This window comes from Herpailurus yagouaroundi, unplaced genomic scaffold, assembly GCF_014898765.1.
Source record: "Herpailurus yagouaroundi ecotype Mexico unplaced genomic scaffold, PumYag 28, whole genome shotgun sequence".
NCBI classification, from domain to species: Eukaryota; Metazoa; Chordata; class Mammalia; order Carnivora; family Felidae; genus Herpailurus; species Herpailurus yagouaroundi.
In genome coordinates, this window is record NW_024412376.1 from 167,643,556 (window position 1) to 167,714,411 (window position 70,856).

Genomic DNA, 70,856 nt, shown 5'->3' on the forward strand with positions numbered 1-70,856 from the left:
GGACCTTGGGATGGCCAGCCTTAGGGCGGATACCGGGTGTTCGCATCCAGATGCCCTTTCCACGCAGCCGCCGTCGGCTGCCAGGGATGCACCTTGATAAACCTTCCTTGGATCTGCCCTCAGTGTCCCCAGAATATCTCCGGCGGGGCCTTTGCCTGCTGTTCTCAGGACCTGCTGTGCAGGGTGAGGGTGTGAAGTGGTGTGACCCCAGCACAGGCAGCTGGGGGATGAAATGCTGGCAGCGGGGAGCTGCGTAGCCAGCTAGCCGGAACAGGACTTTCCGGAGAGCTTGGGGTGCCTGCAGCGGACGTGCAGCCGCACACACTGGAGATGGCTCAGTGAGACCCCCCCAGCAGGTTTGGGGGTGTCTGGGAGAGGACCTGCGGGGACCTCAGGAAGGAATGTGGGTTCCTCCTCCCTCCTGCAGCAGGCAGCAGCACTCTGGCCTCTCGACCTGGGTGAGTCCGCCTGAGGGCACCTTTGGAAAACAAGGGAATCCCTCCTAGGAACGCAGCTGGGGCTTTGGGTCTGGATGTAAATTCCAAATATTGCCAGGACTTAAAATCACTACCACCTTTTATTGACTGCATGAGGGCCCCAGAAATCAGAGCTTGATGTCCTCACGCTGGGCCCATCTCACAGAGGAAACTGAGGCTCAGAGAAGGTACCCACCTTCCCCAAGTCACCCACTGGAGCGGGGTGGGCCTGGGATCTGACCCTCGTCCTCTGGGGAACCCCTCCCCCGCACCAGATTCCACCTCAGCACCCCTCAAGGGAGACGACCCCCTCCATCCCAGCCCTCCCTCCCAAAGTCTCCTTGGCAGCCAGCTTGACCCCTGGTGGTCTTGTTCCTCCCACAGCCTCCAGAATTAACCCCAGGTGCCTGCCTTCTCCCCATGGGCTCCAGCGCTCCTACGCTGGCTTCCCCCTGGCCAGAAGTCTGCACTCACCAGCGCCCCCAGCCCCCAGCGCCACTCTGGGACCTGCTCCTGTGCCCCTTCCCGCACACTTCTGCCAGGATTATGGCCACCCAAATTGGGCGTTGGTCTAATCTGGGCCCGTCTGGAGGCAAGGCCCCATGCATGCTGTTTCCTTTCCTCTGTTCCCAGTCCCTAGCCAGGTCAGGCCTCTAGTGCAGGCTAGCCCCACAAGGATCTTTCCAGAATGTAAATGTTATGCCACTTGTGCATTCAGCTCGCAGTGGCTCTCAACTGCCTCCTCATTGCCTTCTGCCTCCTCAGCCTGTCTTCAGGCCCTTCATGAGACCCCAACCCCCCTCCCAGGCTCCTCACTGCCCCCTTCCTCTGTGTCCTCTTACACCCAAACCCTTCCCATCCCCAGTTGAAGGAACTATCTTGGCGAGCTCCTGACCCCAACTTGCTCCTGAGTGTGAGGACTGAGTTTTTACCGCCGTTACGTGATATCAATGTGATGGAAGACAAAACCACTTTCCGCCCACCCACCCTCCTCCTCTGCTTTCTTCTGAGCAGGAAGGATTAATAGGGAGAACAGAAAGAAGTGCCACCTTCTTGCTCAGCTGGAAACTGAGGGCCATCCAAACTCTGGCCCTCAGGCCCCAGGGTTCTGCCCTTGCATGAACCCAGCCTCTCCCCAGTGCACGGCAGGCTCCCTGCATCTGTCTCTTGCCACCTTTTTGTCGCTTTTGTTACTGCAGAGTCAGACTTCTAACACATGTCTGAGAATGTCACTCACCTGCCTAGCCCCCACCCCTCACTGCTTGAAGAATGGAGTCCCATTATTACTGAAAACTACATCTAGGAACACATGATCTTTAACATCAGACTGCAGCTTAAACATATATAAAAACATATTGTCCAAAACCTAAAATACTTTAAAAAAAAATTTTTTTTTAATGTTTATTTTTGAGAGAGCAGGGGAGGGGCAGAGAGAGAGTGGGGGACAGAGAATCTGAGGCAGGTTCCATGCTGACAGCAGACAGCCTGACGCGGGGCTCGAACTCACGAACCATGAGATCATGACCTGAGCCAAAGTCGGACACTTAACTGACTGAGTCACCAGGCTCCCCTAAAAATTTTTTAAAGTTTATTAACTTTGAAAGAGAGAGAGAGAGAGTACACGTGTGTGCACACATGCGTGTCCAAGTGGGAGAAAGGCAAAGAGAGAGACGATCTTAGGTAGGGTCCACGGTCAACATGGAGCCCCATTCGGTCAGCATGGAACCCTATTTGGGGCTCCATCTCATGGGATCACGACCTGAGTGGAAATCAAGAGTCTGATGCTCAACCGACTGGACCACCTGGGCGTCCCCTAAAATACTTTTTAGTATCAGCAGGAGAAAAAGATTCCTACAGGAAGGAGAAAAGGAGACACAGCCGTCGGTGAACCCCCTTGCTGCTTGCAGTTGTGTGCCGAGGCTGCTTAGTCCCCTGTGCTGCACCCCCCCCCCCTTTCCTTGGGGGGACCCCCTTACAGGGTCCCCCCACCTTCTGACTCTGCAAGGGCCCCACTAAAAACCCAAATGAGTTGTTTTTTTTTTTTTTAAATTTTTTTTTTCAACGTTTATTTATTTTTGGGACAGAGAGAGACAGAGCATGAATGGGCGAGGGGCAGAGAGAGAGGGAGACACAGAATCGGAAACAGGCTCCAGGCTCTGAGCCATCAGCCCAGAGCCCGACGCGGGGCTCGAACTCACGGACCGCGAGATCGTGACCTGGCTGAAGTCGGACGCTTAACCGACTGCGCCACCCAGGCGCCCCCAAATGAGTTTTATTGGAGGAAAGAAACTTTGTCTTGGAAATAAGTGTAACACACTTGCTTTCCTGAATCCCAAATGCAGTCTCAAATGCTGAAGTGCCCCTAGAAAGTCATGTTTTTAAAAGCTTCCTGAGTGCATAATTAAACCTGATGTGTGCGTGGTTTGTATTCTGGGAGCTGATAACATTGTGATTTCTACTGTATATTTTTATGGCTTTTTTTTTTTTTTGGCCCCATAAACATCTTTCAAACAAATAACTATGGACAGCAATTCAAAATCATATGGAGAATTTGTGGCCCAGGAATTGACCCAGGAGTCACGAGGAAAAATGAGTTTCTAGAACAGCTTCACAGGCCTCATCTCCAGTCCCTCACCCTCTTGTCCCTTGGAGCATCTTTCAAAAACGCAGTCCCTTGGGGCGCCTGGGTGCCTCAGCCAGTTAAGTGTCCGACTTCAGCTCACAGTGGGTGGGTTGGAGCCCCGCATCCGGCTCTGTGCTGACAGCTCTGAGCCTGGAGCCTTCTTCGGATTCTGTCTCTCCTTCTCTCTCTGCCCCTCCCCTGCTGGGGCTGTCTGTCTGTCTCTCTCTCAAAAATAAATAAACATTAAAAAAAAAAAAAAACAGTTCCTTTTCTTTTTTCTCCTCTTTTCTCCTCTGAGTTCCTCCTCACAGTCTATAAACATCCCAAGTTCCTCTCATCTTGAAACAAAACAAACCCCAACCCTCCCCCACCCTACCCTACATTCCCACCCCCTCATCTCGTGTCCTTCTGCTCCTCTCCCTCCCTCAATCTTTGCCTCCTCAGCAAAATGTCCTGAAGGCTCTGTCTGCACAGCCTCCACTTCCTCCCTCCAAGCCTCTCAGCTTCTGTTCAGGGGGACCCCTCCCCCCCCCCCCCCAAGTGCCCCCCCCCCCCCCCCCCCCCCCCCCCCAACCCCCGGGGTCGGTGGCAAAGGGAATCTTCCTGGTCCAGGGTCTCTAACCCTGTCCTCCGACTCACCAACTCGACTGTCTCCTCCCTAGTCCAGCCTCACCTTGTTTCAGGCGGGGTACCAATCTGTGAACTTTCTTCCCCTGTAATATCTGCTTTTGAGATCATTTTAGGCTTTACTGTCTTTTGGAAGACGAAAAGTAAAAAGTGAAGCAAATGAAGGATTCATAAGAAGTATCTTCAACTCTGCCCCTCCCCCGCTCATGCTCTGTCTCTCAAAAATAAACATTAACATTTTTTTTGAAAAAAAAAAAAAGTATCTTCAACCCGAGATTAATTCATGACATGTCTTAGACCATTCTTTTTTCTCCCCTTAAAAATATTAAAAGTTATCCAGAAAGACTTCTGCCCTTCTACTGTCCCACTAGCCTAGGACATCTCTAACCAACCACCTTCGGGTCACCTGATGCGGGGGCTGGAGGGAGTACTATGTAGTCACTACTTTTAGACGTTCATCTGTGGAAGGCTAGTAAGAGAGAGGCGCGTGAACGCTGCCAGGCCCCAACAGTAACCCCGCAGGTCCGCCCGCATCGGCAGGGGTGCGCGGACTCTGCAGTGTTCGGCCAGCTCTATGGCTCAGGGACGACCCACGTCCTGCGTCTCGCACCCTCCTTGGAAAGCGTTCCGTCTAGACTTAACTACGTCTTTGACACATATCCACTCCATGTTCGGATATTTTCAACCTTTTAAAAGATCTGTTTTGAAAACGGGATCGTGGAGGAAGTCTGCTTCTGCTTAGTGGTCAGGTGAGGGCTTGGGGGATGCGTGCTTCGCAAAACAACGTTCAACGCAAAAGCCCGTAAAGCGAGTAAGGACAGCGGAGCCTAAACATTCGCCAGACGCTGCTCCTCCACTCCCTTCTGCAGGCGGCGCGCGCCCCGGAACCCGGCCTGGCGGCCCGGGCCCCGCGCCGGCGAGCTCCGGGCCGCAACCAGGCTTTCCGGGAAAACGCCTCTATAGACGATGGGGCGCTGGGGTCCGGCAAAATAGACCCGAAAGGTGGCCTCAGCCATGGAGTCCGCTGCGGTGAAAACGCACCGCGGTAGAAAGCCGGGCGCAGCGGGACCAGGCCGGCCCACACCCAAGACCCTCCTCTACTCCAACCACACGCCTCCCCGGCCCCGCCCCCGAGGCGGAGAGCCAATCAGCTCGCTCCCTGCCGGTGGACGCCAGGCCGTGACGGCGGGCCGGCACTCCGCTAGGCTCTGCCGCAAAGTCCCTCCCAGCCAGGCCCGCCTCTTCCGACGCCACGCCTGCCCAGACGGTCACGCCCCCCGGTCCGGCTTCTGCTGCCGGGTGTGCGCGCGCGCCGTGGCAGAGCTCCCGTGAGGCAGTGCGGGCGCGGAGCGCGGCGGCGGGCTTCTGAGGGGCGCGAGCGGAGCTTCCAGAGGTGAATGGCCCCGGCCTCACTGTTCTGGGCGTCGCGGGGCGTGGGGCTGTGGGAGCGGCGCCGATCCCACAGCTGCCTCTTCGTTACAGGCACCCCTGGGAATTCTCTTCAGGCGCGCAAGTAGCTGTCAGCGCGACGCAGTCGCGGTCCGCAGGGCGCGGGTGCGAGGGCAAGGGCTGAGGGGCGAGGGCGGGGAGCGTGAGTGGAAGCGGGAAGTGGGCGTGGGTGGAGAGTGCGGCGCCGGTGAGAGTGAGGGGGCCTCCGGGTGGGGGCGGGGCTCCGGCGGGAGAGCGAGGGCGGGTGGGGCCGAGGGCGGGGGGGCGTGGCCTCAGGCGGGAGGGGGCGGGGCTCAGGCGGGAGCGTGGTCCCTGGCAGGTGCGGGACTGTTGGGACGTGGGAGGTCGCTCCGGAACGCCACCAGCCGGCGGCGCGGGTCTGGGGTTTGTGCAGTTTGCCTTTCACGCCAATTCGGTGGCTTTTGTGGTTGTGTATTTTATTGACGTGCATCCGTGTCGTGACTGAATTACACAGAAAACAAAAGCGGAGGCTTTTTCGCACGTGTTACGCAGATCATTAATCCGTGCGGCTCGTCTCCGTCCCCGAGAAATTCTTTGGGTGAAGTCAGCGGGGTGGTTCGGTGGCGCGTTTGTGGCAAAGTAGCAAATGCCGAAAGCATTTTTACTTCATGTCCGCCTAGTTCTTTGGTGCTTCTGATCTGAAATTTGAGGGCACTTGGTTTTGGGGTTTTGGTGGGGTTTTTGCTGTAGGTGTTGTTTTTTTTTTTTTTTTTTAAGCCTAATTGGGATATGTTGTATTAGTGTTAGGTGTGCACCATGGTGGCCACATTTCTGTACGCTGCGAAATGGTTGCCGCATTAAGTCCTTTTACCACCCGCCACCCTACAAAGTTACATTTGTTTTTCTGTTGATGAGCACTTTTAAGGTCAGTTTGAGGGTGGTTCTTAAATCTTAAACCTTATTTTCTCTGCACTAGGTTCATCGTGTGACTGGGCATTGATTCTTGTGTGAATGGCGGGTGCTGATTCAGTCGTCGAGGTAAATATTTTGTTGACTCTCCCTCAAGGACACTATCGTATTTATTTCTATTTGCTTAGAAAAAGCAGGAAAAGAGGCTGCTTAGCCACAGGCTGGCTTGGACTTGTTTAGATATATTTATTTTGAATTCAAAACAACTCATGCGATATGATGTATCTTTGGAAAAAATAAGATTTTCTTGATAATTAGGTTTTCATTATTTTTTCGGCGTTCTAAGTAATACCCTAGTTGTTTATTTTCTCTTTATCTCTGTCAAACATTTCAGCTACAACTACCTCAGGTTAGATGCTTCCCTCCCAGATATCTGTGGTATTTATCTATATTGTTCTTTTACAAATAGAGTTGTCTTATTAGTTGTCTTATTTGTGGTCTAATGTTTGTTTCCCCCCCCAGGAGAAGTCATAGATTCTAAAAAAATTTTGTCCTTCTTCTGAACTTAACATAAATTTAGTTTGTTTGTATTTGGGTTTATCTTCTAAATATCCACACCATAAACCCGTATCAGTTACAGAAGAGTTGTGCAGTTAAACCATGAGTTGTGGAAAAGAGTTTGTGGAAACATTAAAAAAAATTGATTATCCCAAAGCCGATAGTCTTAATGGGGAAGATTTTGACTGGTTGTTTGAGACTGTTGAAGATGAAGCATTTTTGAAGTGGTTTTGTGGGAATGTGAATGAACAGAATGTATTGTCCAAAGAAGAATTGGAAGCTTTTAGCATTCTTCAAAAATCAGGCAAGCCCATCCTAGAAGGAGCAGCACTGGATGAAGTTCTTAAAACCTGTAAAACTTCTGATTTGAAAACCTCTACCCTGGATGACAAAGAGCTAGAGAAATTGGAAGTTGAAGTTCAAGCTCTGCAGAAATTGAAGAACCTAAAAATTCAGCGACGTAATAAATGCCAGTTGATGGCTTCGGTAACAAGCCACAAATCTCTGAGGTTAAGTGCTAAAGAAGAAGAAGCCACTAAAAGGCTGAAGCAGAGTCAAGGAATTCTAAATGCGATGAACACCAAGATAAATAATGAACTTCAAGCTCTTACTGATGGCGTTGCTAAATTGATGATGTTTTTCAGACATTCTAATTTGGATCAAGGGGCAAATCCACTGGTGTTTTTATCTCAGTTTTCCTTGGAAAAATATCTAAGCCAAGAAGAGCAAAGCACAGCAGCATTAACTTTGTATACCAAAAAACAGTTCTTTCAAGGTATACATGAAGTAGTTGAAAGTTCAAATGAAGAAAATTTTCAACTTTTAGATATACAAGCACCATCTATTTGTGATAGTCAAGAAATCCTTGAGGAGAGACGGCTGGAGATGGTTAGGCTGCAGCTAGCATACATTTGTGCTCAACATGAGTTAATTCACTTGAAAGCAAGTAATTTGAGCATGAAGTCAAGTATACAGTGGGCAGAGGAGAATCTTCATAGCCTCACTAGCAAGGTAAATATGAGAAATGAGACTAGCGTCATATTGTAATTGTTAGTAATGGAGGGTATGTTAGTATTTTAGAAAGGGAGATAAAATAAATACATTTTCTTATTTTCTGTTCGTTCAGTGCTTAGTTTGATGTGTCATTGTTTCTTTTTTTTTTTTTTAACGTTTATTTATTTTTGAGAGAGAAAATGTGACCAGGGGAGGGGCAGAGAGAGAGGGGTACAGAGGATCGGAAGCAGGCTCTGTGCTGACAGCAGATAGCCCAACATGGGGCTTCAACTCCCAAATCATGAGATCATGACCTGAGTCGAAGTCAGAGGCTTAACCGACTAAGCCACCCAGGTGTCCCAATGTATCAGCATTTCATACAAGTAGATCTTCATATTAGTAAAAGGCAGGAACAGGTTATAATGCAATCACATTAACTAATTTTCAACAAAAGTACTTTTTCTGAATTTGAAATTTGTGTGGGTTCAGATTCAGAGAACACTGAAATTCCTTTTTATTTTTCTGTGTGGGTGTTCTGCCTTGTCTGCTCCTTGTTTGGTGCTAATGAAGTCAGGGATGCAGTTCAGTGGACTGAAACGCTGACTTTTGTTGAGAATGTACAGGTGTAGTGCACATATCTGTACTCTTGGAAGGCTTGCTTTCTGGGCAATGTAACCACTAGATAATTGCGTGAAAACAGGACTGAAACTGAATACCAGCACCAAGTTACTTTCTGTAACTGCCATAAACTTCAGAATAACATCTGGAGTTCTGTCACTCTTTACAAGGGTTAAAATCAGGTGACAGACTAGAAGAATAGCTACTGGGATTATTTTAGTTTTAAGAAAAACCTAAATAGCGTACATTTGCTTTCAGTGAGTAGTGTGCTAATTAATGATTTTTTTTAAGTAAGACAACCATGAAAAGCTCTCTGTTTTGGTAGCCATTACTGTACATATGTGGTAGTAATAGCATTAAAATTAAGTGATTTACCTTTGGCTTAGTCCACACTTTTCCTTTTTTTAAACTGTGATTTTGGCTTTTGTTAGTATGACATTAGTTTTTATTAGTGAGCATGTTAATCTGCTAATCTAAAAGGGAAAGTAAAAAGAATTTTAAAATGATTTCAACTTCATACTGACTGGTTTAAATGCAATTGTTTTCTCTGTGTAGGCTCTTGGCAAAGATACTTTGGATGCTAAAATTTCTAGCTTGAACAGTGAGATTCTGAAACTTGAAGAACAAATCACTTATATAAAAGATAAAAGCTTGCCTGCTGTGGTAAAAGAGAATGCCCAGTTATTGAATATGCCAGTTGTAAAGGGAGATTTTGATCTACAGATTGCTAAACAAGACTATTATACAGCAAGACAAGAGTTAGTTTTAAATCAGTTGATAAAGCAAAAGGCATCATTTGAACTTCTACAGTTATCATATGAAATTGAATTGAGAAAGCATTGGGACATACATCGTCAACTTGAAAATTTGGTTCAAGAACTTAGTCAAAGTAATGCGATGCTCCGCCAGCGATTAGAAATGCTGACAGACCCGTCAGTATGTCAGCAGATAAATCCAAGGAATACCATTGATACCAAGGACTATTCTACTCATAGGTATGCTTCTGTATTTCTTCAGTAATTCTTTTTTGTTGTAAAATACCGTAGAGAGTTTTAACTAAGATTGTGGAAGTTTAAAACATTTTTTCTTTCTGTTCTGGCTTTCTGTTCTCTTCCTTCATTTCTCTTGTATGTGACTCTTTTCCTTTTGAATATTTTGCTCCCTTTTCCATTCTTGTTCAATCTGGAAGCAGCTGTGTTAGAGCTGGGGTGGGTGGGCTGGAGGAGTGAATGTATACAAGGTCATATGCACCTTTAAGCACCATTGTTTAGATGCCTTATTTGAGGTTGGGGCAGAGTTTAACTACAGGGAGTTTGAGTACAGCTTGGGGTGTAGTAGGTTTTGCTAGGTAGAGAATTGATTGCATTTGGAGGTGTCAGTAGAGAGAGAAGACTGACTTCATTTCCGTGTCTAGTCAGGTGAATCGGCAAAAAGGAATGCTAGCTCCCAACCTTTTTTGGATGTCTAGGCAATTGATGATATAGGGATACTAAAATTGGAGGGCTAAAGTAGTTAAAGGCCTCAAAAGTCTGGATCCTACTCCTAACTTTTCTCTAGGACTAGGGGAAAGTGATCTGATCCTTTTGTTTTCTTATTAATCAGATGATGGGCATGGAAAGGGCTGCTCCATTGCAGTTTCAGAGGGTGGCATTGACATGAGCTAAGAATGCTTCCCCCCTTAAATTGTGTAGTCACATCCCACAAGAAAAAAATTGGCAGCCTTGGACTTGAACCAGTTTTATGAGGTCTGTTGCAACTTGCTAAAATAATAAAATAATTTTAAAAATCTGTGTTTTTTAATTTGAAGAAAAAGAGCAAACCCTTTTTGTCAGAAATGTGTAGAAAGTGCTACCTCACACTTTTCCATCTGTTCCAAAGGATTTTTCTGCTATTAATGTTTGAAGTGTTAAATGGCCTCATGGTCCATTAGGAATTGAATTCGACAATTAAACATGTAGAAGACTGGAGTAGCAAGTTTACTATTTCTGTAGTTCTTTATTCACTTTATTTTACATTTTATATTTTTAACTTTCCGCTTTTAAACCCACCACCATCCTATGAAAATAGGTATGTGATGTGAAAGTTAAGTCTCAGAGGTTGACTTGACCTGGGTCCGAAAAGACAGCCACAACTCCGACCTAGGTCTTCTGTTTCAAGGTCCTTGTTATTTCCACTACATCATAGTTGTATTCTGTGGAAGAGATGTTTTCTTGGGAGGTATTTCTGAAACATGCTTTGTTTGAAGTAGGCTAATGACCGTTAAAAGTCAAAAAGTATTTTATATTTAAAACTTGGGAGATGAGAAAATGGGAATCAGATGCAGTAATTACAATATGTATTTCGGTAGTAAGATGGTATTTTAGCTGGAATGTTTTCGGTTGCTTGATGTAGCAGCAGATAGGTTAATTTTTTTTCCAGGTTAATATTTTTAAGTTGTTACTTATCCCCAAAGATGCTCAATATAGTGGATTATAATTTTGAAGACTGTATTGAGAATTTTTACATACTGATATATAAGACTGATTGAGAATTTTTCTTATAACTTTATTTTTACACTTTAGGCTTTATCAACTTTTAGAAGGAGAGAATAAGAAAAAAGAATTGTTTATAACCCATGGAAACCTGGAGGAGGTGGCTGAGAAATTAAAACAGGATGTTTCTTTAGCACAAGATCAGTTGGCAGTATCTACTCGAGAACATTCTTTCTTTCTGTCCAAACTGAATAACGATGTGGACGAGCTTTGTGATACTTTGTATCAAGGAGGAAATCAGCTTTTGCTTAGTGACCAGGTGGGTACATGCCATAGTAACTGAAGATGCTGTAAAAATTGTTTGTTGTAAAAGATACTGAAGAAAGAGTTAACATGAGGAAAATATTACCCCAAATTCTATTGCCCTAATATAAAATTTATTATTTTATATCCTAGCTTTAGTCACACATAAATAATATTTTTCAGATGGTTTTGATTGATGTACATAGAATTTTAAAAACTTACAAAATATTTTAGCCATAAAAGGATATGTAATGTTTATACTAAGTATTTAAAGAAAATAAAACTGCCCCTGTTATTATTTCACCTGTCTTATTAGCAAATAGAGAATTATTATATTTGAAGTCCTCTGTGATGGCATGCTTCTCCAAGTAGCATTTCCCTTTGTTAATCAAACAGAACTACTTCGCTTGATTTTATCATTTGCTTGCTTTTTTGTGTACTTCTATTACACATAGATATTCCTAGACAGTATATTGTTTAATTTTGTATGTTTTTGAAATTTACGTATGGGGTGTAATTATGTTATGTATACTCTTTAGTAACTTGTTGATTAATATTAAGATTTTGACCTTCTTCCATGTTGACATATGTAAAGTTTTCTCTTTCATGTAGTTAGTGTTCCATTATATTAAATTCCACAGTTATGTGTTACGTTGACAGACATTTCAGTTATTTCCAGTTTTTGCTATTGTAGGTTATACTGCTGTGGACAGTCTGGTCATATGTCTCACAGCTGTGCGCGTGTACACACATGTGCACACTCAGCAGTGGAGTTGCTGTATCACGGGTTCAGATTCAGGGTACGTCAAATTGTTTTCCAGAGTGGTTGTACCATATTACATGAGTTCAAAGAGATGATATTGATCCACATCCTTTTCCTCACATAGCACTATCTGATTTGTAAATTCTCTTAATCGGTGCATCCCATATAGGTCGTAATTTGCATTTCCCTAATTATTAAGGAGGTTGAGGCCTCTTTTAGTTATTTACTGGCCATTCATCTTTTCCTGAGAATTCTGTGTTCATCTCCTTTGTCCATTTTTTTTAAATGTTTATTTTTGAAATAGAGTATGAGTAGAGGAAGGGCAGAGAGAGAGGGGGACAGAAGATCCAAAGCGGGCTCCGTGCTGGTAGCAGTGAGCCCGAAGAGGGGCTCAGACTCACAAACCGTGAGATCGTGACCTGAGCCGAAGTCAGATGCTCAACCGACTGAGCCACCCACTGCCCCTTTCGGGTGTTTTTTTTTTTTTTTTAAATCACTTGTAGGAGTTTATATATTTCAAGTGCCAATCCTTTTTCTGTTACATGTGTTATATGTATTCACTTCCTGTTTGTGGCTTGTCTTTTTTACTTTGTTTTTTGCTTTTTTTAGCATTTTAATTTTTATGTATTTTTATTTTATTTTATTTTTATTACTCTTTGGTTTGCCATTTTTTATATTTTGTTTTTCATATCTTGCTAAGGTTTGCTCTTAACATCATAATGATAGTCCTTTTTACTTTACCTTATAGTACTCACTTTTCGTTCTCCGCCAGGAGTTTATTTTTATGTATGATATGAGGTAGAGTTCTAATTTTATTAGTTCTTTTTTTCCCTCTATAAACAAATTGTCCCATCACCATATTGAGGCATACAATAAAAATAAAATCACTCTTTCTGGTGAAGGGAGCCTCTTATCATTATGAAATAAATGATCCTTAAGTGCTTTTTGCCTTCCTGTTTCTTTTGTTAGATACTGTGCGCACGACCAGTTCTGAACCTTAAACTGGGTTAAGTCTAAGAGTCTTTGGAGGATCCAGGTGATTTCTGTCTGGGCTGTAATTCTATCCAGGGGCTCTTCCACTTCTGGACCATTCTGATCTTAAGATTGTTGGTGTCCTGGGGCACCTGTGTAGTTCAGTCAGTTAAGTGTCTCACTTTGACTCGGGTCACCGTTTCATAGTTCATGAGTTTGAGCCCTGTGTCGGGCTCTGTGCTGACAGGTCAGGGCTTGGAGCCTACTTTGGATTCTGTGTCTCCCTCTCTCTGCCCCTCCCCGGCTTGTGCTCTGTCTCTCTCCATCTCTCAAAAATAAACATTAAAAACAAAAAGATTATTGGTGTCCTGTGATCCTTGGCTTATCATGAAGAGGGTCTCTGATTTGACTTCCTACTTTCTGTGGACCTTGGACTTCAATTTTTCTCTCACTCATCTTGTGAGTCTCAAGAATCATAGGTTCTAGTTTTCTAAGATTGGCGGTTGTCCTAGGTAAAGCTGCCGCTGGCGTGTCTTACCAGTCTGGGGTGTTTTATGGACTTCTAGTTCCTTTTAACGTCTTGTTATCTCTTCATTGCTTTTAGGAAGTTTTTGTTTTGCTTGACTTTTAAAAATATTTCATTTAGCCTTTTACATTTTTTTCTTATGGGAGGATTGATTTGAATAACCTACCTTTCCTTGAACAGGAATGCTTGTGATTATTTTTTTAAATAATTTTTTTATTGTGAAATATACAAAATGTAAAATTTACAGTTTTAACCATTTTTAAGTGGACAATTCAGCAACATTAAGTACAAAAATACATTCACATATTGTGCAACCATGACCACTATACATTTCCAGAACTTTTTCATCATCTCAAATAGAAACTCGGTACCGATTAAACAATAACTTTAGCCCCTTCTTCCTTAGCCTGTGGTAACTTCTGTTCCACTTTCTGTCTCCATGAATTTGCCTACTCTGTTACCTGATATAAGTGAAATCATATGTATGATTTCATGTGAAATAATTTGTATGATTACTGTTTTATTTATTATTTTAAATTTATTTTAATTCATTATTTATTTTATTATTTATTTACTTATTTATTACTGTTTTATCCGTATTGTAGCATGTGTTAGAATTTTACTACTTTTCATGGCTGAGTAATATCCCATTGAATGTATATAGTACATTCTGTTTATCTGTTGATGGTCACGTGGGTTGCTTCCACCCTTTGGCTGTTGTGAATCATGCTGCTGTGAACATTGTGTACAGATATCTGAGTCCCTGCTTTCGTTTCTTTGGGGTGTATACCTAGAAGTTGGATTGCTGGACCATGTAGCAATTTTGTGTTTAACTTTGTGAAGAACTGCGTAACTTTTGCATAGTAACTGTACCATTTTTTAAAATCATTTATTATTATTTTTTAATTTACATCCAAGTTAGTTAGCATATAGTGCAATGATGATTTCAGGAGTAGATTCCTTAATGCCCCTTACCCATTTAGCCCATCCCCCCTCCCACAGCCCCTCCAGCAACCCTTTGTTCTCTATATTTAAGAGTCTCTTATGTTTTGTCCCCCTCCCTGTTTTTACATTATTTTTACTTCCCTTCCCTTATGTTTATCTGTTTTGTATCTTAAATTCCTCATATGAGTGAAGTCATGTGATGTTTGTCTTTCTCTGACCAATTTCGCTTAGCATAATACCTTCTAGTTCCATCCACGTAGTTGCAAATGGCAAGATTTCATTCTTTTTGACTGTCGAGTAATACTCGATTGTATATATATGCCACATCTTCTTTATCCATTCATCCATCGACGGACATTTGGGATCTTTCCATACTTTGCCTATTGTCAATAGCGCTGCTATAAACGTTGGAGTGCATGTGTTCCTTTGAAACAGCATACCTGTATCCCTTGGATAAATACCCAGTAGTGCAATTGCTGGGTCGTAGGGTAGTTCTATTTTTAATTTTTTGAGGAACCTCCATACTGTTGTCCAGAGTAGCTGCACCAGTTTGCATTCCCACCGGCAGTGCAAAAGAGATCCTCTTTCTCCGCATCCTTGCCAACATCTGTTGTTGCCTGAGTTGTGAATGTTAGCCATTCTGACAGGTGTGAGGTGGTATCTCATTGTGGCTTTGATTTGTATTTCCCTGGTGATGGGTGATGTTGAGCATCTTTTCATGTGTCTGTTGGCCATCTGGATGTCTTCTTTGGAGAAGTGTCTGTTCATGTCTTTGGCCCATTTCTTCACTGGGTTATTTGTTTTTTGGGTGTTGTGTTTCATAAGTTGTTTATAGATTTTGGATACTAACCCTTTATCTGGTACGTCATTTGCAAATATCTTCTCACATTCTGTTGGTTGCTTTTTAGTTTTGCTGATTGTTTCCTTCGCCGTGCAGAAGCTTTTTATCTTGATGAGGTCCCAACAGTTCATTTTTGCTTTTGTTTCCCTTCTTTGGAGATGTGAGATGTGTTGAGTAAGAAGTTGATGGGGCGCCTGGGTGGCGCAGTCGGTTAAGCGTCCGACTTCAGCCAGGTCACGATCTCGCGGTCCATGAGTTCGAGCCCCGCGTCAGGCTCTGGGCTGATGGCTCAGAGCCTGGAGCCTGTTTCCGATTCAGTGTCTCCCTCTCTCTCTGCCCCTCCCCCGTTCATGCTCTGTCTCTCTCTGTCCCAAAAATGAATAAATGTTGAAAAAAAAAATTTTAGAAGTTGCTGCAGCCGAGGTCAAAGAGGTTTTTGCCTGCTTTCTCCTTGAGGATTTTGATGGCTTCTTGTCCTACATTTAGGTCTTTCATCCATTTTGAGTTTATTTTTGTGTATGGTGTAAGAAAGTGGTTCAAGTCCATTTTTCTGCATGTTGCTGTCCAGTTTTCCTAACACCATTTACTGAAGAGACTGTCTTTATCCTATTGGATGTTCTTTCCTGCTTTGTCAAGGATTAGTTGGCCATACGTTTGTGGGTCCATTTCTGGGTTCTCTATTCTGTTCCATTAATCTGTCTGTTTTTGTGTCAGTACCATACTGTCTTGATGATTACAGCTTTGTAATACAGCTTGAAGTCCAGGATTGTGATGCCTCCAGCTTTGGTTTTCTTCTTCAAGATTGCTTTGACTATTCAGTCTTTTCTGGTTCCATACAAATTTTAGGATTGTTTGTTTTAGCTTTGTGAAGAATGCTGGTGTTATTTTGATAGGTATTACATTGAATATGTAGATTGCTTTGGGTAGTATTGTCATTTTAGCAATTTTGTTCTTCCTATCCAAGAGCATGAAATATTTTTCCATTTTTTTGTGTCTCCAATTTCTTTCATAAGCTTTCTATAGTTTTCCAGTGTATAGATTTTTTTCACCTCTTTGGTTAGATTTATTCCTAGGTATTTTATGGTTTTTGGTGCAATTAATTGTAGATGGGATCAATTCCTTGATTTCTCTTTCTGTTGCTTCACTATTGGTGTATAGGAATGCAACCGGTTTCTGTGCATTGATTTTTTTTTTTTTTATTTTTTTTCAACGTTTTTTATTTATTTTTGGGAGAGAGACAGAGCATGAACGGGGGAGGGGCAGAGAGAGGGGGAGACACAGAATCGGAAACAGGCTCCAGGCTCCGAGCCATCAGCCCAGAGCCTGACGTGGGGCTCGAACCCACAGACCGCGAGATCGTGACCTGGCTGAAGTCGGACGCTTAACCGACTGCGCCACCCAGGCGCCCCCTGTGCATTGATTTTATATCCTGCGACTTTGCTGAATCACAGATCAGTTCTAGCAATTTTTTGGTGGAACCTTTTGGGTTTTCCATATAGAGTATCATGTCATCTGTGAAGAGTGAAAGTTTGACCTCCTCCTGGCCGATTTGGATGCCTTTTATTTCTTTGTGTTGATTGATTGCTGAGGCTAAGACTTCAAATACTATGTTGAATAACAGTGGTGAGAGTAGACATCCCTGTCTTGTTCCTGACCTTAGGGGGAAAGCTCTCAGTTTTTCCCCATTGAGGATGATGTTAGCATTGGGTCTTTCATATATGGCTTTTATGATCTCAAGGTATGATCCTTCTATCTCTACTTTCTTGAGAGTTTTTATCAAGAAAGGATGCTGTGATCTCGCGGTCCGTGGGTTCGAGCCCCGCGTCAGGCTCTGGGCTGATGGCTCAGAGCCTGGAGCCTGTTTCCGATTCTGTGTCTCCCTCTCTCTCTGCCCCTCCCCCGTTCATGCTCTGTCTCTCTCTGTCCCAAAAATAAATAAACGTTGAAAAAAAAAAAAAGAAAGGATGCTGTATTTTGTCAAATGCTTTCTCTGCATCTATTGAGAAGATCATGTGGTTCTTGTCCTTTCTTTTATTGATGTGATGTATCACATTGATTGTTTTGCGAATATTGAACCAGCCCTGCATCCCAGGTATAAATCCCACTTGGTCTTGGTGAATAATTTTTTTAATGTGTTGTTGGATCTGGTTGGCTAGTATTTTGTTGAGGATTTTTGCATCCATGTTCATCAGGGAAATTGGTCTATAGTTCTCCTTTTTAGTGGGGTCTTTGTCTGGTTTTGGAATCAAGGTAATGCCAGCTTCATAGAAAGAGTTTGGAAGTTTTCCTTCCATTTCTGGTTTTTGGAAGAGCTTCAAGAAAATAGGTGTTAACTCTTCTTTAAATGTTTGGTAGAATTCTTCTGGAAAGCCATCTGGCCCTGGACTCTTGTTTTTTGGGAGATTTTTGATTACTAATTTGATTTCTTTACTGTTCAAGTTTTCTATTTTTTCCTGTTTCAGTTTTGGTAGTTTATATGCTTGTAGGAATTTGTCCATTTCTTCCAGATTGCCCATTTTATTGGTGTATAATTGCTCATAATATTCTCTTATTGTTTGTATTTCTGTTGTGTTCGTTGTGATCTCTTCTCTTTCATTCTTGATTTTATTTATTTGGGTCCTTTCCTTTTTCTTTTTGATCAAACTGGCTAGGGCTTTATCAATGTTGTTAATTCTTTCAAAGAACCAGCTTCTGGTTTCATTGATCTGTTCTACTGTTTTGTTTTTTTTTTTGGTTTCGATAGCATTGATTTCTGCTCTAATCTTTAGTATTTCTTGTCTTCTGCTGGTTTTGGGTTTTATTTGCTGTTTGTTTTACAGCTCATTAAGATGTAAGGTTAGGTTGTGTATCTGAGATCTTTCTTCCTTCTTTAGGAAGGCCTGGATTGCTATATACTTTCTTCTTATGACCACCTTTGCCTCATCCCAGAGGTTTTGGGCTGTGGTGTTATCATTTTTATTGGCTTCCATGTACTTTTTAATTTCCTCTTTAATTTCTTGGTTATCCCATTCATTCTTTAGTAGGATGGTCTTTAGTCTCCAAGTATTTATTATCTTTCCACATTTTTTCTTGTGGTTCATTTCGAGTTTCATAGCTTTGTGGTTTGAAAATATGCACTGTATGATCTTGATCTTTTTGTACTTGTTGAGTGATGATTTGTGTCCCAGTATGTGATCTGTTCTGGAGAACATTCCACGTGCACTGGAGAAGAATGTGTATTCTGCTGCTTTAGGATGAAATGTTCTGAATATATCTGTTAAGTCCATCCGGTCCAGTGTGTCATTCAAAGCCATTGTTTCCTTGTTGATTTAGTAACTGTGCCATTTTATATTCTCACCAGCAGTGCACAGGGTTCCAGTTTCTCCACATCCTCAGCTACACTTATTTTCCTTTTTTAAAAAATATATAGGGGTGCCTGGGTGACTCAGTCGGTTGAGTGTCTGACTCTTGATCTTGGTTCAGGTCATAATCTCATGGTTGCATGAGTTTGAGCCCCACATTGGGCTCTGTGCTGGCAGCGTGGAGCCTGCCTGGGGTTCTCTCTCTCCTCTCTTTCCTCTCTCTCTTCTCTCTCTCTCTACCCCTCCCCTGCTCATACTGTGTCCTCCCTCAAATAAACAAAAAAAAATTTTTTTAATGCATATAATAGTCATCTTAATACGTGTGAAGTGATAACTGTGATTATTACTTATTTCATCTTTTAGTTGTATTAATTTAGTAAAAACCTCCTATGATGGTAGATTTGAAAATTTGTTGTAGTTCTAACAGTGTTTTCTTTATATTTGAGTCTATTTTATAAGTTACATTTGACCCTTGACCAACATGGGTTTGAACTGCATGGGTCCACTTATATTCAAATTTTCTTCAATAAATAAATATAGTGTAGTACTGTAAATGTATTTTTTCATGGTTTTCTTAATCACATTTTTTTCTAGCTTACTGTATTGTAAGATTATAGTATATAATACACATAATGTACAAAATATATGTTAATCAACTGTATGTCAACACTAGGCTCTCAGTAGTTAAGTTTTGGGGGAATCCAGATTTATACGTGAATTTTTGACTGTATGGGGAGTCAGTGCCCTAAACCCCCCTGCAATATTCAAGGGTCAACTGTATTGCCAAGTTTAAAATTGTGATGAATTATTATCATGGTGGATTTGAATTGCAGTGAATTGAACCATTTAGTATTTACATAATTACTTTCTCTATTCTTACTGTGCTTCCTGACTTAACATTTTTTTTTTTTTTTGGTCTGATATTAATTTTTCTATGCCATCTTTCTTTTGGTTAGTATTTTCAAAATATATACTTTTCACCTTTCTTTACACATCTTTTTATTCCTTTTTACTTAGCATTATGAAATAAACATTTTCACTCTGAATAATTTTCTTAATTTTTAATGTTACAGTAATTTCTGCGATCAATCCACTGTTGTTGAATATTTTTTTGATAGTCTTCATTTTTTAAATTTTGTTTGCTCTTGAATGACATCATGTATACCTTGTGTATATAGTTTTTTGTTGTTGGATACTTTTCATTTGGATGAATTCTTGGAAATAGGATTATTGGCTTTCTTAGGTATATACATTTTTTTGCGGGGAGGGGGGACCTTTGATGCTGCCATATTGCTTTTCTGAGGAGTGGCACCTGTTTTTCATTCATGCCACCAGCACTATTTAAATGTCTGCTAGACACCATTGATCATAAGGTACACCATCATTTTATGAATTGCTAAAAAAGAAAAACTTTCTGTTAACTGACACAATACTTTTTTATTTTGAATTTTTATTGAATACTTTCTAGAAGATATCTTCTAGGTGCAGGTAGACATGGATTTTTATCATAATCACTTTTTTCTTTTTAATGTCATATCACTCTTGAATATACATGCTAGAAGGAAAAAATAAGCCAATTAAAATGTTTAGGGTATTTCAAAGCTTTACACTTGACGTGCAGTTCTTCTATGTTATTTTTGTTTTTTCAATTTATTTATTAGAGAGAGAGCAGGGAGGGGCAGAGAGAGAGGAAGACAGAGAATCCCAAGCAGGCTTCCCACTGTCCGTGCAGAGACTGATGCGGGGCTCAAACTCATGAAGTGTGAAATCATGACCTTAGCCAAAGTCAGACGCTTAACCGACTAAGTGCCCTTTCTGTGTTATTTTTTGGCCCAAAGTTGTTGTCTTTATTTTTCTACACTATACATTAAGAATGTTGGTGATAGCAAAAAAACCTTAATAACCCAATTAAAAAATGGGCTGAAGACTTGAATAGAGATTTCTCCGAAGAAGATGTACAAAGGGCCAACAGGTATATGGATAGTGCTTAGTGTCACTCATCATCAGGGAAATGCAAATCAAAACCACAACGAATGGGAGTGCCTGGGTGGCTCAGTCAGTTAAGGGTCCAACTTCGGCTCAGGTCATGATCTCATGATGTTTATAGGTTCATGGGTTCGAGCCCTACCCGATATCAGGCTCTGTGTTGACAGCTCAGAGCCTGGAGCCTGGAGCCTGCTTTGGATTCTGTGTCTCCCTCCCTCTCTGCCTCTCCCTGTTCGTGTGTGCACTCGCTCGCTCTCTCTCTCAAAAGTAAACATTAAAAAAAAACCCACAATGAACGATTACCTTACACCTGTTAGAATGACTAGTATCAAAAAGTGTTGGCGAATGCTGAGAAATTGGAACCCTTGTACACTGTTGCTAGGAGTGCAAACTGGTGCAGCTGCTATGGAAAACACTATGGAGGTTCCTCAAAAACTTAATGGTCCATATGATCCAGTAATTCCACTTCTGAGTATTTAAACAGAATTGAAATCAGGATCTTGAAGAAGCACTTACACATTCATTGTAGCACTATTCATAATAGCCAGGTATGGAAACAACTTAAATGTCTATCTGTGGAGGAATGGATAAAGAGAATGTGGTATGTACGTACAAGGTATTATTTAGCCTTAATAAAAAGAAATCCCGTGGGGCGCCTGACGTCGAGTGTCCAACTTCGGCTCAGGTCATGATTTCACAGCTTGTGGGTTCGAGCCCCACGTCGGGCTCTGTGCTGACAGCTCAGAGCCTGGAGCCTGCTTTGGATTCTGTGTCTCCCTCTCTCTCTGGCCCTAACCCACTCACATTCTGTCTCTGTCTCAAAAACATTAATTTTTTTTTGAAAAATAAATAAATAAATAAATAAATAAATAAATAAATAAATAGAAATCCCATAATATGTAACAACATGGATGAACTTGGAGGAAATTATGCTAAGTGAAATAAACCAGTCACAAGGACAAGTAATGTATGATTCCACTCACAAAGATATCTAAAATTGTCAAACTCATAGAGGCAGGGAGTAGAATGGTGGTTACCAGGGATTGGAGAGGGTAAATGAATTATTAATCAGCAGATAAAAAGTTTCAGTTAAGTAAGATATATAAGTTTTGGAGATAATGCTGTGCAGCATTGTGCCTGAGTTAACAATACTGCATTATACTCTTAAAAATCTGTGAAGAGGGGAGATCTCGTGTTAAGTGTTCTCGTCACAGTAAAAAACTTTTTCCTGAATGTTGGTGATAGAGCGTTTCTTATGAGTGGTTAATAGTAATCACAAGATGCTCTGAATTTTAAAATGATACGGATGTCAGATATCTTTTTTTATTTTTATTTTTTTTATTTAAAAAAAATTTTTTTTAACGTTTATTTATTTTTGAGACAGAGAGAGACAGAGCATGAACAGGGGAGGGGCAGAGAGAGAGGGAGACACAGAATCTGAAACAGGCTCCAGGCTCTGAGCTGTCAGCACAAAGCCCGATGCGGGGCTCGAACTCATGGACCGCGAGATCATGACCTGAGCCAAAGTCGGACGCCCAACCGACCAAGCCACCCAGGCGCCCCGGATGTCAGATATCTTAAAATGTGAAAGGTTTCATTCTAGAATCACTAAAGTATGATGATTTCACTTCACTATAATCTTATTGTCATTTAATGTTTTTCCTTAACCCAGTGAAATCTAAAAATGCCACGCATACAAATTTTAACTTGCATTTTTGTTGTTAATCAAGGTGGATATTTTTCAGTGTTGTAGGAATATTATTTTAGTAATTGTTAAGATCTTTCATATTGAAATTAAAGGTGAGATTATAGTTTCTCATTCAAGTTTACCAAGGTTTTCCTCAAAGGGAGACCATGTAATGTAGATATTACTTGATTTTGTTAAAATGTAATTGAAAAAGTACTGCTCTCTGGAACTGGCATTTATGACATGTGTTAAGCAGTCATTCTTGAACTGGTTTATAAGAATCACCGGGGAGCCTGTTAGAGTTTGAGTAAGGCAGTGTGGAGTGAGGTGTAGGAATCTGTATTTGTCACAGGCACCCCAGGTGATTACCATGCTCATGGACCATGTTGAGAAGGTGCAGAAGATTGAGACAGAGCTGTGGATTTTCTCTTTGGGGATACTGGCTGGAAATTTCTAGAGGTAGAATACTTGATTAGAAAGCCATGGAAACTTGTTAATAAATAGTTTTTAATTTTAGGAGGTGAGGCATTTCAGTGTATTGAATGTGAAGGGTCTGGCACGTCTAGGTTCTTGAGCAGGAGAACTGCATGGTAAATCTGGATTGTTGAATGTTACAGGTAATTCTGTCTTTAACAGTGTGAAAGAGAAAAATGGAGTTTTTGTTGAGATGATTCTTTTTTATTGCTAATTGCTTCATTTCAAGGCTTTCTCAGTTCCTCTTTTCTTTAGCGTAGACTGAGATTAGGCTAAGAAAGGTTTGATCAGTTAAGTGGATTGTTAACTTCATGAAAGAGGTGGTGTTCATTCTTATACCTGTAGTCTCCAAAACAGTGCTTGGCATGTAGTAGGCATTTAGTAATATTTGTTGAGTGTATGAATATGCATAACAGTTTACATGTCAAGTACCCTTCAGGGAGTAACAGTTTGTTCTGAATCTCTTAGTTATCTGTCCAAAGTTGTTGCAGTTGAGTCTAACATAGAATTTGTATTAAACCTACTATGGATTTTTAATTGAGGTTTATCATTAAAATCGTGTGAATAACTATATCAGATTCTTTCCGTGTAAATTACATCTTAAGTTTTTGTAATTGCTATTACAAATAGAGCTTTTGTATTAAAAGCATTTTTATTTTTCATTTAGGAGTTAACAGAGCAGTTTCATCAAGTTGAATCCCAGCTGAATAAGTTGAATCATCTTCTTACTGATGTTCTTGCTGATGTGAAGACAAAAAGAAAAACTTTGGCATCTAATAAACTGCATCGAATGGAAAGAGAATTATATGTATATTTTTTAAAAGACGAAGATTATCTGAGAGATATTGTGGAGAACTTAGAAAACCAATCAAAGATTAAAGTTGTTGGTCTGGAAGATTGAAGATTATTAAAAACGGAATCTTTACTACATATGCTATGTTTTAATGTTTTCTATATTAGGGGGAAAACATAGCTAATAAACACTACTAAAATTTTAAATTTGAGGTCAATGGAACATTTCATTTAATTAATTCAAGTATTGTATCAGTTTGGTTTTTTCCCTCATATAGTATATTTATTCAAAGTACCAGTGCTTTCTATGACTTGAACATTTGCTTGGTGGGACCTAGTTCTGATATCTTTTTACTTACAGGGAAAAAGCATTATTACGTAATGCAAATATTTCTTAATAGAATCAGTTCAGTCGCTTTTACTTTTTTTTTTTTTAGAAATAGAAAATTTCTACTGTGAAACATTTTAAACCTTTGTAGAACTTTGAATCAGCATTGTTAAACCCTAAGGTGTTAAACACCTTAATATGGAATAGCCAAGTACCCTCGTATTTGACTATAAAGTAAAATTCTATAAAGTAAAATACTCAAACTGTATCCCCCCGTAATTCCCTGCTGTAGACTTTGAGACTCTGAATGTTCCTATTTGTTCCACAAAGAATGTTGGGTATCCATTGGCCATTGTTCATTTTAGCATCTGGGTCCTGGGGACTTAGAATTTCTGCAAGACATCTTAGTGCTTTGACTTCAGTATGACACATTATGAATGATTTTTAAATGAAATTTGAAAATGCCATAGAAGTGGTTGCTCAAAGGATGTATAGTCTATTTTACCTGTTTTTCTGGAGGGAGAATACTTAAATGTTAGATTGTATCAGTTGGGGTACAAGTGTATTATTTGGACCATTAGAAATTATTTTGAGTGGGATAAAATAATTTGAAATAGCTAATTTATCAGTCATGACATCAAGTGTTTCTTGAGTGCTTGATTTATAAGTGGCCTGTTACATACTATGTAAGCTCTGCAGAGGAAAAGGAGAATCTGGATATTCAAGGAATATTCCTTATTCAAGAATATTCCTGCTCCAGAATATATTACTTTTTAATATGGAATGCTAGTCTAAAAACTACACTTTTGTGGAATTTTTTAGCTATAACCATCAGAACATGGGTATGCTTAGGTGACAGATAAGCCCTCATAATTTTTATAACCTGTTGAACAAAATTATTTTGCCAATTATTATATTTGTACATTATTTTAAAATGTATATTTATTGGGGCGCCTGGGTGGCGCAGTCGGTTAAGCGTCCGACTTCAGCCAGGTCACGATCTCGCGGTCCGTGAGTTCGAGCCCCGCGTCGGGCTCTGGGCTGATGGCTCGGAGCCTGGAGCCTGTTTCTGATTCTGTGTCTCCCTCTCTCTCTGCCCCTCCCCCGTTCATGCTCTGTCTCTCTCTGTCCCCAAAATAAATAAATGTTGAAAAAAAAAATTAAAATGTATATTTATTAATTAGATCTAAATATGCTTGAAAATTTCTAACAATCTTGTCTAAGATTTTTCTCTTAGCTCCTCATGGGTGACTTTTATTCCTTTTTTTTCTTTCTCTATTCCACAGTGGAATAGAGAATTTACTTAAAATTTTTCTTTTCTCCAGTAATGTGCGAAAATATGTCACCCAGTTTCCTGGCTCATGGAACAGCACATTCTGTTTAGATTAGTGCCATGTGTGTTAGATGTATGACCAGCTACTTGATGATTTGTACTGTCCCTTCCACACCTTCGCCCACTCAGCCCAGGGGCGAGTACAGCTGAGAGGTGTGCATGGAATGATGTCAGGTTGTGTGTCTATCATAATTACCCAAGTCCATTAAAAATGTTGATGTTACTAGATTTGTACAGTTGAAGATTATAACAGCCATTTGTTTCAAACCTCAGGAAGTATATGAATAGATTGCTTGCTTCCAAATTGGTTAACTAGAAATTGTATGCTTTGTTACCTGTTTACCATAATATTCCAGTTGAGTCTCTAACCATTTTGCCTCCTTCTTGCTATTCTATTGTATCGGTAACTATGGAGATAATTGATTCCTATTTTACGTGGTCATTACAGAGAGTGATTTTTATGAATGTCTCTGTATGTAACATTTTTCAAATAACTTCTTATTTTGAAGTAAAATTAATATATGGATATTATGTTTATCTTACGTTTAGGATTTATGAAAATGGAAAATTATGAGGCATTTGTAGGCTTTGATCCCTGTAAGATACCGCTTTCCAGTGTTGCTCAGAAGATTATGTCTGCTGTGTACTCAGGTGACTTAGTGGCGTCTAAGCATTGGAGAGGGGTGAAAAGAGTGAGTAATTTTTATGAATCTGTCTTTAGTTACCTTAACTAAGGTTTGAAAATGAGCCAGCAGAATTATTCTAAGGAACTTTATATTGTGTAAGAAGCTTTGCTACAAACAAATGGAGTCCTGCTCCCCTTGGTTTCCTCTCATTCAGTGATAACTGACCTGCTGCTCGCTAGACCTCACATTCTCTTAACCCTTAACCCTTTAAAATTTCTTTTCAATATTTATTTTTGAGAGAGAGAGACAGAGCACGAGCAGGGGAGGCGCAGACACAGAATCCAAAGCAGGCTTCAGGCTCTGAGCTGTCAGCACAGAGACTGATGCAGGGCTCAAACTCACGAACCATGAGATCATGACCTGAGATCAAGTCAGACGCTTAACTGACTGAGCCACCAGGCGCTCCAGCCCTTAATGCTTTAAAACGTAGCACTCTCTTCCTTGTTCCAGGCATTTATGCCAAACATTTCCTGAGAATCTGCACTGGCTGTGTAAGTGACCTCAGAAGAGATGGGCTGTTTCACGGTGCCCCCGGCTTCAGCCTTAGCTCTTGGGTCATTGAACGTACATTCACATAGTATTTGCTTACTATGTGTGGCAGACCAGAGAGGTGTTTTTGACAGTGTGTGTATTATGCTGCCAGAGAAATGAATAAATTCCTAGGTGGCAAAGATCGACAGATACGTGTATATGCATTTATGGCATCATATATAGCAGCAGTGACATACGCTCACAAGTATGACTGAAATATTTGGAGCACCAGTTATTTTTTTTACTAGCAAAGCTGTCTTGTTTTTTAATATTTAAGTCGGCCAATTTGTTGTTTCTTTTCCACAGAGTAAGTTATATGTGAATGAGATATAATTGAGTAATTGTGATGAAATAATTGAGAGTATTGAAAAATTGTGCAAAAGCTATATACGTGCAGTTTCTCGAAGATATAGGTAACACTTAACATTTAGATTTGTTCATATTCAGGTCTCTGTTGCTCATGAGCCTCGTTAGAGTAGAAGTCATTAATAAATGAACTGGTAAGAATTTTTGGGTATGGACTACCTACCTAGAAATTTTGATAGTGTTTTGGGGAGTGGTGGGGGGGGCATACAGTAAGGAAGATAAATACTTAAATATCAAAGAGCTTTCTTCTTTATCCTGTATAGTTTCTAAAATAAAAAAGCAGTGTGTACTTGACAGGTAGAAATGTACTTCCCTTTGAAAACCGATAGGAATAAAAAATGATAGAAATAGTAAAATGTCTCTGGTAGCTTCAGTGTGAGTCTGTTGAGAAAGATTTATGGCCATCAGTCTATCTTGTGAACTCTGGTCGTGTTCTTATACCCTATAAAATTCTAGTTTTCATACATTTATTGAGAGGTAGTAGGAAAAGATAAAGGTATTTTTCTGTCAAATGTTACTAGATTTGGAAAAATAGTGGAATTTTCATATGGATTCTGTGTTGTCTGTTGCTACATAACACCCTTGCTACCAACTTAGCAACTTAAAACAACCCACATTGGGGCGCCTGGGTGGCGCAGTCCGTTGGGCGTCCGACTTCAGCCAGGTCACGATCTCGCGGTCCGTGAGTTCGAGCCCCGCGTCAGGCTCTGGGCTGATGGCTCAGAGCTTGGAGCCTGTTTCCGATTCTGTGTCTCCCTCTCTCTCTGCCCCTCCCCCGTTCATGCTCTGTCTCTCTCTGTCCCAAAAATAAATAAACGTTGAAAAAAAAAATTAAAAAAAAAAACAAAAACCCACATTTGTTATCTCCCAGTGTCTGTGGGTCAGGAGCTGGGCACAATTTAGCTTCATCCTCTGCTGGGCTACAGTGCAGAGGTGTGAGCCGGGGTTATGGTCTCATCTGAGGCCCGAATGGGGAAGCATTTGCTTCCAGTGCACATGGTTGTTGGCAGATTCAGTTCCTTGTAGGCTTTTGGACTGAGGGCTTCGGTTGGCTGTTGGCTCTAAGACACCTTCAGTTCCTTTTCACGTGGTTCTCCTTAGGCCTAGCTTTACGTGATAGCAGCTTGCTTTTTCCCTAACAAGAGTGGCGTCATAGTTGTCTGCAGAGTAATTGGGAACATCTTGTCACCGTTGCTGTACTCTGTGGGTTAGAAGTGAGCCAGTAAGTCTCACCCACACTCAAGGGTGTGAGTACTAGGAAGGAGGGGTCTTGGGACTACCCTGGAATTTGTCTGCCACAGAGTCTCACCAGTTTCTTATTTCGTATGGATTGGATTAAATTGGTTGCTGGTGGGTTATTGATGAATGATGCTGGACCTAAGACCTAGTTAATTCCTGGACCCTTGTCACATGCTGAGTTGTTACTGCATCAGACCCTTACCTCTTACAAGTAAAATACCGTATTCAGTGTCTCATTTCTAAAACCCATTTCATACCAAATAAATATAAAAATTGAACTCCTAAATCAGTGAGAATAACTACAAGTATTTGTTACTACAAACAAGTAACACCGAACAGCATTACCATTACACGTCACTTCAGGGTCTGCATTTCTGATGTGCTACACTGAGGGATCTCGCGATACACATGCAGTAAAGGTTGGATTACATATATCTTCTTGCTGCGAGATTGATCATTATTTAAAAACCCTTTGCTGTGAGAAACAAAATATGCAAAAACTTAAACTACAGTTTAATGAATTAATATGAAGAGGACATCCTTGTAATTGCATCTTCAAAACCTCAACATTTCCTTCTCAATTAAAACTCCCTCCTGCTCAGAGGTAACCATCATCCTGACTGGCAGTCACCTCCACTTCCTGATGATGGGCATTTTCTCCAGAGGCTTTTTTGGCAGAGATTATGTGTATGCAACACCAGTGTGTCCTGGGGAGCAGGATCAGGCTGCATGGCTCAGTCTCCTTGCAGTCAGGTGTGACCCGGGTTCCTGTCTGTGGGACGTGTGCTCAGGTGGTGTGTGCCATTTCCAGGGTAGGCCCAAAGACATTCAACTTGCTTCCCAGCTGGCCTCTTTCCTTCCACCCAGTAGGAACCCCAAACGACTCCTTTCAAACTCTGCAAATGATAACAGTGTCCTAGAGGATTGTGGAACATGTTGGAAACTGCAGTCCTGGAGGGACTTCACAAAAGATGTGTAACCAGCTGAGTACACTCACTCAGAACATGAAAGGGAAATAAACTTTATTCTTTAAGCCATTGTATTGTTGAGTCTTTTGTGACTGTAGCTTAGCTTTGTACCTTAACTCATATACCTTTTTTTTTCCCCAGAGAGTGCACAAGTGGGGGAGGAGGGCAGGGAGAGAGAGAGAGAGAGAGAGAGAGAGAGAGAGAGAGAGAGAGAGAGAGAGAATATGAATGAATGAATATCTTAAGCAGGCTCCATGCTTAGCACGGAGCCCGATGCAGAGCTCAATTCCATGACCCTGAGATAATGACCTGAGCCGAAATCAAGAGTCAGACGTTCAACTAACAGCCACCCAGGTGCCCCAACCCATATGCATTTAAACTAGATTGAAAATCGGGTTCATCTGACTTAAATTTTCACAGTCATTTGGTGGTTCAATAATGCCGTTGAAAGTCTTTGGTAAATACTGGGGGAAGAGTTTGCAGGGTGATTTCAGGGCTGGCGGCCGACCTGCTGCTATGTGTAGGGTTATGCGTATGATTAAGCATGTTTATTAGAAGATATCTCTCTTTTGTCTAAGGACCTATAGAAATCAGATACACGTTCTAGTACACATTTGTCCAAATTATTTTTCATTCTAACAGCTTAGATGTGAATGTGGTATGTTCCGGTAAAAAAAAACCAAAAACTTTGACAGACATTCTAAATTAATTACAATTTGAGACTCAAAAGGTAAATATTTGTGAAAATCCAGTTCATTAATTTGAACTGTGTCTGTATTGCTCCCATCTGTAGAAATGTCTGTGATTTCAAGGACAGATAACATAAAACTAAATGACCAAATAGATCTATTTTGATTGTATTCATTCTGGTCAAGAGTATAATGGGTAAACATTTTGTATTTTATTTCTATTCAATAAACATAAAATCCTTATATCCAGTCACTTAGCAAGCCCTGCCAGGTGTGGGATTTCTGTCCCCACCGCCCCCATGCCAGCCTCCACTGCTCCTCACTGGGGACATAGGCAGTGGTGTCCTACTTGCTGTTGGCCTTCTTTACTGCCACTCTGGACTTGCCTTCATGCCTTTGCTCAAACTAGCTCAGCCCTTGTCCTCACCCTCTGCAGAGCTCCTCTGGAAATACGCCATGTGCCATAGGGGCCCCTGCCGTCCCTTTGTAGTGGCCCTTTGTAGTCTTGTGTCCCACCACCATCCCTCTCACTTTCCCCCCCCCCCCACTCAGATGGGACTGTAACTTCCAAAGGTGACATTTTCCAACACCATCCTCTACTTAACCCTTTTCTCTCCTTCACTCAACTGGTGAAAGCGTTTTACGAGTTCTGCCCCAAATACTTCTGCTCCCAGGAAGCCTTCTTAGAAGTAAGCTGCCTTGGGGCACCTGGGTGGCTCAGTCAGTGAAGTGTCTGACTGTGGCTCAGGTCATGATCTCACAGCTTGTAAGTTCAAGCCCCACATCGGGCTATGTGCTGACAGCTCGGAGATTAGAGCCTGCTTCGGATTCCGTGTCTCCCTCTCTCTCTCTGCCCTTCCCCTGCTCATCTCTGTCTCTCGCTCTCAAAAAATAAACATTAAAAAAAATTTCTTTTTAGAAGTAAGCTGCCTTGCAGTCCTTCACAGCTCGGCTGAGAGAACATACTGTGAGGTTCCTGGGCTTATCCATAGGGTGCTTTTTGCTCTTTGAGAGAGAGCAAGGTGTCCTCGCCTCCAAATGCTGCCCCCCAGGGGGCTCAGCTGTGAATTCATCTCTCAGTGATTTGGAAGAGCTTTCTACAGACAATATGTGTATGTGGAGGACTCTTCTGTTATATATGTTGTAAATGTTTTCCTCAATATTTTTGGGAGGTCTCTTGTTTGTAGTACTCTAGGAAATTAAAAAATAATTTTTTTTAATGTTCTTATTTATTTTTGAGACAGAGACAGAGCATGAGCAGGGGAGGGGCAGAGAGAGGGGGAGACACAGAATCCGAAGCGGGCTCCAGGCTCTGAACTGTCAGCACAGAGCCCGATGCAGGGCTCGAAGTTACGAACCGTGAGACCATGACCCGCGCTGAAGTCAGATGCTTAACCGACTGAGCCGCCCAGGTGCCCCTAGGAAATTTTTTAAAACCAAAACCAAAACAAAGTCTGTAATTCCACATTAAAAAATTTTTTTTACATGCTTACACACACAGGCATGTAGCATACATCTGTACATTGTTTTCTTAGTTCAGGTTTTTGTTTGTGGCTCTCCTTTCGTTGCTAACCCATGCTGATAACTTCGTATATCCCTTTTATATCTGTGCCCATCTCTTTCTGTGATTTTAAATTTTTTTTTCAACGTTTTTATTTATTTATGGGACAGACAGAGACAGAGCATGAACGGGGGAGGGGCAGAGAGAGAGGGAGACACAGAATCGGAAACAGGCTCCAGGCTCCGAGCCATCAGCCCAGAGCCTGACGCGGGGCTCGAACTCACGGACCGTGAGATCGTGACCTGGCTGAAGTCGGACGCTCAACCGACTGCACCACCCAGGCGCCCCTCTTTCTGTGATTTTAATCGCAGCTTGCGTGTGTGGCTGTGCTGTGCTGTGCTGTCTGGGCCCTCTCCCCGCTGCTTCCAACGGGATCGCCTGAGGCCTTTCTTGCCCGTGTATCGCTTTTGCCCGCCTCCTCTCAGTCCTTCCCTCCCCCCATAAGCTCCCTGTGGGCAAAGCTCAGTGTGGTTCCTGGGATCCTGATCTGCTGCAGTCGGTGCTAGGAATGGTCTGAGAAAGCAGACCTGGCATTTAGGACTTCGATCATCCTCAGATCGGCACCGGTGACTCCCATCGAGTTGTAGCTGGACGAGGGATGATGGCAGTGAGGGCCGGACACTGTGGGACAGTGTGGCGCACCACTGCAGGCAACTGCAGCTGCCTGGACAGTGCTGCGGATTTACAAAGTACGAGGCAGCGGCAGACAATGGAAGTGGTGGCTGTGGCTAGGAATAACACATCCTTTGGAAAAAAACAGAGGCTGAGGGTGATTAATTCAGCAGTTAAAGGCTAACCGTGGTAAGCAGAGGGCTTCCCCGGTAGCCTAAAAAAGATCACTCACAGCCACAGGACTATTGCTTAGTCCTAACACTTGTAGAGCTCTAGAAAAGGCTGGATTCTCTGCCCAGGGAGGTGTGCTACCTCAAGGTCAGGGCCTTGATGAGGAAGAGGGACCAGGCCCTGAGGTACGGGACGGGGACATCCGGATTGGCACATTCAAATCCTGAGTCCCAGATGCTTCCGGGAACTGCAGAAATGGCTGCTCCTCTGTTAAAGGCTAGTGTCCCATCACCCCGCCATTGCTGAAGACCATGCAGGATGCATCTGGAAAAATACATGCTCCCTGAGGAGCTGCTGCCTCCCTCCCCCTTGACCATTAAGTCAACAACCTAGCCAAGAGGCACTGGACCTGTTAGGGGAGTGTGTAAGACCTGCGCCAGCCAGGTGGTCAGATGAGACAACCATTGGGTAGTGTGGACAGGGAAAGACACAGCATGTTAACTAGTAATGGGATTGGCTACTGAGGAGTAAAGCCCTGTAAAGGACCCAGTCAAGGCAGACACGGAGCAGCTCCCTGAGACTGAGTGTTGAAGAAAGTGGTGGAATGACTTGACCAGCTGACATACGCTGGCCTGCCACCCGCTGTTCCAGCACAAGCACCTGGGGCCCTTTAGTGGCCCTTTAGTGGCTGTGGGCTGGGGTGGAGGTCATGCGTGGACCCAGGTGCCTGTGCTCCCACTCACTGCGGCTGATCCAGGTACTGGTTCTGCTGAGTTCCGGCCTTCCAACACACCAAAAGCTGAGTCCCCAGTAATACCATCCTTTGAGGGAACAGCCACTTGGTGCCGAGTTGACAACACTGAACCCTTTGTGCCCCCAAAGGTGCAGTGATTTATCTGGACTGGAATCGACACGTTCCAGGCATGGGTTTCCCTTTACTGTTGCGTAGGGCCTCAGTGAGCTCCGCTACCCACGGCTCAGAGCATTTGATCCACTGATAGTCCCACAAGCATCTCACTGGACGCGGAGACCCGCCGTGCAGTCAGGGAGCTGCCGTGGGCACGTGGCTGTGGGACCCACGTGTCCCCTCAGCCACACACCCAGAAACACCACCCCGACAGAGGGTGGGATGGCCAGTGACAGGCACAGCTTGGGCCCCGGCATGCAGCAGCAACCTCCAGGGTGCAGTGTCCCTGGTGTGTACAATTAAGTACACGCTGTACCTCAGTGAGCATTCCAGGGGCAGTGTCCCCAGTACGTATAATTCATGGGTCTCCAAACCAAAAGGTAGACGTGGGAGTGGTCCTCCTTACCATCATTTCCAGTGCTCTAGTCAGTAAACTTGTGTCTGGCCCTCAGCACCTCTGGCTCCTGCAGATTCAGTCTTGACGGCCAGAGAGGGAGCCCACTAGGGTGCACAAGAATGCCATTCGATTTGCAGCTACAGCTGCTGCCCAGTCACTTCAGTATCCTCATGCCAAGAGACTGGCAGGCAAGGAATGGAGTTTGCACCCGCCTGGGTGCTCCGTGGTCATCAGAAGTCAGGGCTGCCGTTACCTGATGGGGCGGGGAAGCTTACCCTTGGTACCCCGGTGATAGCTCTAGTCACCTCTCTGTCTCCTTTCTAAATCTGATTCAGTGACCATGGCCTGAGGAGGGTATGGTCACCAGGGGCTTATACCTCTCAGGGATGAGGGCTTAGGAAACTCTATTGGGTAGTCTACGTACACCGGCAGAGGTGCTAAGCCAGGGTGAGGGGTCTCTAGAATGTGTACGAGAGGAGGGACACAAATATTTGCGGCTTTGAGACCAGCCGCATTGACCAAGGGAGGCAGTCCATCCCATTAACCTTCCTTTTGGAAGTTTACCCCCAGGGTACTTAGGTGGCTCATTTGGTTAAGCGTCCAGCTCTTGATCTCAGCTCAGGTCACGATCTCAAGGTTCGTGAGTTCAAGCCCCACAGCGGGCTCTGTGCTGACAGCGCAGAGCCTGCTTGGGATTCTGTCTCTCCTCTCTGCCCCTCCCTGCTGTGCTCGCTCTCTTTCTCTCTCAAAATTAATAAATAAACTAAAAAAAAATAAAATAAAAAAGTTCCCCCCAAGGGGGCTCCTGGGTGATGTAGTCGGTTAAGTGTCCGACTCGACTCTTGATCTCAGCTCAGGTGATGATCTTGTTCATGAGTTTGAGCTCTAAAATGGGCTCTGTGTTGATGGTGCAGGGCCTGCTTGGGATTCTCTCTCTTTCTCTCTTTCTGCCCCTCCCCAGTTTGTTCTCTCTCTCTCCTTCCCTCCCTCTCTCTCTCTCTCTCAATAAACAAACAGACTTTTTTTTTAAATTTTTTTTTTCAACATTTATTTATTTTTGGGACAGAGAGAGACAGAGCATGAACGGGGGAGGGGCAGAGAGAGAGGGAGACACAGAATCGGAAACAGGCTCCAGGCTCCGAGCCATCAGCCCAGAGCCTGACGCGGGGCTCGAACTCATGGACCGCGAGATCGTGACCTGGCTGAAGTCGGACGCTTAACCGACTACGCCACCCAGGCGCCCCCAAACAGACTTTTAAAAAAGTTTTTAAAAAGGGGCGCCTGGGTGTTTCACTCGGTTGCGCATCTAACTCAGTTTCGGCTCAGGTCATGATCTTGGGATTCGTGGGTTCGAGCCCAGCTTGGGATTCTCTCTCTCCCTCTCTCTCTGCCCTCCCTGCTTCTGTGCACACGCTCGCGCTCTCTCTCTCTCTCTCTCTCTCTCTCTCTCAAATAAGAACATTTTTTAAACAATGAAAAACTAAAATTAACAATAAAAGATTCTCCAGGAAGAGGCGCACTGGAACCTTGATGGAGCTGCTTTCAGATTGCATCTGCAGCGAGTGGCTGTGAGCAGTGCACAGGAGCGCCTGGCAGTGTAGGACCGCCGTGAGCCCTGCGGGTGCCCAGACTCCTACCCCAGCACTAAGCCAGTCATCGCCCCAGCTGCTGGGAGTGCTGCCGGCTGGCTACTTACGACACAGCCTCTCCTGGTGGCCGCCTCAGCTGCACACCCCTTTCCCAGGACCGACTAGTCCAATGACTGGTTGGTGCTGGGATTTAAAGGCCCAGCTCCCTTAACCTAATGGGGGATAACTCTATAGCCATCCAGGTCCCAAGCAGGCCTTTGTAGTGACTGCATCTGGGTTCTCCTCCGGTCATGCTTCCGTACGTGTTGAACCTGAGGGCACTCCCCAGTAACCTTTCCAAATGCAAACCTTCATCTCTGAGTCGGCTCCCAGGGACCAGACCTGTGCCAGCGGGTGTCTATAACACACTTGTGCACATAAATGAGGAGGTTTGGTCACTGGTTTCAAAAATGGGATCGTATTTTCACAGATTCCTGTATGCATCTTCAAGGCCACTAATAAAGCCCTAAGTCATTCTTTTCAAAGGGGGTGTGTGCTTCCTGGTATGGATGGTACTTAACTTATTCATTGATTTCCCTCTTGATTGGTATCCACTTTGTTTTCAGTCTTTTGCCATAGATGTTTTGGTTTAAACCTATTTATTGTTGCATACATTTCTATGAAACAGCCAATAGTGAGGTTGTTTAGTTAGATGGTTCATACATTTTATATATAAAATGTTTATATATATAAACCCTCTGTTTTTATTGAGGGTATACACTCACACACACACGTCCTACACACAAACCATATTCCTAATTTATAACTCAACATTCCACAAGTTTAACACCCCTGTAGCCTTCACCCAGATCAAGAAACAGAACATCGGTAACATCCCGGAGGCCCATCTTTGCTACCTGTGGGCCTGTCCTTTTCTTCCCAACTCTCAAGGGTGATGCATGTATTTTTAATTTCCGTAGGTATTGACAGCTTGTTTTCCAACAAGATTCTAACTATTCACATTTTTACCACTGATGCCTGAAACTACCTCTTCCTTCCATTTCCAGTTATATTTGTTTAAATTTCTCCGACTACGAGTGAGTTTGGGTATTATATCATGTTTATTTGCTCTTTGGATTTGCTCATTTGTGCATTGCTTCTTCCTATCTTTTCCTCATTTTTTATTTTTTCTTCTAAAAAATTTTTATGTTTATTTTTGAGGGAGACAAGAGTGAGCAGGGGAGGGGTAGAGAGAGAGGGAGACACAGAATCTGAAGCAGGCTCCAGGCTGTGAGCTGTCAGCACAGAGCCCAACGCGGGGCTCAAGCCCATGAACCATGAGATCATGACCTGATCTGAAGTCAGACGCTTAACCAACTGAGCCACCCAGGCGCCCCCTCATTTTTTAAATTGAATTGTCTTTTTTTGCAGTATATAAGAACCGTTGTATAACACAGATATTAACCCTTTATGATTTTTGTTCCGAATGGTTTTCCCAATGTATTCTTTCAGAAGTGGTGCTACTTATCCCTGTTGATCTGTTTTTTCCTACTGAACTGAGATGCCATCTTTGTTCTGTAGTAAAGTCTCATAAATCCTGGGGTCAGTTTCTGGATTGTCCATTCTGTTCCAGAAATCTTTTTGACTATTCCTATTCAAATGCCATGTGGAGTTGATTGCAGTGGCTTTCTAGCATGTTCTGATAGTAAGTAGCATGCTCCTGTCACGAGGCCATCTGTGTTTAGCTAATCAGAGGACTTAGATTTCAATGCTTCTTTCACGTTTCCTGTTTGTGTTTTTAAAAGCTGCAGAAGGGGCGCCTGGGTGGCTCAGTCGGTTAAGCGTCCGAATTCAGCCAGGTCACGATCTCGCGGTCCGGGAGTTCGAGCCCCGCGTCGGGCTCTGGGCTGATGGCTCAGAGCCTGGAGCCTGTTTCTGATTCTGTGTCTCCCTCTCTCTCTGCCCCTCCCCCGTTCATGCTCTGTCTCTCTCTGTCCCCAAAAAATAAATAAACGTTAAAAAAAATTTAAAAAAAAATAAATAAAAATAAAAGCTGCAGAAGTGGTGAATAAATCCCTTATTAAGTGTTCAGTACTTCTTGAAGATGGGAAGAATCAATCACTGGAAAAAAGGGTAAATCATTGCAAATGTGATTAATTCTAAATAGATAACTTTCACTTGTCCAACACAGGCTTTTCAAGTGTCTGCTGTATGCTAGACCCTGCGGATTCCACACTTCAGAGAATAAAGAACCGAGTGCTTGTTCTCCAGGAGCTTATAGTTGAGCCTGCTTGGTGGGGGGTGGGGGACGGGAAGACCGAGACGTGTGTCAGGTGCCACGGTAGGAGAGACAGTCCTGAGAACAGCAGGAGAGACAGCTGGCCCATTTCTGCCCTATCTCGTTTAGTTTTTTTCTGGGTGGTGGGGAAAGTAGTCTGAAGTGTGAGAATTATGCTTGAGTTGACATCTAGAGGGTGGTTAGGAGCCGGTTGGTCTGGAGCCCCATCTTTGGAGATTGGGGGAGGACTTGGCCAAAGTGTTCAGGTTAGGGAAGGAGCTGGGGCTCTGGGACAGCTGGAATACAGGGGGGTTCTGGAAGCAGGGGGAACCCCTGTCTCAGGGGTGCTCTGTGTGGTGTGGGACCCAGGGCGGGGGTAACAAGAGATCCTATCACCAAGACCTGGGACAGGAGACACAGTGGCTGGGAGAATAGACCCGGGGGGAGACTCCCTGTGTTCAAGGCCCAGCCTAACTCGGTCTAACTTAGACTCCCTGTAGTACAATGGGGACAGTGGGACCTGCCCAGGGGTTGGCAGGCTCATTGTCGTCCTTCAGATGGAGGGAGAGCCTGCTGACTTCTGATGGGGTGGGGGGGGGGGGCAGCCCTGCCTTTGGAGATTCGGAGGTTCCCTCTCAGCCCTGCTTCCTGGTGCCCCTCCCGTCCCTCAGATAGAAAGCCAGCTTACCCTTAAAATTTTTGCTTCTTTTCTTGCAGAAGAATTTTGAAAAGCCATATACCTGATGATGTGTTTTTAAGTTAACATTTAAAACATCTATAACGAGTTTAAAATGTTTCATAGGACACGATTTCTAGTGTATTGATAATATTGACATTTTAAAAAAGATTACATCATTGCTTAAAATATATCTACTAAATCTAAGTACTATACTCTGGTAACTTAATATCCACAAGTATCGCTTTTTTTTTTTTTTTTTTTTACTGTTTGTTTATTTTTGAGAAAGAGAGAGATAGAGTGCGAGTTGGGGAGGGGCAGAGAGAGAGAGGGAGACACAGAATCCGAAGCAGTCTCCAGGCTCTGAGCTGTCAGCACAGAGCCTGACGCGGGGCTCGAGCCCACAAACCACAAGATCATGACCTGAGTCAAAGTCAAACACTCAACTGACTGAGCCACCCAGGAGCCCCCATAAGTATTGCTTTAAAAGTGACATGAGAAAGATATTCTTCAGCAAAATGAATTTTTGTATTTCCCCTTTGCTCCTCAAATGCCTTTTCTTTTTTCTTCAATTTGTTAATGTTTATTTATTTTGAGAGAGAGAGAGGGAGAGGCAGAGAGAGAGAAGATCCCGAGCATACTCTTTGCTGTCAACACAACCCTGACACAGGGCTTGAACTCACAAACCATGAGATTATGACCTGAGCCAAGATCAAGAATCGGCCACTTAACAGACTGAGCCACCCAGGCACCCCTCAGATTCCTTTTCTTGTATACTCCTCTGCAAAATTGTTAATGTAATATAATTTCATGCTTGGAAGTCTTTTCTTAAAACCATGTGATATCTCTCTGCAATAAACATGTGAATATAAACTTAAACTTCACATTTTCTGTGACCATATACCAAATATTGAAACATTTTCCTTCAAAATTATTTTTCAATACTATTAATATATGTTCAAAACAACATAAATATATCACAAAATGTGAAAAATAAACACGAAAAATCAATGTTATTCTGAACGAGTCTGATACTGAGATAGGTCGAGATTCTTTTTTCCCCTCAGTCTGTGAATTTGTGAATGGAGGTGATGCGGTGCCAGACAGAGACAAGAAGGGGGTTGCTGCTGAGCTGTGTTAAAACAAAACTTAGTAGCTAGATGAACATGTTCTCAAATCATTGTGGTGATTTTACTTTCTGTTAATTGGCCTTTCCCTGGAAGTCGTAAATTATGAATCTTCAGTCTTAACGCACGTCTGCAGGGGCCTCCTGTCCACGGCGCCTCTCATCACGCTCACAGGCAGCGGTCGGAGACTCAAGTCCTGCCTGTCCCAGCCCGTGATGCAGATACGCGCTCCTGCCTGGGTGAAGAGTCACAGCCCTGGAAGATACCATATGGTTTCATTAGAAAGTTTGCTCATAGATAATGTGATGCTGTGTCCCCACTTTACCTTGGACGAGTTTTACCAGGAATCAGTTTGCTTTATAGATCTGTCTTAGGAATCCATATTCTAGTGAAATATTTAATGTTTTTCTACAGACTAAATTCTTTTACAAGCCGGACGTCACGAGCTTCCATCAAGCTCTGTCTTCAGCCCTCCGGTGTCAGACTCACGGACCAGCCATCTGCTGACCCAGACGGAAGAGCAGCAGCTCGCCGCTGCCTCCCAGCTGTCTACCTCCACCGTGGAAGCAGGAGGCTTCGGTTCTGCAGAAAACAGAATGGAAGAGAAAACAATTCGTAAAGGAAGATATAGGTAATGAAAAAAGAGAAAGCACGAATCTTAAAAGAAAACATAGCACACATAATTTTTCGGGGAGAACAAGCAAACGCGTGGCATCGGAAGAAGACGCTGCTGAGGTCAAAGCCTACCTAAATTGTGGGAACCCCAGAGCATGCGAAAACCATTTTTGTGATCGTAGGTATTTGGATGATTTGGAGCAAAAAGCCAAGTGGTTGAAATGCTCCAAGAGGCTGAGGCCCTGGTGGTGACACCGATGTATGAGGATGGTTGGACCTAGCTGAGAGTGGCCCAGGTGAGTCAGCAGCGTCGGGTCTGTTGGTCAGTTCTGTTTCTGTGCCACTGCAACCCCCCTTCTCTTAGTGTCTGATTTGGGTAGGAGAGCTAGGGAGAAGATTTGAGGCCCCCCCCCCCCGCCCCCGCCCCCAGTGGTGAGTGACTGAGAACGTACACTCATCAGGTGTTCAAGAAACCGCCAGTGTTTTCCAGAGCAGGCACACTGCTCTGTGCTCCAGCAGCACTGGACGGGGGGGGGGCCAGACCCTCGGCCTCCTTGCCGGTACCATCTCCTGCTGTCAGCCGTTCCCGGGGTGTGAAGCGGGGTCTCGCTGCGGCTTTAAACTGCGTTTCCCTCCTAACTAATTGCATGGAGCGTCTTCTCTGTGCTTATCGCCGTTTGTGTATCTTCTCGGGGGAAACGTCTGCTCAGATCTTTTGCTCCTTTTTTAATGAGGTTACTTGTGTCTTATTTTGCATCTGTAAGCATTCTTTCTATATCCTGATACAAGTCCCTTGTTGGATCTATACTTTGCAGTTCTCCACAGCTGTGGTTTATTTGTCTTCAGTTTCTTGCTGGTGTCTTTTGAAGCACAACGTTTTTTAATCCGATGAACTCCAGTTTATCAATTATTTTCTTTTATTACTTACACTTTTGTTGTCATATTCAAGAATGCTTTGCCTATCCCAGGTCTTGAAGGTTTACTTCTATTTTCTTCTAAGAATTTATGGTTTTAGGGCCACCTGGGTGGCTCAGTTGGTTAAGTGTTTGACTCCATTTTGGCTCAGGTCATGATCTCCTGGTTCTTGAGTTTGAGCCCTGCATCAGGCTCTGTGTTGCCAGTGTGGAGCCTGCTTGGGATTCTCTCTCTCCCTCTGCCCCTCCTGTGTGCTCGCTCACTCTCTCTCTCTCTCAGAATAAATAACATTTATTCATATATATATATATATATTATATATATATATATATATATTGCATATATATATGAATTTATGGTTTTAGGTCTTACATTTGAATCTGTGTCTGATTTTGAGTTAATTTTCATGTCTAATGTGAGATAAGGGCACAGACCCACCTGGCTGCCTGCATGTTGATGTCCAGCTTCCCCAGAACTGCTGATAAGACTCTTCTTTCCCTGTTGAATTTTTTTGGCACCTTTACTGAAACTCAATTGACTATAAATATAAGGGTTTATTTCTAGACATTCATCAGTTCTTTCCATCGGATCTATGTGTCTGTCCTAATGCCATTACCACACTGTCTAGGGTACTTCAGCTTTGTGGTAAGTTTTGAAAGTAAGAATTGTGTCTTCCAACTTTGTCTTTTTCCGGAGTGTCTTGGGTATTCTGGTTCTTTTGCATTTCCATATAAATTTTAGGATCAGCTTGTCAGTTCCTTCAGGCGCCCAGCTGAGATTTTGGTATAAATTGTGTTGAGTCTATGAAGGAATTTTGGGAGTTTTGCTGTCTTGACAGTATTGAATTTTCTGATCCATGAACAGGGGTGACCTTTCATGCATTTAAGCCTTCAGTCTCTTCCAGCAGTGCGTTTCGTGTCCAAATCTTGCTCCACCTGTCATTTTTGAAAGAGTTTTGCCAGCGAAAGAATTGTAAGTCGATCATTTTTTTCCTTTCACCAGTTTAGAGATGTGACCCCACTGTCTTATAGCTTGCTTTGTTTCCCACAGGAGACCGGCTGTCACGCTTCTCTTTAGTTCTTTCCAGGTGACACCCCTACCCCACCTGCCCGCCCCCACCCTGCCTCTTTTAAGGTTTTTATTCATCCTTGGTTTTAAGCAGTGTGATGATAATGTGGCCCAGTGTGGTGTTTTCATGTTTGTCACACTTGGGGCTTGTAGATCTTGGTTCTACAGGTTAAATGGGGGAGAACTCTCATTCCCATTGGGAGTTTTGTGGCCCTGAAGCATGGTGTTCCTCTGTTTGTTAGGTGTTCTTTGATTTCTTTCACCAGTATTTCATAGTTTCGCCATGCAGATCCTGTGCACGTTTTGTTGATTTCCATTTAAGTATTTCATTTTTTGGAATGGTTATTATAAATAGTAATACATTTTTTTTAAAAAGATCATTTTTACGTGTTCGTTGAGAGTGCATAGAAATACAGGTGATTTTGTGTTTTGATCTTGTATCCTGCAACCTTGCTATCCTGACACGTTAGTTCCAGGAAGTTTTTTTGGTTTTTTTAAAAATGTTTATTTATTATTGAGAGGGAGAGAGAGAGAGCGAGACAGAGCATGAGCAGGGGACGGGCAGAGAGAGAGGGAGACCCAGAATCCGAAGCAGGCTCCAAGCTCTGAACTGTCAGCACAGAGCCCGACGCGGGGCTCGAACTCACAAATCGCAAGATCATGACCTGAGCCGAAGTCAGACGCTCAACCGACTGAGCCACCCAGGAGCCCCTTTTGTAAATTCCTTTGGGTTTGCTACACAGACACTTGTGTCATCTATAAATAGGGACCGTATTCTTCCTTTCTGATTTATATGACTTTTATTTCTTTTTCCTGTTGTATTACACTGGCTAAGATTTCTGCTGTGATGTTGAATAGAGAGGAGACCAGATTCGGAGAGTATGATCATGGGGTTAGCTTTTGGCTAAAAGAGCTCTTTATTTACAAATTAATTTTAGGCCTTTTCTTTCTGCTTAATTATAAAACCTGTCTTTCTTGAATACGTGCATTGTTTATGTTTAATTTTGAAACTTCATTTGTGTTCACAGGCTCTTATTTCCTCTGTTAAAGGCATCGTGGTGTCACTGCAGAGCCGTGCAGTTGGCAGTGGTCCCCTGGACATCCCAGCTTCTGACGGCGCCCCCAGGGGAAGTCTCCACATCCAGTCCACGGTGTAACTACATAGAAATGGAGCCTCCTCCGATGGGGCCAAGAGCATGAGGCATATAATCAGTTTTCCAGGTCAGACATCGCCATTCACTGCCTTAAGTCCTACTTACATGCCTGCTTCAGTCCAATTTAAAGTCTCCCAAGCTCCAGTTTTAATTATTTAAACTTTTAGAAGTTTTGTTTGGGCATGTGAAAATAAATGTGGAAAAAAAAATGATCTAAATGACAGAAACCTCTGCAAACGCCAGCCTGCTTTTCCCCAGAGAGTTTCTGGAATGGGGGTTCCATCCTTCCATGGGAGCCCCTCTAGGACTTGAACTGAGAGCTCAGTGAGAAGTTGGGGAGGAAAGCATGGTTCCAAGGCCTGAAAATCCAGCCATGGCCAGACTCCCAGACTATCTTCCTCATCACACGCATTCATTCACTCACTCACCGCATTAGAAAGTTAAGTTATCCCTCTATTCAAAAACTAAATTGTCCTCAGTACCACCTAATTTCACCCTAATTTCAAAGCTTCACTCTGTGAGAATAGTTATAAGACGTAGCCCACTTGGACCTGCCCTTTGAGAGTCTTACAACTTAGAACGAGCAGAGATGCTTGTCCCTGTCCTGAAAAGTCTTGCTGTGGGCTCTAGCCTGTGCCTCGCCACAGCTGCTGGTGCCTTGGGTGGGGACATCCACTTCCTATCCTCCCTGCCCTTGGAGTTCCAGCCCCCTAGCTGCCTGGCAGGAGCTCCTAGAAGGGGCTGTCCGGTCCTGAAGAGGGGCTCACAGGGTGGGGTGGGGGGCAGTGAGAAGGTGGCACTTGGTCCTGGCCCTTTCAGCCTCATCCAGTCTCACTGGGCTGTGGGGGACTTATAGGCAGTTGTGTCTGTGTTGTCTCAGCGAGGAGTGCCGGGGGCCAGTGTTCACTTTTATGATGACAGGACACAGTTCAGCAAAACCACTGGGGAACTCTGAGGGACAAGATTTATTCCTCACAGGTCCCGGAGGGTATGCAGCACACTGGGGTGCACAGCAAAGTCACAGGTAGAGCAAGAGGGGGAGCAGGTCTGAGGCTCTGCCTTTATGAGGGTCTAAGGATGTGGGGCTTGGGGTTTCAAGGGCTCACTCCTTATTGGCTGATATAAGTCATAAAGGTGGGAATTAGGGTGCAGGAAGGGAAAAGCAGGCTCACTCACAGGTCAGTTATCCAGGTCACCCTGGCTTTTCTGGAGGGACCTTCACGGGTGGGGGCGGCCTTGTTCCTTTTCTGGTTGTTTTGCTTAGCAGCTTGTCGTACAGCTGGCAACATGGATGTTCTTTCGAAGTGGTTGCCTCGGCAATCAAAAGCCCGATGCCCACACTGGCACCACAGTAATTTTTGGTGCAAACGGGACAACTTTTGACAAACATAGCGCTCTGCTCACAAGAAACCCATAGCCTTATTTTTACATAATTGTCTTCGGAAAGAACAGTTCGGCAGGTCTGTTGCATGGAAGGCCCGTTTGAGAGCAGAGCCCTAATACTTGGACAGCCTTTGCTGAATTCTGGGTTTATATATCCTACTCAGTGCCGTACTTGGACACGTGGTAGTCACTTCAGCCTTAACATGTGTCAAACTGAGCCCCTGCCCTGCCTGAGACCTGCCTCCTGGGGTCTGTGTTGTCCTAGCCAGTGTCCGCACTTGCTCTCCGTGAGTCTTAGGTCATCTTTAACTTCCCTCTTCTTTGCATATACTACGTTCAAGCTCTTAGCAAATCCTATTGGCTCTGCCTTCAAAATACAGCTAGAAACTGACTTTCTTCCTCTCTGCTGCTGCCATTTGTTTCAGCCTTTACCTCCTGACAGAACTGGGCACGAGCTTCCTCGGTGGCCTCCTGCCTCCACCGGCCCCTCCACCTGCTCTCTGCACGGCTCCCAGAGAGGCCCTACACACTCCCTGTCCCGAACCCTCCAGCAGCTCCCCACATGCCTGCAGGTCTGCACCTGCCCCTCACTGGGCAGGAGCTCGTCTCCTCTCTCCCTGCTCTCACTGCACCCCAGCCTCCTGCTCTATGTGAGGGTCTTGGTTCTTCCCTCTCCTGCAGTGTGCTCCCAGCTATCGGCATGACTTGCTGCCCCATTCCTGTAAACCACACACACGCACGCACACACACGCGCGCGCACGCAGCAAATCATGAAAAGATGAGAGTATAATGAGCCCCATAGACACACCCACCCAGACCAAACAGTTACCAAGGGCTTTTCTGTCCTTCCTTCATCTGCCCCTTTATGAGGGGAGGGGTAGGGAGCTGGGATTAAGGAAAATCCAGACATGCCATTTTAGCTAACAGGGTTCAGGATGCAGGTCTAAAACACCTGGGCTTTTCTTCACGGGGCTGCAATGCCATTCCCAAACCTGACAGATTTAATACTCAGTCCAAATTAGTTACCTGATTGTTTTTAAATGTCCTTCTACACTTGATCTATTGGGATCAGGACGGGCAAGGTCATCCGTGACATTTCTTGTCTCTTCTGCCTCTTCTAATAAGCTCATCCTCCGACCCCTGACCCCGTCTTGCAAAAGGTCCCATGTCCTGGACTCACCTGTTTTGTCACTGTGGGGTCCTTTAACTCGTTCCCCTTTCCTCCGTGCTTTCTGAAAACTGGAGCTTGGCTCTACAAGTCCGTTTTTCAGCTCCTGCTTGTTTCACGAGAGCACCTCCCTGGGTGGTGCTGCCTCACACCCCATCCGTGCTGCAGTTGGCTGGTCGGATTTAGCAAATAAAAATGCAGGATGCTAAGTCTGAATTCCAGATAAATAATTTTTTAGTATAACCTATGTCCCATATGTTGCAAGGCACATACATCTCTAAAAATCATGTATATTTTCTCAGACACAAATATCCACTGTTTTCCTGAATTTCGAGTCTAGCTCCGTAGTCTGTGTTCCCTCCGGCCACCGTCTGTGATGCAGCTGCATTTCCTCGCATCCATGATGCTCAGCTGGAAGCGGGGGTTAGGTGACATCAGCACAGCCCCCCTCTTGTCCCCTTAGTGGCTTCATGTGCCAGCGAGGGTCACCGGAATCACTTTTTAGTTATGTCTGGAAGATGGTGATTTTTCTATGTCTATCATTCCTTCCACGTGTGTTGGGTAAGATTTTCCGTAGAGAACTTTCCGTCTTCAACTGGGTGTTTTGTTCGCTCGATCCCTCAGGTCCCTGAGGTGTTACAGCAGGGTCAGCGGGGGTTGGGCGGCTTCCTAGCCACCATATGCAGCAGTGCGCACACCCCCCAGTGCAGTGCACGGTGTGTAGAATACTGCCCCCTCTGTGTGCGTCTGACCCCTTTGTTCCCTGTGGATCTGCCCCCAAGCTCTCTGAAGCAGCATTTTTGTGTTTTGTTCATTCCTGTATCTCCATAGGCCACGGACAGTGTGATAGAGCTTGTGCTGAGCATGTGTTTGTTCAGAATTAGTCTTGAATAAGTGAATATTGAGGTTTAATTTTGTAAGTTCCAAGACAATTCTATGAAGACATAGCTTTACATACCATAAAAATGGAAGTAATAATCCAATTCTATGATAGTATGTTTGAGATTTAAACTTTTTTTAAATGTCTATTTATTTTTGAGAGAGAGAGAGAGAGTGAGAGAGACAGAGCACAGCAGGGGAGGAATAGAGAGAGAGGGAGACACAGAATCTGAAACAGCTCCAGGCTCCAGGCTATCAGCGCAGAGCCCCACACAGAGCTAGAACTCATGAGCCGTGAGATCATGACCTGAGCCAAAGTCGCACGCTTAACTGACTGAGGCACCCAGGCATCCCTGTTTGAGATTTAAAATGAATTTGAGGGGCGCCTGGGTGGCGCAGTCGGTTAAGCGTCCGACTTCAGCCAGGTCACGATCTCGCAGTCCGTGAGTTCGAGCCCCGCGTCAGGCTCTGGGCTGATGGCTCAGAGCCTGGAGCCTGTTCCCGATTCTGTGTCTCCCTCTCTCTCTGCCCCTTCCCCGTTCATGCTCTGTCTCTCTCTGTCCTAAAAATAAATAAACGTTGAAAAGAAAAAAAAAATTAAAAAATAAATAAATAAAATGAATTTGAATAAATCACATTAAAAATTTTTTTTAAATGTTTATTTATTTTGGAGAGAGACAGAGACAGAATGCGAGTGGGTTAGGGGGGCAGAGAGAGAGGGAGACACAGAATCCAAAGCAGGCTCCAGGCTCTGAGCCATCAGCACAGAGCCCGACGCAGGGCTCGAACTCACAAACCACAAGATCATGACCTGAACCGAAGTCAGACGCTCAACCAACTGAGCCACCCAGGTACCCCTAAATTTTTTTTTAATGTTTATTTATTTTTGAGAGAGAGACAGAGTGTGAGTGGGGGAGGGGCAGAGAGAGGGAGACACAGAACCCGAAGCGGGCTCCAGGCTCCGAGCTGTCGGCACAGAGCCTGACGCGGGGCTCAAACTCGTGAACTGAGAGATCATGACCTGAGCTGAAGTCAGACACTTACCAACTGAGCCACCCAGGCACCCCTGAATAAATCACATTTCAATTAAAGCACACATAAGTAATTTTCTTGCACAAGGCGTACTTAATAGCGTTTATTAGACACCTGTGCAAGGGTGCGAGTTCTTCTTACCTGCTCCTTCTCCATCTTCACATTAACTCTACCTGTTTGGTCTTATTATTTTCCATTTTATAGATGAGGAAACAGGCTCAGAGAAATAATCGTAAGTCAGTCTTGAGATTTCAACTTAGGCCTCCTCTTTTTAGACTCAAGTCTCGCTCTTTTATATTCTAGCTGCCTTTTTGTTTGCAAATGTGACACCACGGACTTATATAACTGACTTAGAGTACACATTGTGTTTCAGCCACTTTGTCTTACAAGATGCTCTTTCTGTTGTCATATCTGAAGATGGAAACCCAGACCTGCATCTCTCACTAGTAGGAGACCCTGCCGTTCTTAGATGGCCTTAGTGGAGACTTAGGGTCTCGGCAAGTGGGAGCATCAGAGAGGAAGCCCAGCTCTTCTCCTGTGTGAGCCCCAGCCCCTCCCCCCTGCTCTCCTCTGTGCTCCCTCCCTTCCTGGCCCCTCTTCAAGGGAATCCCAGGCGAAATCACGCAGGAAAACGTGACAGGACTGCAAACGTCTGTTTATGGAGCAAGCTGAGCGAAATCTGACTGTTGATGTGCGCAGAGCTGAGTGGGCCCCTGGTTTCTTTCTCCCTCAGCCTCTGCAAGACAGACCCTCATTCATGTATGGAGAGACAGTTACTATAAAGGAGACTTACAGTGTGGGCCCTGGATGCAGCAGATAGGGTCTCAGACCTTAGCTTTGCCACTTGCCAGTTGGGGCATGCTGGGAAAATTGGTTAGCCACCCTGAGCCTCAGTTTCCATATCTGTAAGGTGGATCTGGTGCCTGCCTAACAGGGTTGTGGTGAGATTTCGGTGTAACAGTCCTTTGAGGTGTTTAGCATAACGTCTGCTCATGGGAAGTGTTCAGGAAATGCCAACTCTTATCAGTCCCGTGCCCAAGAGCTCACGATGCAAGGGGGCAAGCAGACTTTCAAGGTAAATGACAGCACAGCAGATGTGGTCCTGCTGCAGCCTGTGCGTGGACAAGAGTACAGGAGGGGCAACTCCCTGCCTGGGGAAAGGGGCCAACCCTCCTGAAAACAACAGGTGGGCAGTTTGCAGAAATCACGGGGGGGGGGGGGGGCGGAGAATTGTAGACCAAATGCACACGTGCTGTGGCCCCAGAGTGCGAAAGGACGTGACACCATGCGGTGGTGCCAGCGAGAGAGCTCCGTGTGAGCAGAGGGCAGTGTCTGGAGCACGTGCTGGGACTGGGAGAACAGGCTGGAGCGTGGTGCGTGGTGTGGGGAGCCCGTGAGGGGCCCAGAGCGTGCGCTCTGGTCAGAAAGGCGCGTCTTGGTCTGCTGGGAATGGGCCCTCCCTCGGGGGTTAGCTCCCGATTGATGCCATGGGGCCTTGGGTTCACCGTCCCAGCCTCTCTGTGCCTCGTCGTCATCACCATAAAGTGCAGGTGAGTGACACCCACCTTGCAGGGTTCGGATTGATCCGTGTACAGCTCTTAGCGTAAGAAGGTCTGCACATAGTACTATGTAAGCGGTGGCTATACAATAGGAGTGTTTTTTCCAAGGTCAGAAGTCAGAAAATCGGTGAATTGGTTTTCATCTCCCAGGAAAGTGCTGTTTCATACTCTGAAATGTAAATGTCCTGTTATTTGTTTTAATGCCAAGGATTTTGTGAGGACAGTGCTGCAGTTTTTTGGTAATGATGGCGGTTGAAAGCACGGTTAAGTTTTCGTTTTCACGATCTCTGAAATCTGAGTCTCCAGCAGTGACCCCTCCTGAAAGTGGGAGGCAGCACCAGGCAGCTGGGCCGTGTGTCCCAAGGGTGAGGGGACACCTTCCCTCCGTGCTTTAGATTGTTCGTTTTTGTTGTTGTTGTTTGTTTTTTTGCAAGTGTGTATATTCCTTCTGTAGTTTAAAATAAGAAAGGAGTGAGTTATGCAGTGTGTTCAGATGGCATTTGTTGTTACCACAAATAGCTTTAAACTCCCTGAGAATTAAACTAAAGTCCAGACACATGAGAAGATGCTCAACATCACTCAGTATGAGGGAAATACAGATCAAAACCACAGTGACATGGCACCTCACACCTGTCAGGATGGCTGAAATCAAAATCACAAGAAATAACAAGTGTCGGCAAGGACGTGGAGAAAGGGGAACCTTCGTGCCCTGCTCGTGGGAATGCAAACTGGTGCAGCTGCTCTGGAGAACAGTGTGGAGGTTCCCCCAAAATTAAAAATAGAATTGCCCTACGTTCCGGTAATCACACTACGGGGTATTTACCCACAGAATACAGGAACACTAGTTCAAAGGGACACACGCACCCCAGTGTTCATACCAGCAGAACAATAGCCAAGCTACGGAGGCAGCCTTGTGTCCGTCGGCCGAGGAGTGGGTAAAGGAGGTGCGCTGTGTGTGTACAGTGGAATGTCACTCGGCCATCGGAAACCGTGAAATCTTGACGTTTGCAGTGATGTGGATGGAGCATTTTGCCAAGTGAAATAAGTCAGAGGAAGACAGATACCATACGATTTCACTCATACGTGCAATTTCAGAAACAGATGAGCAAAGGAGAAAACTGAGCAAATCAAGAAACAGACTCCTAACTACAGAGAACACACCGCTGGCTACCAGAGGGGAGCTGGGGCTGGCGGAAATAGGCGATGGGGACTAAGGAGGGCACTTGTGGTGACGAGCACTGGCCATTCTATGCAGCTGTTGAACCACTGTGTTGTGCACCTGACATTAATTAAATGTGTGTTCACTAACTGGAATGAAAATTAGACTAAATTAGATTAAAAATAATGAAGTCCAGAGTAATTAACATCAAAACAATATAGAACACGGTTTTTATCTTTCATTTAATATAGTAAAAAAATTGTTAAGTTTTTTCACTAGATGAACAGGCATGCGCATCATAGGATCTAGGTAGTAGATGTATGAATGTTCACTGTATAATTCTTTTTAAATTGTCTGCATGTTTGAAAATATTCATAATACGATGTTGGAAAAAAACTTTTGATTGTACAGAAATTTCCAACATGTACAAAAGTACCTGTTATACAGTAAGAACTATATATTTAGTCTTTGACCCTGTTTCCTGGAACACAGTTCCTAAGACCCTTGCAATCCTCAGAGTGCTAAGAGTGTCTTTTGTGTGCTAATGATAGTATTCAGAGCTGAGGCCCCCATCCGCTTCTCGATGGGACCACAAAACCACAACCACGCCCTGCTCAGTGGGTGGGACTGCAAGCTCCACCCCCGCCCCCGCTCCGCCACCACCCCCACTCCAGGGAGGGAGAGGGGATGGGGAGCAGTCAGTCTCAGGGGCTGGCAGTCTCATCAGTCACACCTGTGCAATGGGACCTCCATAGATGCCCTGCACGGGGTTGGGGGGGGGGGGGGGATCCGGAGAGCTCCCAGGTTGCTGAGCACATCTGGGTGCTGGCGCTCCCCCTGCCCTGTCCCTTGCCCTGCGTGTCTCTTCCTTCTGGATGATCCTGAGTTGTGTCATTCCTAATAAACAGGTATTAGTAAGAGAGGTGCTTTCCCGAGTCCCGTGAGCCACGCTGGCCGACCACGGGGCCCGGGGAGGGGGTAACGGGAGCCCCGATTCGCAGCTGGTCGGTAGGAGGCGCAGGAGGCATCTGAGGAGGCGGGGGTCTCGTGAGGCGGAGCCCTCAGCCTCCGGCATCTGCACTAAGCGCAGCGGGTGCAGAGAGCTGACAGCTGTGGGGGGGACAGACCCACACACCGGTTGTCGGAGGTGGTATTGGAGAACAACGCAGTACCCATCACCCTGTCCAATCTTCTCTCCTCTGTCACGCCTCACATTTCCAAACCGCCCCCCCCCAATTATTTTGTAGCAAATTCCAAGCATCATGAGATTAATCTGTAAATATTTCAGTTACATGATGAGACACGAGAGTTTCATTTTAAGATGATGCCATCATCATCTCCCCCCAAAATTCGTAGTGATCTTTCAGTGTTACTAGACATCCAGTCGGTGCCTGCACTGCCCCAGTTGTCTTTAAATATTTTGTTTGCTTGGTTTGGGTGTTTACACTTTGCATGACTTGAGATCCAAACAAGGGTTAGGTTATCCTGAAGCTGGGATAGGTGTGATATTTTTCTTAAGTTTCCTTTCTTTTCATCTGTATATTCTCTCTCCTTGTTTTGTCTTCCTGAAATTACTTCGTCCTTGTGGATAGAACCAGGTTGTCACGTACGATGGCCCAGAGTCTAGATTTTTGGGAACGTGCCCCCTTCTTGCCACTTAGAGTGTCCTTCTCACTCTTCTATTCTGTAAATTGACACTTAGATCTGGAGGCTTGGTCCGATTTCAGGCCTGATTTGGGGAAGGCAAGACTATGTCCTGACCCTGACCCTGACCCCTGACCCTAGGCGTGTCCTCCTGTCAGGAGGTACATGATGCCTGGTTTTTTATCTTCTCTGCGATGTTTGAACTCTTATTGTGTACATTGATGCGTGTTTATCTAGAATCTATTTTCCATCTCAGTTGCCTTTTATTAAGGAAATTCCTCTCTTCCATCGTCTTTTTCGTGTGCAGCCTTGTCTCCTGGCTTTTGTGTACTGCAGGTTCCGTTTTGTTTCTGAAACAGTTGTTTGTTTTAGTTCCCTTTCCCAAACCCCTTCCTTTCTTTGTTCAATTTTTATTTTTCTAAGTATTTCTAATTCTAATTTAGTTATTTTTCATAACTTTTATCATTTTTCTCAACTTTTCTTAGCTCGTTTCAAACCTGTTTCGCTGGCCTTTCCTTGTCCACTACTGGCGTTTTCTCCCCATCGTGGGGTTTGCCCGGTGGGCTTTGATGTGTTAGTTGTGAGCTTACAGCAACCAGCCCCCGCGACCCTTCGGTGCTGTCACATCTTCCCCAAGAGTGTTCAAAAATATATGTTGGCTGAGCCTTGAAAAGGCACGTAGAGTCAACTAGCCCAGTGGGGTCAGTTAGCATTGCCGGGCAGTGTGGGGCGGGGCCACGCATGGCCGCGGCAGGTGCAGGCGTCCAGAGCGCCTGCCACTGTTCTCCGTCCAAGGTGCCAGGTGAGACAAAGACATGAAACAAAAAAGTCATGATACTTGGTGCGTTGGCAAACGTGACTCTCCTAGACTGGCATAATTTAAAGATGCCAGAAAAATAATATTTAGTGTATTGTGATCTAAGACCACAGATTTGTTTGAAAGCAAACTTATTTTTGTGTAACATTATTCAAAGTGTTAAAGTAACTTGAAAAGCAATCACTTAGGACTCAGATTTATCTCTGTTGATCAGCACCCCCCAACCTTTATGGCTCCCCTGTCCGTGTCTAAAATACTCTGGTACTGAAACTTATTTAGCAAATGCCATTTTTATTTTTCACAAAACATCTTCCCACACGTCTCACAGATGCTCACAGGAACCTCTTCCCAGGGTCTCCAGATGAGAAAGCCACAAGGTGGGGGCATTGACTGCCAGGGGTGGCCTAGCGCCCGGTTCTTCTTACACATCCCGTGCAGCAGAGGTCTGTGGGTCTCTAGGAGTTTTCCGCATGTCAGGGGACCCTGAATGCCAGGCGTCCGTGCCTTCACATGCACTGCCCATCCACCCCCACCCAGAATTCGGTGATGAGCCGTGTATGCTTTTCCTTCTACTCAAGACACTTGGGTTCCTGGACACCTTGAAGTGGGGTCAGGGATGCCTGGGAAGCCAGCCCGGTGAGGGCGTGTGTCAGAAAGCTGGGGAGCAGGGGCAGAGGGGGCAGGAAGAGTGCCTGAGGATTCTCACCGCCGTGTCTCTCAACATTTTTGAGAGCTTCCTGTTCCGCGTTTGTTCAGAGTGTTGCGGCTGCCCAGGGTCTGTCCCCCACGGAGATTGCCTGTGCGGGACCTGGGCTGTGGAGGCCACTCTTCCCAAAGGTTCAGACTTCCCTAGGAGTGGCAGAGCATCCCTTGGCTCTCACCGCTGGGACTTGAGGGGATGGCGGTGCTGGTATTGATTCGAGCCTTGAGGACCTCGTAAGGGCAGGACAAGGACAGTCCTTCTTTTCCGTACAGTACTAAATGCTCTTTTTCTCTGTAGTTGTGCATTTCGTAGGGCTAGACCCCGGAATTGCCGCACAGCTCATAGATCCTGAGGATGCCACACCTTCTTTTGAAGATTTAGTGGCAAAATACCTCGAAAGCGCCATATCTGTCACCGTGAGCAGCACGTACGGGAATTCCTCAAGAAATGTGGTGGTGAGTTGTGTTAAGATAAGGCTTTACCTGAATTTTTTCCTAGAAACTTTTTCCACTTCATAGACAATCTAGTAGCAGAAAGAACATTGCTGACATTCGTTTTCACTTATTTTGCACAAATGCTTTCTACCCTGACATTTCTGGTGGAAGATACTGAGTAAGGACAGGTGACTTGATTCTTTCAGGAAACTGTTCCCGGGAGGCCCTCTTCACAGTGTGATTCTTCTAAACGGCCCCTCTGGTGTCGGAGAGCCACCTGCTGTGACCTGAGGGCTGCTAGTTCATAAACTCCTCGTGCTGCTGACCCAGCCTCTGTGGCAGAGGCTGTGGCCTCACCTCGGCCCTTGTGCTCAGGAGCGTCCCAGCCCTTCCTGGGGAGGCACCCAGGTGTTAGGACCGCGTCTGTGGGAGCCGCAGTGCTCACAGCTCTGGAGCCTGGCCCAGAGCCTCCCACGGCCCCACAGCAGGCCCCACAGGAGGCAGTGCCATGGGAGCAGCATGGGCCGCTGCAGTGGGGCCACTCTGTTCAGGCTTCCTGCTTGTAAATCAGCAGCTACGTGCTGGAAACACAGCTGGGAGAGCGTGCAGGGTGCTCAGGGAGCACGACGTTGGCCGCGGCTGGGAACCTTTGGGGCCATGCGGCTGGCGATGTGCCAGCACTGAGGCTGGGGGTGGGGTTTGCTGGGGTTTGCACCTCATCCTGGGCGCTCTGGGAGGGAGGGAGACAGTCAGGTAGGGACTTGGGGTTAACAGTGCAGAAACTCACTTGCCCTTAATTTGAAAAGAGATCTGCCAGAGGGACATGGGGGCGCTCCCAGATCAGAGGAACAGCAGGACCAGGCCTTGGGAAGGGAAGGCCCTGAGGCCCGGGGGCCGGCAGTGAGCCGTGACTTCACATCCACACGTCACTTTTGTCCAAGACTCAGTTTCAGCACTAGGAGTGCCTCGTTTCCCTCACTGTGCCCCACGTGTGCCCCTTGGCGGGGACACAGCACGGAGGTGAGTTCTACTGGTCCGTCCTACGAGGACGAAGAGGAAACTTTCCCAAACAGAAGCTGAGACACTGTCACTGAAACAGGGATGTGCTCACCTCGGTATTACCAGCCCCACTTTACAGATGAGAAGACCAAGGTCAGAGAGGCCAGTGTGCAGGCACCTTGCCCAAAGTTAAGCTGAGGCTGTGGTTCAAAGGGTGCTTTCTGACTCTGAAGTCTAATTTCTTTCTAGTGTGCATCTGGGATGGGAGCGGCTGCAGGGAACAAAGGACCAGCTGCAGAGGACGTTGCACCCGGGCTGGAGCGGCTACCCAGGGGGCTGTGGGCTCAGCCAGGTGAGGGGTGGGCACGGGGAGCTTCACCCCCAGGCCCTCGTCACGCTCCAGGAAGAAAAGCAGCAGCCTCCTTAGCTAAATGTGTCCATTGCAGTGTGGAGGGAGGAGCAAGCTGACTGAGGAGGTGCTGTGAGCTGTCAGAATGCAGGGGGAGTTGGAGCAGAGGGAGGAAGTAGCAGGGGTGCAGGAGGGGACCGGGAGAATGGGGCAGAAGGTGTGGAAGAGGGCGAGCTGTGTCAGGGGCTCTGTCAGGAAAGTACAGAGCTCAGCCTTGTCCTGAGGAGGCCCAACTGGAGAACCACTCAAAGTGGGGTCTGCGGGGTCAGCTCTATCCTGTGGAAGGCTCTCCGGGCAGGAGTGGACAGTCTGCTCACGGTGCCTGGTGCCCTTGGCCAGGCTGCAGGAGCACCAAGGCCCAGGATGACTGGACAGCAAATGCCAGCCTACAGCGACCTACTGTCAGCTCATGGTCCTGAGTTTTCTCCGGCTTGGGGCCTTGAGCCCAGTGCAGAGTGTGGGGAGTCGTCTGGCAGAATGAGGTGTTCAGGAGGAGAGTCAGACTGAGTGCGGGGGGGGGAGGGGGGCTGCAGCTTGTCCCCCGCCCCATCTGTCCCCTCCCAGGGGTCTGTGGGTGTCGTCCGGGCCAGGACGGGTGGTGAGGTGGCCGTGTGGAGGGCACGGTCCTGTCTCCCCCACTGTATGATCTATGCTCCTCGGGCACTTAGCTTCTCCACGGTTCCTGTAAAATGAGGAAACACCGGGTAAGGGAGAAGGTGTGAGGCTCCAGGTAGCGTCTTGCATTTGCATGGGAGCTCATGTGCTTGAGGTGTTAGATGCCACGGTGTCACGTCTGCCGTGGAAAGACTCACGCTACCGGCCAGTACCCATTTGCGTCTATTTTGTCACTTCCTGGATCGCGGCGAACATTGCTGCCGAGTTTGCGTCATCTTCAATTCTCGTGATCTTTTAAAGAACCAGAATGGGGGTGCCTGGGTGGCTCAGTCGGTTAAGCGTCTGACTTCAGCTCAGGTCATGATCTCCCGGTCTGTGAGTTCGAGCCCCGCGTCGGGCTCTGTGCTGGCAGCTCAGAGCCTGGAACCTGCTTATGATTCTGTGTCTCCCTCTCTCTCTGCCCCTCCTCTGCTCATGCTCTGTCTCTGTCTCAAAAATAAATAAATAAATAAATAAATAATTAAAAAATTAAAAAAAAAATAAAGAAAGAACCAGAATGTACGTGTGAACCTGAAGATACTCTGCAGACTCACAATGGGCCTTTGTTCTCAGTTGAAGGCAAGGCATTTTATCATAACTTGGGGTCAGCGGGCCACTCTTGCTCACTGTCCCCCAACAGCATCATTCCTTCCCATCCACACTCACAGCATCTTCGAGTGCGTAAGAAATGGGACATTGAGCTCTAAGGCCAAGTTAAGCTGCACATCATTCATAGAAGGATAGTCAGATGATAAGACCTGAAGTGGTTTTTTTTTAAACGTTTATTCTTGAGAGAGCGCAAGTGGGGGAGGGGCAGAGAGAAGGGGACAGAGGGTCCAAAGCAGGCTCTGTGCTGACAGTGCAGGGCCCAACGTGGGGCTCAAACTCATGAACAGTGAGATCATGACCTGAACTGAAGTCAGACGCTCAACTGACTGAGCCACCCAGGTGACCCTAGACCTGAAGTTTTAAAAATGTTTTCTGTGGGTTAACAATTGTAGGAGTTTTAAAAGCCACCAATGCAATTGGAACATTTCTGGTGCTGCAGTTAACATCAAAGCTGAGCGTTTATTTTAGTTAATAGTGAGATGGAGACCGCTCTACTCAAGGTCTCATTGGGAAGCAGAGGGCATTCGAGGGAATGATCTAGAAGAGTTGAAGGAAGGGACTGTGTACTGAGGCAAGGCCAGGGGTGAGGGGACCAGCAAGAGACACAGAAGCCTCCAGGGCAGGCACTGGCTGGAAGCATTTCCACCCCCGGGCTTGGAGGGTGAGCTGTCAACGGGACCCTGGGAGGGCAGTGGCCTTGCAGGGGCTGCCGGTGGGGGAGCCAGGCCCCAGAAGCTGTGGCTGCAGGCCAAGGACTGTGGGCTGGTGGGTCGGGTCCAGTGGGAGAGAAGAAGCCCACCTCTCTCCCCTGCCGCCCCAGATGGGCAGAACCAGCCCGAGAGCCAAGGAGGAGCCAGTTGCTGGCCTGGAGGACATCAGCCGTTCCTCGAGGGCAAAGCACAGAGCGCTGGGCCTGGAGGTACAGGCGGCAGAGGGGCGGACAAGGCCGGGGCCTCTCAGATAGCAGCAGGAAGGGATGAACAAGACAGAAGCTCTGATGGGGGCATGAAGGTGGTCTGAACAAATGCAGAGATGTTTCATACTCTTGGAGGACGTCGTGACCTAATAACAAAGATTTCACCTCTGTCCACGTTACTCTACAAAGCCGATGCAAAATCCAATGAAAATTCTAGTTACGCTTTTGTGAATTCAGTAAACCTATTCGGAAATGAAAATGGAAGGCTAAAAGTCTAAAAATACCTAAATCACACTTAAAAATGAGAAGGATTAAAGAAAATTGGGAGTGAGGTTTGTCCTACCTGATATTTCTAAATATCTCTATGAGGTCCTGGTAATAAAATAGGGTACTTGCAGGAAATAGGAGTTTTACTAGGAAGCGGGGGGAGGGCGGCTGTTGGGCAGGGGCCCGTGTTCACGCGAGAGGTGCTGGAATTCCTCCTCCCTGAGATCAAGTAGGCTGTTGAGCAGAATGCAGGTGCCAGTAATTTAAAAGTTAAATTGATGATAATTTCTTCCTGCGCAACAGGTTTACGGTTTATGGCAACTATTTTGTACTTCGGAGCTTCCTCTGATACCGGTTTTGGCAGGTAAGGTACCCTAAACATGAGGGCCAGTCATCTTTCTAGAGAGTTCTTTACCTTGTTTGAGAGCAACTCTTGCTGTCTTACTTAGGGGTGGGCAGGGTGTCGTGTGGGCACTGAGAGGGAACAAGCCCTTTATTTTCCCCTTCTGTAACAAGAGGGGTTGGACTGCATCACCTCTTGATCTAGAAGGTTCTGACATTTCAGTCACGGGGGATTCCTTTTGTGCTGTCTGGCTTTGCTGAGTGCCTGGGCGAGGGGCAGTGTGTGCCCTTGAGAGCAGCAGTGTGGGAGGAGGCCTTCAGCCTGTTCCGCAAGACTGTGGGTGTTTGGGCCCACCCCTTGGAGAGAGCCCCTAGAAGGGCTACGGGACTCTCCTCTGCCTTTGCCTTGTAGCCCTCTGGGCACCCAGGTCCTGCTGGGCACTAGGAGAGCCGAGCCCCGCCCAGCGCTCTGCAGCTGGCCTGGCCAGTAGCGGCTCCGTTCGGTGTGGCCGGCCAGTGTGCGTCCCCATACCTACTGGCTCCAGTGCTGGCCTCGAACACTGGCCCCAGTGGACAGTTTGTCAAGGTCGGACGTGGCAGGTGCTGCCGTTGTGTCCCCGTCAGGGGGTGAGGCTTGCTCCTCATTCTTGAGTCTTTCACAGAAATGATTGGCTGATTGATAGATACAGGGCAAATTTCATCTGCTCTGCTTTTTGAATCACAGTGATGGAAAGCCGCAGCATTCGGGTGAACGGAGAAGAAATGAAGAGGACTTCAGCACTTCTTGGGGTATGTTATTTCAGAGCCCTGGTGCCTGTCAGCCTTATTCTGCATGTGAGTCCTTCCTCCCGCTTCCTCCCTTCCTCATTCAGGCAGCACTGTGGATGCCTCCTGTCTCTGACCCCTGCAGGGGAGCATCGCCCACCGAAGGGGTTCAGACAAGCAGGACAGCTGGGTGCTCCCCCACGGGGTGTGTGTGTGGTTTCGTGGACCTTCTGGCCTTCTCAAAAGTCAGGTTCTTCTCACAAGGACATCCCCCTGTAGTGTGGTGAGGGGAATTCATGGGTTTCTTGGATTCTTTAAAAAAAAGCAAGAATAGGGGTGCCTGGGTGGCGCAGTCGGTTGAGCGTCCGACTTCAACTCAGGTCACGATCTCGCGGTCCGTGAGTTCGAGCCCCGCGTCGGGCTCTGGGCTGACAGTTCAGAGCCTGGAGCCAGCTTCGGATTCTGTGTCTCCCTCTCTCTCTGCCCCTCCCCCGTCCATGCTCTGTCTCTCTCTGTCTCAAAAATAAACGTTAAAGAAAAAAATTAAAAAAGCAAGAACAAAACTTTGTGTCAAAAATAAAAAATAGAGATGCATACGGATGCACTAAAATATTTTACTGAAGTTATTTTATAGGAAACTCTGGTATAACCATTACCTAGGTCGAAGTGTGGAGTTCCCAGAAGCCCTGTGTGCCCTCTCCCTGTCAGAGCCCCTTCCTGCTGCTCCATCCTGACTTTGGGAGTCATTACGTCGTTGCTTTTCTTAGCACTTTTCCACTTCAGTGCCTAAACTGTAGTTGAGCTTTTCTTTGGAACTGTACGTTCATGGTGGTGGCCGACGTCTGTCCCTCGGCCTCCGTGTCCCAGCTTCACTGGTGTCCTCTGTCACTTGGTGCCTGCTTGGTCTCCCATCATACCTTCCGTCCCACTGTTGATAGGCATCTGGGTTGTTGCCAGCTTGCGGCCTTTACAAGCCACACTGCGCCCTTAAACGTGTCTCCCTGGGGCACAAGGCAGGTGGGCTGCTGGGGCCCCAGGATGGGCCCGCTCAGCTTTATTAAGTAACACTGAATCGCTTTCTGAAGTGGCACCTGCCGGAAGTGCACACGGTCCTGCCATCACGCATCCTTATCTGCATGGGGACAACAGACGTTCAGTAGGAGTCATTCTGATGAGGACATAATGATATCTCATTATGATTTTGGTTTCTGTTTTCCTCATTACTCATGAGATTGAACAGCTTTTCATATCATCATTGGCTATTAGGAGTTCCTCTTTGGTAAAAGATCCGTTCAAGTTTTTTACCCATCTTCATATGGCAGGTTTTATGTTTTTCTTGCTAATTTATAGAACATCTTGATATAATCTGGTTACAAGCCCGTTACATATACCTTCTTTCATTCTGTCGTACCTTTTTACCCTCCTAATGGTATCTTTTGATGAACAGAAGTTCTTAATTATTTTTATTTTCATTTATTCATTTTTTAAAAGATTATTTTGGGGCACCTGGGTGGCTCAGTCGGTTAAGCGTCCTACTTCGGCTCAGGTCATGATCTCACAGTTTGTGGGTTCGAGCCCCACGTCGGGCTCTGTTCTGACGGCTCAGAGCCTGGAGCCTGTTTCAGATTCTGTGTCTCCCTCTCTCTCTCTGCCCCTCCCCTGTTCATGCTCCGTCTCTGTCTCAAAAATAAAAAAATAAACAGTAAAAAAAAAAAAAAAAGATTATTTATTTTGAGAAAAAGAGCGCATGAGCAGAGGAGGGGCAGAGAGAGAGGAGAAAGAGAATTCCAAGCAGGCTCCACACTTGGAACACAGAGCTGATGTGAGGCTGTATCTCACAAACCACGAGATCATGACCTGAGCCTAAGTTGGATGCTTAACGCACTGAGCCACCCGGGCACCCCAGAAGTTCTTAATTTTTAATGTAATTTACCAATCTTTGTCTGTATGGTTAGTGCGCCTTTTGTATGCTGTTCAGGAAAGCATTCCCTATGTCAGGCTCATGAAGTATTCTCGTGTATTGTATTTAAAAGCTGTCTTCATTAGGGGCGCCTGGGTGGCTCAGTCGGTTGGGTGTCTGACTTTGGCTCAGGTCATGATCTCACAATTCGTGAGTTTGAGTCCCGTGTCGGTGTCTGTGCTGACAGCTCAGAGCCTGGAGCCTGCTTCGGATTCTCTGTCCCCCTCGCTCCGTGCCCCTCCCCCACTCACACTTTGTCTGTCTCAAAAATAAATAAACATTAATAAAAATAAATGAATAAAAATAAAAATAAAAGCTGCCTTCATTAGCCTTTGCATTTAGGTTTATAATCCACCTGGAACTGGTTTTTTTCTTTTCATGTACTTTTTTTTTTTTTTTTTTTTTTTTTTTTTAATTTTTTTTTCAACGTTTATTTTTTTATTTTTGGGACAGACAGAGACAGAGCATGAACGGGGGAGGGGCAGAGAGAGAGGGAGACACAGAATCGGAAGCAGGCTCCAGGCTCTGAGCCATCAGCCCAGAGCCCGACGCGGGGCTCGAACTCACGGACCGCGAGATCGTGACCTGGCTGAAGTCGGACGCTTAACCGACTGCGCCACCCAGGCGCCCCTCTTTTCATGTACTTTTTAACTGAGAAAGAAATTGCATACAGTGAATGGTCTAACTGTTTTTAATTATTGTGATAAAATGCATTTAACATAAAACTTACCATCTTAACCATTTCTAGTTAGAGAGTATAGGGGTAGTAAATACGTCCGCATGATTGTACAACCATCATCACCATCTACTCCGTACCTGTAAGACTGAAATTGTATCCCTTAAGCAGTAACTTCCCATTCTGCCCTCCCCCAGCTCTTGGCAGGCACGGTTATACTTCCTGTCTATGATTTGACTACTGCAAGTACGTCATGTAAGTGGAATCATACAGAACCTGCCGTTCTGTCACTGCCTTATTCCACTTGGCATGATGTCCTCAACATTCATCCCTGTTGTAGCAGGTGTCAGAATTTTCTTCCTTTTCGAGGCTGAATACTACTCCATTATATGTATATACCACATTTTGTTTACCATTCTTCTGTCAATGGATGTAAGCAGCTTGGGTCACTTCTATTTTTTGGCCATTGTGAATAATGCTGCTATAAAAATGGGTGTAAAAATAAATATCTCTTTGAGACCCTGCTTTTAATTCTTTTGAGTACATACCTCAAAGTGAATTGCTAGATCTTATGGTAATTTTTAATGTTTTGAGGAACCACTATACTTTTTCCACAGTGGCTGTACCATTCTCCGCTCCCACTAATAGCTCACAAGTGCACTTTCTCCACATCCTCACCAACACCTCTTGTTTTCTGTTTTGTTTTGTTTTTAAAATAGCCATTCAATGTGTGTGAGGTGGTATCTCATTGTACTTTTGATTTGCATTCCCCTATTGATTAGTAATACTGACTTATCTTTTCATGTGCTTATTGGCCGTCTGTGTATCTTTTTTGGAAAAAGGTCTATTCAAGTCCTTTGCCCAGTTTTGAATCGGGTTGTTTGTTTTTTCTCTTGCTGAGTGTTAGGAGTTTTCTTGTTGAGTTTTAGGAATTTTCTTGTTGAGTTTTAGGAGTTCTCTATATATTCTGGATAGTAATCGTTTATCATATAAGTGGTTTTTAAATGTTTTTTCCCATTTTTGTGGGATGCCTGTTTACTCTGTTGATAGTGTATTTTGATGCACAGTTTTAAAAATTTTCATAAAGTCCAATTTAAACATTTTTTTCTTAAAAAATATATATTTTTTCTTTTGTTACCTATGCCATTGTCATATCCAAGAAATCACTGCCAAATCTAGTGTTGTGAAGCTTTTGTACTGTGTTTCCTCCTAAGTGTTTTGTTTCAGGTCTTAGGTTTAGGTCCTTGGTGCATTTTGAGTAAATGTTTGTATATGGTGTGAGGTAGGGGTCCAGTTCTGCATGTGAATGTCCAGTTTTCCCAGCACCATTTGTTGAATGGATTGTACTTTCTCCATTGAAGGTTCTTGGCATGCTTGTTAATTCCTAAGTATTTTACTCTTTTTGATGTTACTGTGAATGGAATTGTCTTTTTATAATTACTTTTTCAGGTAGTTCATATGTAGAAATGCAACAAGTGATTTTTGTGTGTTGATGTTGCATCCTGCTACTTTGCTGAATTCCAAATTTCTAATGGTTTTTTTGGCTTTTTGTTTTGTTTTTGTTTGGTTGTTTTTTGTTTTTGTTTGTTTTGTTTTATTTTGTTTTTTGGTGTGGACTCTTTAGAGTTTTGTACACATAAAATAATATCATCTACAAACACAGATAATTTTATTTCTTCCATCTCAATTTGGATGCCTTTTATTTATTTTCCCTGCCTAATTGCTCTAATCAGAATTTCCACTACCATGTTGAATAGAAGTGACAAAACCAAACAACCTTGCCCTGTTCCTCATCTTAGAGGATAGGCTTTCAGTCTTTTACCGTTGAGTATGATGGTTCCTGTGGGTTTTTCATATATGGTTTTTAGAATGTGGAGTTAGTTCCCTTCTGTTCTAGTTTGTTGAGTGTTTTTGTAAAGACCGGGTGTTAAATATTATCAAATGATTTTTGTACATCGATTCAGATGATCTTGTGTTTTTTCTCCTCCCCATTCTGTTGATGTGGCATGTTACATTGGTGTATTACATTTATGTTGTTACATTCATGCATGTATTGACTCATACCTGCATTCTAGGAACAAATCCCACTTTTTCCTGGTGTATAATCCTTTTAATATATTGCTGAATATATTGCTAGTGTTTTGTTGAGGATTTTTGCATCAATATTCATAAGGGATGTTGGTCTATAGTTTTCTTGTGTCTCTGTCTGGCTTTGGTATCAGGGTGATGCTGGCCTCATAGAATGAGTGAGGAAGTAGTCTTCCCTCCTCTCCATTATTTTGGAAAAGTTTGGGAAGGATTGGTATTGGTTCTTCTTTAAATGTTTGGTAGACTTCACCTGTGTAGCTAATGATGTGGTGCTTTTCTTTTTTGGGAGATTGATTATTGATTCAACTTCCTTAATAGTTGTAGGACAATTCAGTTTTTCTATTTCTTGGTGATTTAGTCTTGGTAGGTTTTGTGACTTTAGCAATTTATTCATTTCATCTAGGTTATCCAATTTGTTGGTGTACAATCATTCATAGTACTTTTTGTTTTTGTAGAATTGATAGTAATGTCCCCACTTTCATTTCTGATTTTAGTAATTTGAGTTTTCTTGTTTTCTTAGTCCATCTAGCGAAGATTTGTTAAATTTTTTTTTGATGAACTTTTGGTTTCATTGGCTTTCTCTGTTGTTTCCCTATTATTCATTTATCTCTACGCTGATATATATGTATTATCTCCTTCCTTTGCTAGCTTTGGGTTTAGTCTGTTCTTTTTCTAGTTTGTTAAGTTGTAAAGTTAGGTTATTGATTTTATATATTTCTTGTTTCTTAATATTTATAGCTATACATTTCCCCTTATCACTGCTTTTGCTGCATTCTGTAAGTTTTGGTACATTGTGTTTTCATTTTCATCCATTTCTAAGTAATTTCTAAATTCCTTTTTGATTTATTCTTTGATCCTTTGGTTGTTTAAAAATGATTTGTTTAGGAGTACCTGGGTAGCTCAGTTAGTTGAGCATCTGACTCTTGATTTTGGCTCAGGTCATGATCCCAGGGTCATAGGATTGAGCCCTGCGTTGGGCTCTGCGCTGAATGTGGAGCCTGCTTAAAGATTCTCTCTTTCTCTCTCTCTCTCTCCCTCTCCTTCTGCCCTTCTCCGCCACTTGCACTCTCTTTAAAACAAACAAACAAAAAAAAGATTTGTTTATAGTTCCACAATTTTGTGAGTCTTCCAGTTTTCTTTTTGTTACTGATTTCTAACTTCATCCAGTTGTGGTCAGAGAAGATGCTTTGTATGATATCTATTTTTTTTTTTAATCTCTTGTGCCTTAATTTGTGGCCTGACATATTGTCCTAAATAGTGTCCTGTGTGTGTGTGAGGAGAAGGTGTGTGCGGCTGTTGCTGGGCGGGTGCCCTGTATGTCTGTTGCATCGAGCTGGTTTATTGTATTAAGTCCTGTTTCCTTATCCTCTGTGGTTGTTCTACTCATTATTATGAATGGAGTAATCAAGTATACCAACTATTGTTGTAGAATTGTCTACTTCTGCCTTCAATTCTGTCAGTTTTTTCTTCATATATTTTGATGGTCTGTCATGGGGCATGTAAATATTTATAATTGTTATATCATCTTGGTGTATCATATATGTCATCCTTTGTCTCTTGTAACCGTTTTTTATTTAAAGTCTATTTTTTTCTGACATTAATATTACCACCCCAGCTCTACTTTGGTCACTATTTGGTCACTATTTGCATGCATCTTTCTATCCTTGTACTTTCAACCTGTCTGTATCTTTGATTTTAAAGTTTGTCTCTTGTGGACAGTGTGTAGTTGGTTCATACATTTTTATCTATTCTGCCAGTCTCTGTCTTTTGGAGAGTTGAATCCATTTACATTTAAGTAAATACTGATAAGAAGGGACTTACTTCTGTCATTGTGCTGTTTTCTGTGTGTGTTACAGATTTTTTTGTCTCTCCTGCATTACTGTGTTCTTTGTGTTTGGTTGATTTTTTTTGTAGTGAACATTTTAAATTCCTTTCTCATTTTCTTTTGTGGATATTCTATAGCTATTTTCTTTGTGGTTTCCATGGGGATGACATTTAACATCCTAACATTATAACAGTATAATTTGAGTTTATAACAGCTTAACTTGAATAACATGCAAAAACTCTGCTCCTTTACAGCTCTGTCCCCACCCCTTTCAGTTGTTGACGCCACATAATTACATCTTGATACATTGTGTGCCCCAAACATAAGCCAATAGTTTTTTTAAAGTGCATTAGTCTCTTAAATTATATGGAAAACAAGACTTGGAGTTATAAACTGAAGTTACAGTAATACTAGCTTTTATACTTATAACTGTTTATTTTTTAAGTATGGAGAAAACGAAAAGCACAGCGACAAATATGAAAAGCACAGTGACAAATTGTTATATAGTACTAGCTTATATAATTGCCCACGTGTTTACCTTTCTCGAGATCTTTATTTTTCCATGTGGCTTTGAGACACTGTCTAGTGTCCTTTCGTCTCACCTGGAGGATCCCTTTAGCATTTCTTCCTGGGCAGGTGAGGTGATCACGTCTCCTTCGGCCTTTCTTTACCTGGGGAGGTCTTCATCTCTCCCTCATGCTTCAAGGACAGTTTTTCCAGATGCAGGATTTTGGTTGACAGGTGTTTCTTTTAGCACTTTGAAAATATTGGCCCACTGTCCTCTGGCCTCCAGTTTCTGATGAGAAATCTTCTCATTAATCTTATTGAGGATACTTGTTTGTGATACTTCTGTCTCTTGCTAGTTTCAAGATTCTTTGTTTTTGTTTTTTGAAACTTTGATTATGACGTGCCTTGGTGTTGATCTCTTTGAGTTCCTCTTACATGAGGTTTGTGGAACTTCTCGGATGTTATATTCATGTATTTCATCAAGTTGGAGAAGTTTTAGCCACTGCTTTTTCAAATATTTTTGCTGCCCTTTTCCCTCTCTCCTCCTTCTGAGACACCCACAGTGTACATGTTGGTCTGCCTGATGGTGTCCCACCAGTCCCTTGGGCTCTGTTCACCTTTCCTCAATTTGTTTTCTGTCTTGTTCTTCAGTGTCGGTAAGTTCCATTGTCCTGTCTTCAAGTTCACTGATTATTTCTTCGGTCTGCTCAAATCTGACTTTCACGCCCCGTAAGGAATTTTCTATTTCAGTTAGTGTACTTTTCAGTAGTAGTTTTCAAATACCCCTGTCTTTAATACCTGGCTCCCAAAAGGAGGAAAAGTGAAAAATGAAGGGGGATATAAAAGGGTGCTGGCCCTTTAAATCCCCTGGAAGTCTGTTCAGCTGGAGGGAGAGGGTCTTACAACAGTTCCAGGATGGGCAACAACAGTGGCTGGCTGCCTGCCTGCCTCTATGTCTGCACCTCTGTTACAGAAGCAGCAATCAGTAATCAGAGTACAGATTCCTGGTATTTGGAGGACAGGGTCCTTTTGCCCACCCTGGCTGCTGCACACTGCTCCAGAACCAGAGGATTGCCTGCCATGTGGCTGGGGTGGGGGATGGGGGATGGGTAGCTGCTACTGTGCTAAGAGCCGACATTGACCAAAAGTAGCCACAGTTTACCATCCAAACCTCCCCCTGGAAGTTGCGAGCTGCCAGCAGACTCCTGAGTCCCAAATGGTTGTTGCGTCAGACAGCTTCTGCCCCTGCAACTTCTGTCCAAGGGGGAGACAGGTTCTCACTTACAGGTGCTTCCTACTCCGCCATCTTCCCAGAATCTCCTTGATGTAAATCATAAGTGCACAGCCTGACGCATTTTTCTGTATGTACACACCCATGTGACTCCAGCCAGAACAAGATATAGAATATTTCCAGCACCAAGAAGGCTCCTTTCTGTCCCCTCCTAGTCTGTACCCCTAGAGACAGCCATTAATCTGACTCTGCATTCAGTGATTTTGAGCTTCATGTAGATGGAACCGCACAGCATTGGCTCTTTGGTTCTGGCTTTTTTTTTTGGCTCACAATCCACCTACGGGACTTGCTTGTTTGGTTGAGTTTAGCAGAAGTGGCTTCCAGGACAACTTGCTGTGATCACAGCGGCTGTGATCACTCATGTGCGTAAACTGTGGTGGATGTCAGTGCTCCTGCCTCTTGGTTTTATGTCTAAAAGTGAAACTCCTGGGTCACAGGGTGTACATGAGGGTAGTAGGTGCCCCCAAGTAGCTCCTGGACTTGGTTGTGACCTTGTCTGGTCCCATGTGCTACATGGTGCTCACTAGTGTGGTGCTGCCAGTCTTTCTCACATCAGCCATTCTGGTGGCTCTGAGGTTGTGTATCACTGTGGATTTAGTTTGCATTTCCCTGATGATTAATCATATTGAGGACCTTATCATGTGCTCGATGGCATTTTGGATATACTCTAGTGATCCAATTTTGCCAAGAATTCACCCGTTGTAAAATTTATGCTAGGGGCACCTGGGTGGCTCAGTTGGTTAAGCATCTGACTCTTTGTGTCAGCTCAGTCATGATTTCACAGTCATGGGATTGAGTCCTACAACGGCCTCCTCACTGAGTGTGGATCCTGCTTGGGATTCTCTCCCCCACCCCCACCCCTCCCCCACTTGTTCGTGTTCTCTCTCTCTCTCATTTCTCAAAATAAAATGAATAAATTTTTAAAAATTTATGTTACTCGACCTTTTCATGTGGATTTGTAGGAATTCTTTATATATTTTGCATGTGAGTCCTTTGTAATAAATTCTGTACGCAAGTCCTTTGTAATATATATTGAAAATTCTTTCTTCCCATCCAGGGTTTGGCAAACAATACTCTGTGGGCCAAATCCATCCTGTGGCCTATTTTCATATGGCCTACAAGTTAAGAGTGGTTGTTCCAGGTTTTAAAAGACAAACACCTAGGGGCATCTGGGTGGCTTAGTTGGTTAAGCGTCAGACTCTTGATTTCGGCTCAGGTCGTGATCCCAGGGTTGTGAGACTGAGCCCTGTGCTGCACTGACAATGTGGAACCTGCTTGAGATTCTCTCTCTCCCTCTCTCTCTCTGCCCTTCCCCTGCTTGCACGGGTGCAGTCTCTCTCTTTGAAAAAAAGACACCTAAACAAAAATGAAGGAGGATATGTGACAGAGGCCATATGTGGCCCAAAGAATCTAAAATACTTCCCAGCCCAGTCTGTGTCCATGGCTTGTCTTTTCACTCTTTTTTGTTTTTGTTTTTTGTTTTTCATTTTGTTTTTACTCTTACTAGTGGCATCTTTTGGTAAACAGAACCTCTTTATTTTAGTGAAGTCCAGTGAACCTTTTTTTTTTAAATGTTTAAGAATTTTTATGTGCTAGTATCTTTTGTCTGCCTTCTCGTAAAGAAAGATATTCTTCTGTGTTTTCTGATATAAGCTGTATTATTATTTTTTAATGTTTATTTATTTTTGAGAGAGAGAACATGTGCACAAGTGGAGGAGGGGCAGCAAGAGGGCAGGGCAGAGGATCGCAAGCAGGCTCCATGCTGACAACCAAGAGCCAAGAACATGAAGCAGGGCTCAAACTCATGAACTGCGAGATGATGACCAGAGCCAAAGTCGGATGCTTAACTGACTGAGCCACCCAGGCGCCCTGTAAGCTGTATTATTTTAAGCTACCATTCATTTCATGTTAATTTTTCTGTCTGATATTAAGCACGGTTAAGATTTCTTCCCAAGTTAGGGGCGCCTGGGTGGCTCAGTCGGTTGAGTGTCTGACCTCGGCTCAGGTCATGATCTCATGGCTCGTGACTTTGAGCCCCGCATCGGGCTCTGTGCTGACAGAACCCGGAGCCTGCTTTGGATTCTGTGTCTCCCTCTCTCTCTGCCCCTCCCCCACTCACGCTCTCTCTCTGTCTCTCTCAAAAATAAACATAAAAAATTAAAAAAAAAAGATTTCTTCCCAAGTTGATTTCCATTTACTTCAGCATAACTTATTAAAAGTGCCATTGTTTCCTTACTGAATTACAGTAATGTCTGTGTCATAAATCGGATCACTGTTGTCAAAAGTTCAGAAAAAAAAAAAGTAAAACCAACGGAACGCTGAAGTAGTAATTAATAAAACTGTATTGTGCACACACCAAAGAGACAGTTTACAAACCAGGATCACTCAAACTGAGAAGTGGAATGAGGCTTAGATGCAAATTGTCATAAAACAGATTATATGGTGTGGAGGCCATGACTGCTTATTCTTCACACTCATTGATTACAGTGTTAGAATTTCTTAAGTGAAAGGGAATTCATTAGTAGTTATTTCATATCAATTTGGGGGCACAATTTGAGATTCGCTTATGATTTTCAGAGGCACAAGCAAGAAGCATCGCAGATCAAGTTGACCTTACTTATCTTGCAAAATCAAGTAAATTAAGCTTTGCTTGTATGACTAAACTGGTTTTGTCTGCTCAGGGAATTTTCAGGTCTGGTCTCCACTTTTATTTGATTTTAGCACTATGTAACGTGGATCTTTTTCTGGACTCTGTTCTGTTCCACAGGTTTATTTGTCTATCCTTGTGCGAATACTCCCCTGCCTTAGTTACTTTAGCTTTGATATCCTATTGTATGTCTTTCGTACTTACAGTCTGTCTTGCCATATAAAATTCTATCATCTGCCTTTTTAAACACCCTGCTGGGATTTTGATTGTATTCTCATGTGTATGACAAAGGACTCATACGCAGACTCTAATAGAGAACTCCTATCAATGAGAAAAAGCCAGGTGACATCATTTTTAAATGGGCTAAAATTTGAAATAATGAAAGACGTGTGCACCCCTACCCCCAAGGCCACGCAGCCAGCACAGGTGTCTAGCTGAGCTCCGCCCACAGAAGTGGCGGACAGAGCACGTTTGCTTTGGGGTGGTTTGCTCTGTGGCAGCAGGTGACTGATCCAAGCTGGCCCAGCTTCCTCTCACGAACCGGGCACTTTCAGCTGCTGTTTTGCCTGCCCAGAGCCCAGCTGGGCTCTGGGCTTGGTTCTGTGTGCCGCTTTGTAGTTTATCTATTTCTGCTCCGAAGAAATGTTTACGTTCGGTTTTGTTTCTTTTAAGAGGCTGTCTGTCTGTTTTTCTCCGTTCATGTCTATTCGTTACTTCTTGTGCCTAACTGAACACGAGGAGTGCACCGACGTGCCAGTTATCTGTGCTGGTTTAACTGGAAGCTCCTGGTGGCTCTTAATTCTTGAGATCAAACAATTTGTTACTGGAGTTTTTCTTTCCTAAGGCGTGACTTATTCCTAAAGGGATCAATTATCTGTCTTTTAATGCTCTGCTCCTGGTTTTTCTTTTTATCATTTGTTTCTTTGACCACTGAGTTTGGGCATACTTTAACTGAAACAAGTGCCTATGGCTTCTTTGTGCTTAGATACTGTTGTTTTGTATATGCATGTCCTACTCCTAACTTCTCTGGACCCTGTTTGTGAGCTTCTTTCAGAATTCCAGTCTACAGCCCACCCTTGTTGATAAAGAATAGAATGCAGACAACATTTCACCGGGACTGGTTGGTTTAGCCTCCACTCTTTGCTTTCTTTTCTCTCTCGTTTTTTTAAGGATTGCCAATTTTATTTATTTATTTATTTTTGAGAGAGAGAGCACAGTGAGGGTGAGGGGCAGAGCGAGAGGGAGGGAATCTTAATCAGGCTCCACGTTCGGCACAGAGCATGACGCAGGGCCCGATCCCATGACCCCGGGATCTTGAGCTGACCTGAAGCCAGGAGTCAGATGCTTAACCCACTGAGCTACCCAGGCGCCCTCTGTTTTTTTAATAATTAAAAATGTTGAAGTCCTGGCTGCCTTCTACTTTTCTTCTGACTGAAATGGCGTGGGGGCAAGCCGTTTATAATCTCAGCACTCAGCACTGCATCGCCGTGTCGTAGGACATGGTTAGACTTTCTTCGCTTGGACGGCCCATGCCTCCTGCCCCTCAGGCCGGGCTGTGTCCCGCATGGCTGGGTGTGGTTGTTCTGAGGAGCTGAGTGGTGTCCTTGTGGCTGCCCTGC

The 70,856-nt window shown here is 44.5% G+C and overlaps 2 protein-coding genes across 6 annotated transcripts in view; both read left to right on the forward strand.

Moving 5' to 3' along the window:
• The first annotated feature begins 5,006 nt into the window (after positions 1 to 5,006).
• Positions 5,007 to 23,527, forward strand: HAUS3 (HAUS augmin like complex subunit 3). Of its 5 annotated transcripts, XM_040489559.1 has the most exons (7): positions 5,007 to 5,119; positions 6,113 to 6,174; positions 6,568 to 7,614; positions 8,770 to 9,209; positions 10,776 to 11,004; positions 11,683 to 11,788; positions 23,191 to 23,301. In XM_040489559.1, exons 3-7 carry the CDS (start codon positions 6,706 to 6,708, stop codon positions 23,217 to 23,219), a joined length of 1,713 nt encoding a protein of 570 aa, XP_040345493.1. In that variant the 5' UTR covers positions 5,007 to 5,119; positions 6,113 to 6,174; positions 6,568 to 6,705; the 3' UTR covers positions 23,220 to 23,301. The 5 variants fall into 5 exon arrangements, with proteins under 5 accessions (XP_040345493.1, XP_040345463.1, XP_040345501.1 ...); XM_040489529.1 differs by lacking the exon at positions 11,683 to 11,788 and having other exon boundaries at positions 5,009 to 5,119; positions 23,191 to 23,527; XM_040489539.1 differs by lacking the exons at positions 5,007 to 5,119; positions 11,683 to 11,788 and adding an exon at positions 5,541 to 5,559 and having other exon boundaries at positions 23,191 to 23,527.
• Positions 23,528 to 52,069: 28,542 nt separating this feature from the next.
• POLN (DNA polymerase nu) overlaps positions 52,070 to 70,856 on the forward strand; it is a 128,158-nt gene continuing 109,371 nt past the window's right edge. Inside the window, 4 exon segments of the mRNA XM_040495984.1 lie at positions 52,070 to 52,130; positions 53,146 to 53,303; positions 54,531 to 54,633; positions 70,785 to 70,856. The exon segment at positions 70,785 to 70,856 is cut by the window's right edge and continues 3 nt beyond it. Coding sequence (XP_040351918.1) covers positions 52,070 to 52,130; positions 53,146 to 53,303; positions 54,531 to 54,633; positions 70,785 to 70,856 — 394 coding nt within the window.

Bases quoted from the DNA above. Each gene is read 5' to 3' on its own strand.
- HAUS3 (XM_040489529.1), top strand. From the start codon at position 6,706: ATGAGTTGTGGAAAAGAGTTTGTGGAAACATTAAAAAAAATTGATTAT. The intron at 9,210-10,775 runs GTATGCTTCTGT...TTTACACTTTAG, and splicing joins AAGGACTATTCTACTCATAG to GCTTTATCAACTTTTAGAAG. The intron at 11,005-23,190 runs GTGGGTACATGC...TTTTTCATTTAG, and splicing joins AGCTTTTGCTTAGTGACCAG to GAGTTAACAGAGCAGTTTCA.